Consider the following 70,997-nt stretch of genomic DNA (forward strand, 5'->3'; position numbering starts at 1 on the left):
CCGTGAGTTACACGTTGCTCCATCCTGGTCACAAACTTTTTTTGGAAAGAAGCTGTAATTTAATAAAACCTGTGTTTATGGGGCTGCTGCTTGGAGAGGAGACTTTTACCCATGAAAAGCATCAAATTCAGAAGGAACAGGGACATCTTCCCTTTGCTTTAGGGCTCTGAGTGCCAACTCCCAAACTGTGACTGGATTGTTTTGGCTTTCCCCTCCATTTGGAAGAGGCCTCCATGGCACAGGCTCTGTGCCCAGAGCCACTTAAGAGTATTCCTATTATTTACAGAATTGCAGAATGGTTTGGGTTGGAAGGAACATTAAAGATCATCTTGTTCCAACCCCCTGCCATGGGCAGGGACACCTTCCACTAGACCAGGTTGCTCAGAGCTTTGTCCAAACTGATCTTGAACATTTCCAGATATGTATATATATATATATATATATATATATAAATAATTTTTATTTTTCATAAATATACATATAAATATGTATTATAGTATATATAGAGTACATATATGTATTATGTATAAATATGTTAACATTGTATATACATTATATATTATAGTGTTTATATATATATATATATATGTATATATATAGGAGAAGGTCCTTTGCTAGCTTTTAGGAGTCTTCAAGCTGAAAAGTTTAAAGCTACGCCTATTTTTGATTTTCTATAACTTTATTTTTTTTTCCAGTATGTCACACTACCCCGTGCAACTGCGTGAACACTGGTATCAGTGAGTGGCAGAAACCAGATGGTGAGAGATAAGAAATTGTGACGGTATTTGGGTAGGACTTTGGAGGGCTGTGTTTTTCTAGACCACAGGCTGGGCTTTAATTGTGAGGTGGACTCCGATGAGATTAATTTCATTGTCTGGACAGGAATAGGAAAAAACTCGTGCAGGAATGAAGTTATTTTCCACACTGGGTCCGCTTTGTAGTTTGGTGAACGCCCCGGAGCGGGGGTATCAAAGCAGCCTTGAAGTACAGCACCAATCGCAAAAGGTGAAAAAGACCCGTCTCGCTTAGAAAGAAAAGTAGCTTTAACACGCTTGCTTCACCAAACAGGCGCCGATATCTTTAGAGTTTCACGTTCGAGTCGCCCAAGATCAGGAACGGGACGGAGGAGGCGGCGCAGGAGGCGGAGGCGGAGAAGGGGAAAAAGGAGGAGGAGGAGGAGGCGGGGGATGCTCGAGGCGGAGCCGGGGCGGGCCGCAGGGGAGGCGGCTGGAAAACAGGCCGGCGCTGGTTCTCGGCCCGCAGTGCCCGCAGCCGCCGCTCAGCCGCGCCGGGAGCCGCTCAGCCGCGGGAGGCAGCGAGGCGAGAGCCGGGCGGGCGCCCCGACCCCGACAGTCCCCTCCGGCACCGCACAGAGAGGTACGCGGCGGGCGGCGGCCCCGGTCCCCTCGGAGCGTCCCCTGGCAGGGTCCCCTCGGCCCCCTCAGCCCGCACCTGCGCCGGGAGGGCCGGTGCCGCCTCGGCGGGGCTGCCCGGCTCCGTTCCCGCACAGAGCGCCCGGGCAGCGGCGGGGAGAGGGCGGGGGCTTTGTCTGGGGGCACAGAGCCGGGACCCGTCCCACGCCCTCCTCGCCGAGCCGCTCTAGGGGCCGCTCCCGGTGCCCCGTCCCACACACCTGCCTGAGGGGCCGATCCCGGTGCCCCGTCCCAAACACCACCCTGAGGGTTCAGCCCGGTGCCCCATCCCAAACACCACCCTGAGGGTTCAGCCCGGTGCCCCATCCCAAACACCACCCTGAGGGGTTCAGCCCGGTGCCCCGTCCCACACATGGGGGAGATATTGACATGACCCCGGAGGAGCCAGCCCGGTGCCCCATCCCGCACACGACCCCGTAGGAACCAGCCCTGCGCCCCATCCCACGCACCGCCCTGAGGGGCCGTTCCCTGTGCCCCATCCCACAATTTCACCTCCTTAGACTACTCCAGGGGACGTTCGCTGTGCCCCATCCCACGCACCCCAAACCACCCCTCAGGAATTTGCTGACCCTCATTCCTCCACCCCTCGACACCCCAGCCCAGGTGCAGAGCAGGTGTCATCCCTGCCGCTTTTTATGGGGACCGTGGGAGAAGGGATCGCTCTCTCGCTAAGGGCGGAACACGCACGGTTGTGTTGGGGTTTTGGGGCGGTTTGGGTGTTTTTTTTTTTCCTCCCCCTGCTGTTTGTTGATGTCGGTGAATCTCCCGCATGTGACACGAGTCCGCGCGTTCCTCCGCATTCCCCGCCTCGGCGTTCCCGGCGATGACACCGAGAGGTTCGGTTCCCGGTGGGGAAGTCACCGTGCTGGGGATGCGAATGACGAGCGGCGAAGGCTCGCTCCCGGCTTGTTTGTGTTTCTGCTGTTTTCGTGTTTATACAAAGCTGTTACACTACCGGGGGCTTGGCGGCTCACACCGCCGCTTTCAGTCGAATCCATCGATTCATGCGGAATTGCTCCGTCTTTGAGATCGGTGTGGTAGATGAGGGATTAGTTACGAATGCCTGGTAGTGAAATGCACAAAGCCGGTTGTCGGTTCCAGAAACTCAAAACAAATCTTTTATTTACATTCTCAACCCCGTACACAGAGCTGCTCTGCTGCATCCTTGCTCTCCTCATCCCAATCCTGCTTTCTGTGGAATATAGTCATGCTGTCTCAAACCTAGTTTTGGGACCAGCTGTAGTTGCCTGATATATTAGATGTAAACACGAGCTTTACATAAAAGTGAAACCATATATATCGCCTAACACACGTCCCCTCTGTGATCCTGCACAAACAAAGTCGAGCCCAGAGCCCTGTCCTTAGCTCACCCTGCTGATCCACTTTTCCCGTAGCCTGTACGAGGCAGTTCAGTTCCCAGAGTTACCAGACAGGTTTAGTGGAGACCAAGAAATCAGCCCAGGAGCATTTCTGTGTGTTGTGCAAGAATGCTGTTATGTTCTCAGTCCTTTGCAGATGTTGTTTTATTGACTTAGTGATAACATTTTGCTCTCCTAGGTCCTTTTCCCTTTCCAGATTGTTAGGCCAGCACTTACTAATCTTTTGTGGCACTGCTGTGGAACAGATGTACTGTGTTTTTTAGGGAGTAGTAAGCTCTGTGGTTTCAGCTGGCTTTGCCTCTAAAAAAAACCAGCCCTGCCTTTCCCTCGTGCCACTGTTGTGGAGTGGGTAGCCAGACTAGGAAGCCTGTTTGGATGACTGCTGAGCTGGCAAAAAACCCAACAGGCTTGGGTCTGACTCAGTGCCTGGATCCAAATCATTGTGTGGCTGATCAAACGTTTACCTGGGCTTCTTTGGCTTTGGAGCAGCATCCAGCTGGTGTTTTGGCTAAGCTGCGTGTGGAAGGGCGTGTAGAGGTCTTTAAATGCTAAAAATGCTGGGTTTTGTGGTCGTTTATCCCTTTCCATCCTTTGGCTCTGTGGAACAGCAGCTCTGGAGCTGTTCCTCTTTGTGCCAGGCTGCCCTGAAACGCTGGAGCGTGTGGCTGGAACACCACAAACACTCTGCACGTGTCCTGGGGTCCCGTGTCCTCAGCCCTGCTGCTGGCACTCGTGGCTGTCCCTCTCTGCTTTGAGCTGGAAGTGCTTTCTCCCTGTTGTGATGTCTCTCCCATCAAAGTGTCACGAGTCAGCTGTGGTGTCTGTGAAACTCCACGTTTTTCTGGAGTGGAGGAATCTCAGTTGACTTGGTGGCACTGGAGGGGCTGAGGTAGAGTTTGGAGAGCTCTGTCAAGTTGTTGACATTCATTGCAAGCAGCAGACGTGGTTTCTGGGCTCCCTACAGCATCCAAGAGGTGTGATGGTGCTTTTACTGACCTCCACCTTAGACAAGTAGTGTAATTTGGGTTTTCCTCACTCATCCATCCTCAAAAGCTATCGGACCCCTGCCCGTCCCTGCCTCAGAAGCTTGGAGGAGTATTCCTACATCTCATTACCAGCCTCAGGAGTGTATCTGCCTGCCTCTCAACCCCACTTCCATCATTTCATGTTTTCTGTTCCTGTCATCTCACTGAAAAGTAATCCCTTCTAATCAAATCTGAGGTTCTCCAACTAAATTCCTGCTGGCCCAAGTGAGTGTCTAAGGAAAATTGTGATGCTGACTTCTGAAGTATGTGGAATTACTTTGCATGATTGGGTTGTACAAAAAAGAGAGATATTATTTTCTCTTGTTTTTTTTCAAAAGTATTAAAAATGCAGCCTGCTGTGTTTCACAAATCTCACCGCTGTCTCCTTCTCTCAGTAATTGTAATTAATAGACCAGAAAATGGAAAAATGTAGAAATACCCTTTTCCACTGGCCACAAACATTAGTCCTCTCCAGAAGTTAATGAAGTCAAGTCTATGGAAATTAAATAACTGATATTTTTTTTTAGTTCTGTTGGTGAGCTAAAACATTGTGTTAGCGTGGTAAATAATAAATAAAAGGGCTGTAAAGATCTCCTCTTGGAATTGATGTGGGTGAAGAATGGATTTGAATTCTTCTTTCTCTGCAGAGTCTAAACCTCTGGCTTTAAGATGTGGCTGAGGGATCTGTCCTGCTCTGCTTGCATGCAAAAACTGATCTAAGCACAGCAGTAAAGTGGGAGAGAGATGGTAACCCACCATGAGAATAGAGAATAAAAGCCATAAAAATAATAATAACCATAAAAAATGCCAAAAGCAGCCAATTCATCAAATTATGGGATCCTAGGACACAAATAGTTTTACAAATGACACTTCAAAGCCACCTTTATGGTGCTTCCAGACTCTGTTACAATCATTGTTGTCTTCCTGTTGAGGGAACATGAACATTTTCAGCTACCTTGATGCTGTGTTCCATTTTCATTGGCTCTGTTGCTGTGCTGGCTTTGCTGTGTCCGGGCATTCCTTGCTCTGTGTTGAGGGCACGTGGGTGTGTGCACTGTAATAAATCTTGAATTTATAGAAGTCACTGTGGAAATTGGTTGAAAAGCTATCCTATTTTTTTTTTCCTTTTTATAATCTGAAATTTCAGTGGTTTCTTCTTGTTTTAACAAAAGATTCCAGAAATACCATGGGTGGGAATATGAACCACTTGGAAAATAAATCTTCGTGGCAACTCCAGTTACCACCATGAGCGTGGCGGCACCTGAGGAGCACATTGGTGTGTGGAGAGTGGCTTTGGAGGAACCTCAGTCTGAGGTCCTGTTTTTGTGTTTCCATGAGAACCAGTGCCCTTGAGAGGCCCTGGGATAGGGCTGCAGGCTGGAGGAACAACGGTGCAGGGCTGCAGAGCTGTCCACATGGAGAAGAGAAAGCTCTGGGGATACCTTTGACCATCTTCCAATGCCTGAAGTGGCTCCAGCAGAGCTGGAGAGGGATTCTGGATAAGAGCCTGGAGTGACAGGACAAGAGGGAATGGCTTCCCACTGACAGAGGGGACTTTGAGATTAGATATTAGGAAAGAGCTCTTTAGTCAGGCAGTGATGAAGCCCTGTCACAGAAGCTGTGGTTGCTCCATCCCTGGAAGTGTCCAGGGCCAGGTTGGACAGGGCTTGGAGCAACCTGGGATAGTGGATGGTGTCCCTGCCCATGGCAGGGGATGGGAACAAGATGATTTTTAATGTCTCTTCCAACCCAAACCATTCTGTGATTCATTCAGCAGCCCTGAGCTGTGGATAACACAGCACACAGGGTTTTTATAACAATGTATTTCTGTCTGAACCCAGCAGCAGCGTGACAAGGACGTTTGCTCTGGGAGATATGCTCTATATTCTGGTGACCTTTTCCTCTGGAAATCTTTAAATGCTGTGAATGTGGTGGTGTTTGGTGACTTTTAATCATGCCCTTGGTTTTAAGTGCAGTTTTGGTGTTATTTTTCACGGTGACTTGAAGTTTTTGTTTTGTGATGTGTTGGGGCTGGGGCTGTGTGGTTGCAAGGATGGGATGGAGGGGAAATTCTAAGGATGCAGCAGGAGTGGTTTGGCTCTGAGGGAGGCCTGGGTTGCTCTGAAGGTGATGAGCTCAGCGGCAGGAATGTAATGCAAGAGGGGTGAAAAAGCCCCTCCCTGCTTTTCCTGCTGGAGTTTGATCCCTGAGCTATTCTCGGGTAGTTCTCTGCTACCAAGCCCTGCTTTAAAGTCTCAGTTAAACAAGGCACTTATTGTTGGTGCTCTCTGATTCCAAGTGATGGTGGCTGGCAGCCTGCTGGGTCTGAGGGAGGCAGATTTTGCAGCCCCAGAGTAGTGATTTACAGAGGGTTGTTGTTGGATATTCCCTCTTTGGGGCAGTTTTCCACATCATGCTGTGAGACCACGTTTCCCTCACTTCCTGGAGTAGAAGGATGGAGGGAGGACTGGGGGCCACAGAAGAGATCAATGCCACAAAGGGAGTGAGGAGATTTCAGCTGTGGAGGGCCCTAAAGAGCTGAACTGATGTAAACCCAGGCAATTCCAGCTTGTAGGGAAGTTTTGGTTTGGTAACTTTCATTTCTTTTATCCAATAGGTCTTTCAAGGGCTGCTGCAAAGCCTTTATAATGGCTTGAAAAGTTCATTTAATTCCACTTTTAGTGTGTGCGTCTGTACTTACTGAGTTCAAAGGCAGGAACTACCTTTTAAGAAATAAAGAAAATATTTGTTTTCCTGGCTGATGATGTAGAAAACCAAATAGATGTAGATAACTGTTGAAGAATGGATATGTAGTTATTCATTTCTTCACCATTCATTATTCTTGATAATGCCAGATTTTCCTAAGTGTGTCCTCTAGATTGAGCTGAGTGGCATGGAGTAGTGTAGGTTGCTGGCACGCTCGGAATGACTGAAACATTGGACAGGATATGGTGATGTTGGCACATTTTGAGAAGGGGGAAGAAAAAGCACGTTGGTTTTGGATCATTTGTGTTGTGGAGTACTTACTCAAGCTCCCTTGTAGCTGATGTAGGCAGAAAATGCATTGTGCTAGGTGAAACAGATAGTCCTAGCCTATCCCTAAACTGGGAATTACAGAGGAAAGGAGGAGTTTCTTTTCCTTTATAAGAGTTGGTTCAGTTAAATTAATTTTTCAGGGCAGGTGGGGAATGGATTTTCTCCCAAAGAGGTGACACAGGTGCAACATTCAAGTGTACTCACCTGTTTCTGTTGGATGACTATTTAGTCTGAAACTGAATTAAAAATTCTCCTGTCCCATGGGATGCATGTTCCAGGATATAGATGTAACCTCCTGCTTTGATCTCCAGCCTTCTTCTAACAGGATTTTCTCTTTTGAAATCAGCCACCGTTGTGATCCCAGCGGACTCTGCCAGGAAGATGTGCAGATCCTTTGGTTGAACTCCTGCAGCTCACAGAGCCTTTGGGAAAGCCTGGCAAGCTGGCATGAGGGTTGTTTTGCAAGAGCCTGGCTTTAGGAGTGGAGCTGCCCTGAGATGTTTTCTCTGAGCTGTCCTGTCTCCTACTGTTTGTTTCCTCTCTTGCATAACTCTTTTCCAGCAGTCAGAGCACAGGCTGACGGGTCACTTACACGGATTTAAGATGCTACTTCTAGGAAAAGGAGTCATCCTATTCCTGTGCATGTTCTGTTTGACTGTGGGTGTGAGATCTTGGTCAGGGAGCCCACACACCCTGGCAGAAGATTGTTATTTTTATGGGGTTATTTTTTATTTGGATCCAATCCCTGGCCTGTCCCGTGACTGATGCTGTCAGCACTACACGTACAGTCAGGGCTGTCCTTTAAGGACAGTACAAACTGGGATCTAGGTTTTCTGGGATTGCATAACTGTGCCCTCAGATGTGCCAGGGTGTGCTGACAAACACACACACACGTGTGGTCATAGCTGGGATGTGCTCCTAAAACACTCACACCTGTTAATATTTCTCTTTGGGACCACTTCTGTCACCTTCCTCCCTTGTTGTTCCATGGACAGAGCTTGGAGGTTGACTTTCAATTTTCAAGAATGAGCCAAGAGGATTGTGGGGGGCCACACAAGGAAGCAAAAATTGTTAAAACTGCTTGATAGGTCAAGCTTTAACCCTGAGACAAAGATTGGTACTTCAGAGTTTTTACTCTGCTGCTTGGATGCTCTGACTCCACAGGACACTTCGTGCCATTCATTAATGCTTGCAGGAGCATAAAGTCCTCCCTCCCAGCAGACTAAATTAAATGTCCTTTTCTAGTCGTGGGCAGCTCACACCATTGCCCCAGTGGCATCTGGTGTCTCTGTTTGGCCTTTGAGAGAACTGGACAAAGGGCTGAGTGTGACCGTGGGCTTTGGAGTGAAGCACTGGGTCATTAATCTTTTTGTTCCCTGATTCCCTTGGGGTGGGATCCAGGGCTGTGGTGGGCAGGGATCCAGTCTTGATGATCTTACACATGAAAATTCTCCAGGGAGGAACAGAAGAAGGGCCTAAAGAGAAGAAAGAGAGAACTGCTCAGACTGCAGGGTGAGATGGGAAGGGGGCAAATGGGAGGGATAATGGGGATGGGATCCTTTTAGTAAATGTCCTCATGCTGCTGTGGGATGATGTCCCATGTGAGAGGGACTGTGTTGTTGGGAAGGCTGTGCTGGGGAGCTCCAATTCCTGTGTCTGTTCTGAGTCCAGCTCTTTGTGTTCTCCCTGTATTGCTCCTCTAGGAGTGGAGGGAGAAGGTACCATGTGGGAACAGGCAGCTGCTGCACGTGATCTTCCAGTGTTTCTCCAATGTATGATGGAAATATTGGGTGGGGTTGTGGGATTTGGGGTTGCTGCTGACGTGTTCTGTTGTCACATTGCTGTTACAAGGAAAGAGCTGCAGGGCGGGAAGGGACCTTAAGTTGTCTAATCTGACCTCCTGCCCCAAGGCTGGGTCAGATCTATCCAAACTTTCCCAGCAGATGTTTGTCCAAAGCAGTTGTTAAAAGCCTCCAGCGATGGACTTTCCTCATCGTCCCTGGGTGATCCTAGAAATTCTGACATTGTTCTTGCCATTACCAAGATTTTCCTGGTTTCTGACTCTGATTTGTGTGCAGCAGTGGAGAATTGCTGCCCTCTTGCCCTTTTGTTACTGTACAGAGTGAGCTGTTCAGTCCCCTGGAGCTGCCTTTGGGAATCTCTGGTCCGTGTCTTCCTTGAGCTGCATTGTCCAAAGCTTCCCTGGAGATCTGTGTCTGATACCTGCATGTACTGAGCCAGCAAACACCATTTTGTGACTCTCAAGTAGACTTTTGGGGTGTGATTAATGCATTTTAGTTTTGGACAAAGCACTGGTGAAGTGTTTTGTCATTGAAGGTTTTTTTATGGCTTTGTCTTTTTACCAACTATAAGAACAGAGCACGTGCTTTTCTTGCCCAAGCACTGTCTTTTCCACAGGGATGTGTTCTGGATCTCTGACTGTTCCAGAATAATTCCTGGCTGTTCTAAGGTGAAGGAAGTCCTTGCCAGCTGCCCTGACCAAGGCTTTTCCCCATGATCAGCTTGATCACAGCTCAGCCATTGTGCTTTGCTGCTCTGTCCTGCCAGCTGTAGCTCAGGAGTGACCTTCCCTTCTCCCTCCCTGCCGTGATTACACTCTGTGCATCTGATTTTGTACCTGCTGTCCCTTTGTTCCCCTGAAGGACTCAGCTATTCATGCATTTCTATAGCTGGTAAAAAGATTATTCTGAGAGGTAGCACTCAAATGTAAAAAACAGCCAGCACTAGAAGCATTATTTGCTAAGGTAAACTCTTTCACTTTATTTATTTTTTTTTTTTTTTGAAAAAACCCCAAAACCTGCCAGTGTGTATTGTTCCAGGTATTTTCTCTGGATCTATTAACACCTCTATCATACCTTTCAGTGGGAGAGAGTAGGATGTGTGTGTGAAAGGTTTGTCTGCACACATAGGGCCTTTGTCCTGAGACAACTGAAGAAGCTTTCACCAAAATGAAGGCTGGTCTGGACAGGTCTGAAACATCTTTTGGCATCGACTTGTGTTTATTGCTGTGGGAGGAGCAGGTAGGGAGGAGCAGTCTGGCTTTTTTTTTTTTTGTTTGAGCTATCAGTATGTATCTTTGAATCCCTCAGTGTTCTTGCAGAGTTTTTGTATGATAACTTGTGTAATGTGAGTCCCCAGTTTCTCTTGTTCTCTTTCCAATTGCAGTGAAAGCTCTGGTGTTTCATTCCTTACTTTTTTTCTCTGTCAGTTGCAGACACTGGGATCTTTAGTCATGTGGAAAACATTTTATTGACAGCTTTAGAGTCTGAAGTACTTGCTAGCACTGAAGAGGTGTAAAGTGATGTGGACTCTTGGGCCAAATCCCTTTTCCAGTGTTCCTTGATAAAGATTTCTTAGACCTGAAGAGTAAGTGAAGTGGCACAGGAGATTTCAGGCTCTCTCATCTGACCTCCTGCTCCAGACAGGGCCAGGATCAAAGGTAGGTTTCTTGTGAACTTTTTTTAGTCAAGAGTGGCAGGTTGATGCCATGCTTTGTGCCCTCATGGTGAGGAATCTTTTCCTCCTGTCTGATCAGTATTTCCCTCGCTGTCAGTAATTCCCATTGCTCCTTGTCCTTTGGTTTCTGCCATCCAGTCTGGCTCCATCTGCTCAGTAAACCTCAGTTAAGTAGAGACAGTAACTGGATCCCCCACTAACCACCATTTCTTCTCCAAGTTCAACAACCCCTGTTCCTTCGTTCCCTCTCACATCATGTGTTCCAGTCTGTGGGCTGCTGCCTTTCCAGCTCTGATCCAAGCAAATTTGAACCAAAGAGTCATGGATTCACAGAATGGTTTGGGTTGGAAGGGACCATAAAAACCATCCAGTCCCACCCCTTGCCATGGACACCTTCCACTATCCCAGGTTGCTCCAAGCCCTGTCCAGCCTGACCTTGGACACTTCCAGGGATCCAGGGGCATCCACAGCTTCTCTGGGCACCCTGTGCCAGGGCCTGCCCACTCTCCCAGGGAAGAATTTCTTCCCCATATCCCATCTATCCCTATCTGTCATGTTAAAGCTGTGTGTTTCACCCATCCAGTTGGTTTCCCCCCATTTTTCTATGTTGATAAGCTCTGGACTCTTGTTCTTTCCACCACATTGATGGCTGTTATCTTGTTTTAAAACAGAGATTAAAGCCAGAGGGTTTAATTCAAGGGAACCAAACTCTGAATTTTCCCACTGGATTTGGAAGGAGAGGTCTCCCCTTAGGCTGTGTCCTGCTTGCTTCCCTGTACTAGTCTGTTCTTAGGAACATCCCTGGCTTAAATGGATCCAGCTAAATCTCATGCCTGGTGTTTTTTAATTTTGTTCTTCTCCACAAGGTACTCTCAGGTCTGCTGTTCCCAAAAGCATTCCAGTGAGCAGCTCAGGGCTGGACTTTGCAAGGCACAGCTGAGCGCTTCCCATGCCTCATCCCTTGGGTTTTGCCTTCATGCACCTGTGGACATTGTTGAGTGTCACCATTTTGCCTTGACCCTGTAAGAGCCTTTTCTGGAGACTTTCTGAATAGAGTTGCTCCCTAGTTTTGTGTTTGTACCTGGGGCTTCTCTTTCTTAATTATTTCCTGATGTCATTATTGGACCAGTGCATGAAGATAATTTAGAAATTGAAATCTGTACACCTTGGTGCTTGCAAATCCTCCCAGCTGAATCATCTTTTGGGTTTATGGCCGTACATTCCAGTCTGTCATCCCAACTGGTAATGAAAATATTACACAGCTCTTATGCCTGGCTGGACCCGCTTTCCAGTGCCCTCCCAGTTAGATAACAAACCCTTGATAATTATGCTCTGAGAAAGATGCTGTCATGCAGCCATTTTATGCTGATTGCATCTAATTAATGTTTTCTTAGGTGCATCTTATGGGAATGTCATGTGGAACAGCATCAGAGCTAATACAGATTGTATTTCTGTATCTCCTTATCAATCCTGTACATTTTTTCCTGGTGATGCACAGATCCTTTATTGCTCCATAGATTTCTGATGCTAGAAGGAACCGTAGAGGTGATGAGACCTGCCCCTGTCCACGCTGAAAATTCAACTGAACAAGTCACACCAGCTTGATCAGGAGTTTTGTAACGGGACAGTTGTGACAGCTCCAGGAGATCAAGAGGAAACAAACGTGATGTGTTTATGGATCCCAAACAAAATTAAACAATTACCTGAATCCAGCCTTCGGAGCAGCCTTTGAACGGATCCCAAGCCTTTTTGTGCAAGGGCTGGGAACATAAAGAACGTGTCTAATCTGTACTGCTATCAGGCAGCAGTTATCAGTGCCTACGTGCTGGTACTCAGATCTCGTTAGCTGCCTAATTGGATAATAGGCAGGACACTTCACAACTGCATAAGTATATTAAGCTTAATCTGCTCTGGAGCAGGGAGGGGAAGATGGGCTCGGTGACAAATGGACACAAGAAGATGCACAGTGGGGCAGGGGTGTAAATATGGGGCTGTGTCCCCATCACTTCAGTCCCAGTAACTTTCTGAGGCAGAGGCTCTGGGTGTCTGCAGCATTGACATCAGTGCTGGAGTCCCAGCACAGAGACTTCCAGACTTTACCCATATTGGCCAGGCAACTTCACCTCCAAAAGCACAGTTTTGCTAGTAGTTAAATCCCTTTCTAACTTCTTTTTAATAAAATGTGTGGTACAACTTAATACCTGTTTTTAAATCCAACATGACAGAACAGAGAGAGGGATCCTGTGTGTTTGTGTGATACTGGAACTTTGCAGCACGTTGCTGGTCCTAAAGCTTGTTTCCAGCACATGCAGATCACAGTGGACAGGATCAGAAAGCTTCCACAGCTCTGTACATGGAGAGGAGAAGCTGTTTGATTATCAAATACTCTTCCCTTTCTTTCCTGAAAAAATGCAGTCACTGCAGTTACCCAGTTTTAAACTTTGGAGTGGGTTGCCTCTTCCCAAAGGTGCAATGAAACCTAAGGCAGATTCTTGTAGATGTGGGTATGAGCACATTTCATGAGTTGTCACCACCTGTTCTATTCTCAGGAGAAGGGATCTGCAAGGGACAATTCTGAATGCAAAAGATGCATCTGCCAAGGGGATCTTTAGCTCAAGGTGATGGGAGAGTGACTGTGAACTGTGTCCTCTCGATTTTTTTTCTGGATTCCCTTGGGACTGGTGGAGTGTTTTCACAGAAACCCCAAATTGAGCCCAACTTTTGGTCCTGTGAGGTGTCTACAGCTTTTTACATCCTTTGTGAGGTGCCTACAGCTTTTCATTAATTTCTTGCTTAACCTCATAGAAAAAGTATCTTCACCTTGTGCTGTCCAGCATCTGCCTGTAGCCAGGCAGGACAGACACAAGCCAACCTCTTAATCTGTGAGTGTCTTAAGGAAATGTAAACTCCATTAAGTGTGTTTATCACTGAGCAGCTCATTTCCAGCTGTGCAGAGCACCTTGTGGTTGGTTTGTATGGGATATACAGAGGATTCTCTGCTGCTTTGTCCTGACATCTGTGTTTGTGAAGAGCAAGGCACTTGTCAGGTTCTTGTCACTAAGGGTTAAGTGTGAGGACACTGTTCCACTGTACTGTGAATTTAAAGCCTGCTGATTTTCCCATGGAAAAATGTTATTTAAAAACAGAACCCTAAATTGCTTTTATTTTGTATGAAGGGAAGGTGCCATGGGGTGTTTGGTCCATGTTGGTGTAGACAAACTCCCAGATGGTGGAACTAAAGAATAGTCACTGAATACAGAAGAATTTTTATGGTTGTCCACACCTGGTCTGGTGCCTGCACTAAAAGCATGATCAGCAGGGAAAAACAGTATTTTTTTCCAAAGGGTAGCTCATTTCTCAGCAGCCAAATTGCTGGAACAGGCTCTGGAGAGAGCCTGTGTCCTTGTTTGGCTTACGTAGTCCCTCTGAGGCACTGGTAGGGGGTAGCTGCAGGTAACTCTTCCCTTCTGCTGCTTGTGCCTGGGTCATGCTGCAATTGGAGGCATCCAGGAGAAATGAAGGAGAGTGGGCTGCTACAGATGGTCTCCCCAAAGTGTTGGATGTGTTGATAGCATGTTTTCTTTAGCTATACACACCAATATTGCCTCTATCTCCCATCCAAATCTGCTAGGTATTGACGTGGACTCAATCCATCATCAACTTCGAGTTGGGCTTGACTTCAACCTGTACTTATTAAAGAGTGAAGAAGGCTCTGTCATATGCAGTTGATATGGGAATTTAGAAATAAAAGTGCATATTAAACTATCAGTAGCATTTTCCCCTTTCTTTATCTGGAAAAAAAATAATGGCATGGGTTGTTTTCCTCCTCCTGCGTGGGCAATTTCTAGACATGCCCAGCACTTGCAGGATTGTTTTTCAGACCCAAGATAACCCTTAGGGTGGTCCTGACTGCCCCTGCCTGCTACAGATCAAACCCACACCTAGACATGCAGGAATTCAAAAGCAGAACACCTGCTTGGTCTCTAGTGCGTTCTTTGCAGAAAGTTTTAAAAATGTGTTTAATCAGGACAATGAGGAGGTGAGATTTGTGACACTGTGGATTCATCTCACCCTTGTGGCTGAGCATGGATGAGCTGTCCTTGTAGAGGGAGCCACAGAAGGATTGTGTCACTCTAGGTCTTCATTAGGGTTGTTAAGCACTATTTTAAGTTTCCTGAGCTTAAGTCACAGCAGATCTGATGTCTGGAGTCAAGGCTTGGCCTGTGACAGGCAGTTCCTTTGGAAAGCTGTGCAAAGATCCTCGTGTCTCTCCAAAGCAGTGCCCTGTATTTCAGAAAGGAACATTGTGAGCGAGGAGAACAAGTTTCAGATCACATGTTCCCCAGCAAATACTGTCCTTTCGATAGGAAGACTTGTTGGAGAATGTTAATTGAGTCCCTTTTTAAATGAAGGAGGCTTTGCTTCCTTCCCAAGTTTTCAAAACAAATTTTCCAAATACAGTGCCTATGTTTCATTCAAGTGTAAATCCTTTCTCTTTAACCTGGAAGTTATCCCAGAAAAAAGCCTATCCATTCACTGCAGGACAGACCTTTGTGGTTGTAGAGGAAAAAAAAAGGAGTGGATCAAATTGTCCAAACAGGAAGGGTATTAAGAAAAGCCTTTGCTCAGTGAGCGGAGCTCTCATTTCGGTTTAAATAGTGTCCTACAAATTCCACTTTACATCTCCATTGCTTTTGAAGCATCACACAATGATTGAGGTGTCTGCTAAATTTAGAAATGACAATTTTTTTCCTGCCAACACGCCAGCCTAGCTGGAGGGATTTCAGCATGCAGTTATGGGACGGATGCAAGTGGTGATTTGAAATTTACTGGCTTGTTATCTCATCTGACTTGCACATAGCTCTGTCCTGGTGGGGATTTAATACCTTACACTGATGCCTTTTCATTCAGAGGGCATTAGTGGAAATGCTTTTCTGGCACAGCCAGGTGCTTGTGCTGTTTTACATTCGGTGGAGCTGAGGTACCGAAAGGATCCAGCGTGGTGTGCTGAATAAAATGAGCTCCCACCTAAACACGTTGAAATTGTGCTTTATTTGGAGCAAGTTATGGGGTAGGATTGTGACTCTTTTACTGCAGTCACATGGGAAGGCTGTGGAAGCAGAGATAAATCACAAGTGTCCCAATTCACAGTTTCTACTGTTTACCAGATGACAAATCTTCCTGCTCTCTGAAAAATGTCTTAGATCTAAAATACATCTTTTTTTTTTTTTCTTTCCTCAGCCTGTGGTATTTAATTACTCTCTTTCTGAGCAACATTTCATCTCAGTTCTGTGAAGCTGTTTGAGGCACAATTTATGCAGAGGATCAATACTAAAGTAAACTTCCCTTTGTTTTGGTAAAATGTCTTTATTGTCACAGAAAAGAAACATTTTGAATTCAGGTGTGTCGGGAGAAATGAAAGGCACCTTGCAGCAGTGGTAATCCATCACTGGCGTGCATCCCACAGCACTCCAGGCTCCACTTTACCTGCAAGGCACTTAAAACCTCAAAGCACAAGAAGTCGACTGGAGGAGGTTTTCTGTTGGAATCTCCAGACAAAATTTCATCCTCGGGCTTTGTTTTGAAGTTTGCAACAAGATGGGAGCAAAGGTGAAGGTGTCATTGTTGTGTTTTCATCTCTTTCCTCGCCCACCCTTCTGCTTCTTGTCTTTGGTGTCGTTTGACCTTTAAAGATCCCTTGCAGCCCCAATTATTCTGTGATTCCATGATTCATGAGCTGTTTCTGCTCTCTGCTCCATTCTGCACTCAGGAGGAAAATCACTCAGCGGGGAGAATTGTTCCTGTCACTTTACAGCAGGGATGTGGTCCTGTATAAAAGATTTTCCATGGCAATACTGATTCCTTTGGATACCTCTGGGTTACCTGGGTGCAGACATTCTGTAGTGAGGAGACTCTCTTTCCTTTTGTACTGAAACATTTCTTATCGTCGTACTCAAACCCATGGGGAAAATTTCCCATCTTCTTCAAGGGAAGCTTTTTGGGACCAGACAGTCACTCTGCCAGCCATAACCCAGCCTTTAGGATCTAAGGACTTGCTTTCCAACCTGAATTCCCCTGGCCTGGGCACTGTGCTGCTCTGGGGTGAGTGCAGACAGTCCGTAGTGAGGAGACTCTCTTTCCTTTGGTACTGAAATATTTCTTATCGTTGTACTCAAACCCATGGGGAAAAATTCCCATCGTCTTCAAGGGAAGCTTTTTGGGACCAGACAGTCACTCTGCCAGCCATAACCTAGCCTTTAGGATCTAAGGACTTGCTTCCCAAACCGAATTCCCCTGCCCTGGGCTCTGTGCTGCTCTGGGGTGAGTGCAGACAGTCTGTAGTGAGGAGACTCTCTTTCCTTTTGTACTGAAACATTTCTTATCGTCGTACGCAAAGCCATGGGGAAAATTTCCCATCTTCTTCAAGGGAAGCTTTTTGGGACCAGACAGCCACTCTGCCAGCCATAACCCAGCCTTTAGGATCTAAGGACTTGCTTCCCAACCTGAATTCCCCTGCCCTGGGCTCTGTGCTGCTCTGGGGTGTGTTTGTGCAGGCAGCAGGATGGAGAAGGCTGCGTGAATCCCAGCGTGCTGAGGCCAGCCCTGGGTACGTGTCTGCTGCCTCAGAGCTGGAACATGTGGTTTGTTTAATGCTCCAGCAAAGCACGAGCCCAGGGAAATTCTCTTTGATACAGCTGCACCTGGAGAGACATATTTTTCCTGGAGTCACGTCTAGTCTGTTCCAGGCTGAAGTTGATCCAGTTACTGTGGGAGTAAATCCATGTGGTGGTTGGCTTTTTTAATTCTGGTGCTCTTCCCATAGTGTTGCTGTTGGATTTAATGATTTTTCCCTGTGGCTTGAATGGTAAAGATGTGGTAACTGCTTGGGGATGGCTTAAAATCAAAGATTCAGTGTGGGTGTTGCTTTCAAAAAGAGAAGAAATAATGCTATTTCGAGAGCTGTGCTGCTATTTCAGGGCAGTTTGGTAGGTCTGGGTTCTGAGAAGTGGTGAGGAAAAATAATTGCTTTTGGCTATCATGTCTCATATGGTGTGTCCTGAAATGATCCTCATGTACACATAGAGCTGGAACCCGTACTGAGCCTCTCTGCATGGGCATTTGTTCCCTGTCTCACCCTCCTGGTACAGAGGATGGGAGGAGAAGAAAAGATTCCTGTTGAAATTTTGCTCCCAAGCATGCTGCAACGAATTTAAAACCCCAAACCACAGCAAATTCCCAAGTGTAATATGGACACCAGTGTTTATTTGACTGAGACATGATTGTGTTCTGAGTTGTGCAAACACAGGCATATTTCCCATTTAATTAAGGCTCGTCTTATGAATTAAGATTTCCAAACAATTGGAGAAAGAAGGAGGGTGGAAGAGATAAGATCTCAAGGTTGTGCAGACGGGATAGGGTACAGCTTGTTTTGGCAGCTGGAATGTGACTTTTGCAGGAAACTTGTTTGCAGCATTGTTCTATTAATTATGCCAGTGTTTTTAGCTTATAACCTTTTTTTTCCCCTGTAGTTTACTGTCTTTCCTTCCTTCCTTTTACAGTCCTGAAACACTAAACTTGGCTTCTGCCAGGAGTGTAGGAGTGGCAATACCTCCCAATGCTCAGTGTGATTGAGGAGCTGGAAATAGGGCTTGGCATGGCCTGAGATAGGGAACAATTCCCACTAAGGATCCACCAGAGCCTGGCAAGCTTGTAAAGACACAGGAAAAGACAGGACAGTTTGGGGCTGGTTGTTGCTTGTCCTGTTTAGTTCAACAACTCCCAAGTTGTTCCTGAGCTGTCAGCCCTTGGTCCTGTCAGGCTGACAGAGCCAGACTGCAGCTTGATGCACTGCTTTAGGTTCTGGCCAGCTGTTGCTAGATCCCTGGTGCTCGGTAGGATTTGGAGACCAAAGGCACTGGAATTCTTGGCTAGATCACAATTTCTGTCACCAGGGTTGAGGTGGGAATATCCTGTTCACTGCAGCAGGTTGAGTACAACTGGTGTCCCCCTGTTCTTCAGCTTCTTCTGACAGCAGGGGAGTGTTATGGCAGTAACAGCTGTCTCTGTGATGGGTGGATATGGTGGGATGCATTCCTGGTAGGTGGGACCCTCTGCCTATCTGCAGCATTCCAAACAAGGGGATGCTGATGTGCCAGCTGCAGCACCTGCTTGTTCAGTCTGCAGGGGATTTGCAGAGCAGTGGCTGTGCTGGATTTGCTCCTGTGTTGCCCAAGGAACGTGCCAAAGCTGTTCTTTTTGTCCCTGCAGTGGAACTCCTTTCAGCTGTGTAATACTGTAGCCTCAGGCACATGAACCGTGGCGTTGCAGTTGTGCTCCTGCTGGATACAGGGACAGGAGGAGCTCTGTAGTCCAGATTACATTCTCAGCCCATTTCTCTGGGAATCACTTGAGGATGATGGCTGCCTCCAGAGGGGTTTGTGATGGTGGAGAGAATCCTCTAGTCCTTCATTTTATCCCCACACTGTAAATCGAGATGATGCCCCACTCACCAAGGTGTGTTCCTGGCAGCAGCTCCCATCCCAGCCCTTTGGAGCTGGCAGAGCCTGCCACGTTCTCACAGTACCCTTCAGCCAGAGGAACACAATTATTTTCACTTCTTTTTCCTCAGATGAGGAGGATTTGAAAAACACATAATGGTGCATTCTATCAGCGAGTTTTAAATGGTGTGATTCATCCCCTGTGCTCTTGGTGTGACGTTCCTTGGTTTATTTTTTTGGATATCCGTGCAGTTCTGTCAGTGCCAAGCACTGTAAGGAAGTGCCCCGTGGCAGACAACCTGCTCTGCCCATATGTTCCCTTTAAAAAAAAAAAAAACAACCCAGCTCATAATAGGAAGTCTTTATACTGCATGCCAAGACGCTTGGGGCTTGTTAAATATATTCTACTTGTCAACAACTACCCAATTTAAAAAGTAGCCTTGGTGTGAATCAGCTTTGAACAAGTTCATTTGACTCAAGGGATATTTGCAGGCATTAAAACAAGTTGGATCACAGTGGTAAAAATGTGCAGTTGTTTCCTGATCAAAAGCACCGTCCAGTGTCCTTTTTTTTGGTTTTGTTTTGTATTAATCTCTTTCAGACCTTCAAAAGTGCAGAGATTTTCCCAGCTGGTGATTTTGGAAGTTATTGGGGTGAGTGTTTCTGGGGACCACTGTGTTGCTGGAAAATCAAGTGGCAAAGGAGGTGCCCAGTGCCTCCAAAGCAGCAGGAAATCTTATTCTGGAACTTGTTCCACTATCTTTGTTGATTGAGAGTTAATTATAAAATGTCAAATCTCATGGTTTAGGGTCTTTTTCAGCCTAAGTGGTTCTCTGAATGCTGTGGTTTATTCTCTTCCTCCCTTCTGCGGTTTTCCTGGATGATGGTGTTGTGGAAAGAGGCAAAGGGGATGGCTGTCCTGGATCATACTTGCAAAAAAATACCATTTCTCAGAACAATTTGCTTTTGTTGTTGTTGTTGAAGAACTCAGACATTTCTGCTTCACTTTCTGGCCAGCAGTGCAGGACCACAGAGTGGTGCTGTGGTGGCAGCCTGTATTCTGCATAAGGTGATGGGCTCAGCTTTCATATCCACCAGATTTGGGCTTCTTCTCTTTCATAACTTTTGGAGCAGTTTACAGAGTTTATTTGTTTTGTGTGCACTGAAGAAGCACAGCTTCTTCTCAGCTTGGGAAGAGGAGACAATTTAGTATTGCCTCTTCCCTGTCTCTCCTGAGATGAGGGGAGGGGAAATTCTTTCAAGTGAGGGGGTAAATGAAATTAAGGCTTCAAGTCAACCTCTCAGATTAAAGGAGACCCGAGTTTGGACAGGAAAAGGTTAATGCTGTTTTTCCCTCTCTTCTGGGATGTGTCCAGAGGAAGAAGAGCACAGAGCCAGCCTGAGAGTCCCTGTTGTCTTCAAAAACCAGTGCTGAGGAGGTTTGGGAGCGAGCTGCAGGTTTGGTGTGTGGGAAGAACGGGAAGCATTTTGGCAGCTGCTGTCCAAGAGTACACGTGGTGTGTCATTAATGCCTTTCCTTCCTTGCTGTCTGATCCAGCCTGAGCTCCCTGTGTGTCAGTCACTGGGCTGGGTCAGTAATTTGTAAATGGAGCTGGTGATGCTGATGTAAGATCAGCATTTTCAGTGCCTTGAGCTGTGCTTGATGGCTTGGGCTTTTACAGGGATAAATTGTGGTGGATGGTAGCATTTATCTTCAGTTCCAGCCTGTTTTTGTCTCACAGCCACCTCTATAAATTCCAGCAGCTCTCTGGAAATCAAACCACTTCATTTCAGATTCTGCCTGTGGAAATACAAGGCAGGACACAAGTTGCTTGTTGGCACAGGAGTGCTGGCTTGTTTTTGGGAGTCTGTGTCCCTTGTACCACCATGGTGACAAAGATGAGCCTGGTCATCTTTCCACCCTGAGGGCTGGTGGGCAGAGATGAGGCATGCAGGATAAATGTTGTGGGATGCAGCAGAGAGGGTGCTGCAGAGATGATGGAGATGTTCCACCCAAACCCTCCTTGAGACCAGGCAGGGCTGCTCACTCAGGCTCACGTGTCCCTGTGCAGCATCTGCAAGGCTCTTTGCTCTGCTCAGGCAGGAACAGGTGATGGGGGCATGGAGTCTCACCGAGAGGACAAGCAGGGATTGTGCATGTCTCCTTTGTTTCCAGTATTGGAAAGCTGTTCAAGGAGATAATGCTGGTGATGGTCCTACTTGGAGCAGAGCCTTTCTGACCCACACTTGAGTTGCTGTGAGCTGTCAGAACAGATCTCTGCCCACACCTGGGGAGCAGAACTGGACTGGGGCCGAGGGACTCGTTCCAACTGCTGCATCCACCTGGCAAACCTGCTCACCCTAAAATCCTGGCTTGGATAAAACCTGAGCACAGGCTGGCAAGGAAGTGTCACTCTGCAGGTGGTTTCAGCCCAGCAGCTGGAGGTGAGCTGCCAGCACTTGCAGGTGTAACACGAGTTAACCTTGATCCCAGTGGTGCTATACTGTCAGTGACAGGGGTTTATGAGCCTGGGAAGGGCTCTGGCATGTGCAGAGAAGGCTGTGGAACATCACCCTGCTCCTGCAGCTCTGCAGGTAGCTGAGTAAACGAGGTGTGTCTACTTGCAGTGCAGTAAAGCTCCTGTGGAGCTGCAGACACAGCTGGCTTGGACTGGTGTTCACACAACACCTGTACAAAGGCAGCTTGGAACATCTGGTGTCATCCCATGTCTGACTGGTGTGGAGGACTTAGGATCAATTAATAGCACTCCTGAAAGGGTGTAAGTGGTGAGTTTGAAAAGAATTGTGAGTTTGGTGTACAGCCTGCTGGGTTAAAAAGGAGGGAGAAGAGAAAAAGAGACATCTTCCAGTTTGACATGTTTACAGCCTGGAGAGCTTGGAAAGAGCATCTTGAAATAAAAGGCAGCAAGGATTAATGTGCTTGTGTTTGAGAAGGCTGATGAAAGGGGGAAGGAGGGAGAAGTTACAAAATGTTGGTTTTGTTGTGCCAGGAGCTGAGGAGAACCGCAGCTCGCAGCATCAGGAGGCACTGACAGGCAGTGCTGGAGCCAGCCCAGAAATCCCTTCCACTTCACTTCTGTATCTGCTCAGAGATATGATGTGTCCTGACCCCTGCTCAGGGAGCAGCCCGAGTCTGAAACATGCAAAGGTGGTAAAGGAGATAAAATTGCTTCAACCAGAATAATCCTTCCAAGCACTTCTCCCTCAGCTTAGGGAAAAAGGTGCATTAGAGGTGATGACTGGAAATTTTGTTATTGCAGTTACTTAGGTGGGGGTTATGCACTGCAGCCATGCTCAGCACAAGGAGTGCTGGGCTGTGTAATGAGTTAATGGCCTAAAGACTGCAGTGTCTTTACATCTGCTGAATAAGTCACCTTTCTCTTTCTCTTTCACCTTTCTCTTTCACCTTTTTCTTCCTCTTTCACCTTTCTCTTCCTCTTTCACCTTTCTCTTTCTCTTTCACCTTTCTCTTTCTCTTTCACCTTTCTCTTTCACCTTTCTCTTTCACCTTTCTCTTTCTCTTTCACCTTTCTCTTTCTCTTAAAAGCTCTTTGGTGGAGCTTTTCCCTTCAGGCTCAGCTAACAGTGCTTTCAGATAAACACTTCTCCTTGTGCAGCTGATGAAATAACAGAGGTTATTACATCTATTGAAAAAAGGCTTTTGAAACTCTGGATCAAAAAGCTTGCTGGTATTATTATTTTTTTTTAATTTTTTTTTACTGTTTTCATCATGGTAGATTACTGAGGTGCAAAGGCCACAAAATTTTGGTTTGCAATTCAAACCTGGCCATCTCCAGTGAAGTGGCAGGATAATTCCCAGCACCACAGCTGGGTCTTCCGCTGGGACTGGAGTGTGAATGTTTATGACAGATTGGATCCTGAGTTGAAAGCTTCAACCAGTATCCTCTCTGTCTTTAGAGGAAAGTATTTCAACAGCTGATTAGTGTCACTGTTAAAATTAGATATTTTATTTTTGTTGTGATTTTTTTTCTGGCTTCTGCTCTTGGTTTCTCAATCTCACTTTGTGACTGCTTAGATTGAATTAATTTGGTGTCAGATTTTCTCTGTAAACACTTTCAGGCTGTGATGACAAACCTGTATTATAAACACATGTGTGTGCAATGCCCCTTCATGTGTTGATAGTATTTTGAATAGCTGCACTTAAAATAATGAGGAAATAGTAGTGTGTTTATTTCTTGTGCTTCCATTTAGGCTTTCAGCTGACTCTTGTTGCTTTTATCCAAGTTCCTTCCAAACACAATATCATTGCTTAGCTTTCTGATTAGGGATGATGCTGAATTCTCATCAAATAGAAACCTACAGGGAATAAAGTGATTCTGGTAAATTTTTCTGCTGGTCTGTGCAGTCAGCAGGGAGTTTGTTTGTGTTGATGGTGCATTTCTCACCCTCCAGACTGGCTGTTACACTTGTTAGTGTGAAGGCTGTTGATTCAACACAATTTTAGAGCACTCAGAAAGGTCAGGCGACCTTTTAAAACCGTCTGTAAGCTCCCTTCCAGCTCAGCCATCCTGAGACAGGAATGCCAGGGGTCAGCAGGATGGATCTCTCCTCTCCATGCCCTGAAAATGCAAGTGGGCAGCAAATGCCACCTGAACACCTGAAATAGTGACAGGGGTGAGATGGGTCCCTCTGGGATGACCATGAATGTGGTCTGGGAGTGCCAGCAGTCCCAGCTCATGGGTAAATGACAACCTGCTGTGTGATACAGAGTCTGGAGGAAGGTCACTTTTTAAAGATTAACCAATCCCGGTGGAAAACCCCAAACAAACCCCCAAATCCTGACCAACCTTCAGCCAACCTTTAAAGCAGACAAACCTTGTTTTCAGAGCATTGCCTTGCCCAGGTCTTTGTGTCGCCAGGGCTACAACAATACTGCCACAGGAGAAGTTGGGTGAGCTAAGAATAGCAGATTTCCTTGAGAAATGCTTTTGTTTATTTTGGTTTTCTATTTTTAAATAGTTGGAGCCTTAGCGACCTTTTTCTGAGGGGTCCTAGAAGAATTGCCTGGTCACAGAGTATTGTTGTAGTAAAGAGGGCAGTTGTGAACTGCCTTAATTCTCTGGCTTCTTCCTTGTGACCTGCAAGGCTTTGTGGGCAAAATAATGGGAAAAAAAAAATATCATGAAGTTGTCACCCCACTGAACTTGTAGCGAGTACAAATGCCAGAAATGGAAACGCAAAATTCTGGCTTGGTAGAATGATGCCCATCTCAGAAGATATATTTTTGCAAATATTTGTCTGCTGAAAAACAGCAGTTATGTTCAGGAATTTTTTGTTTTGGGAGGGGTTGGTTTTAGGGATTTTTTATGTTCATTTGAGGTTTTTTTTTGAATGAAGGAAATGGACAGGAGTGAGAGGGGATGAATTGAGGGTAATTTCTCCTAAGGAGTCAGGGACAGAATGGTGATAGAGACTGAGAAAAGGGGGCAAGTCTGGAAGTAGAAGTGATTAAAACATCCTGAGTGAGGCACTTAGAAGCACAAGAGCTAAGAGGATTGAAGCTGTATGTTTTAGACAAAAGGAAGATGTGTATTTGGATATTTTCTTCTTGTGGGTAACCAGTGCCTCTTGGCTGTCTCACAGGAGCTCTGTAAGCAAGACAAAGCAAGGAATTTTGCTTTGAGTGAAGCTGTGATTTAGTGCTGCCCTTGCTCTTAGCTGGACACCAAGTAAAATTACAGTCTGAGAGAGATTCACAGTAAGACAGCCAACACACTTCTTACCCCTGTGATTAAAAGAGAAAAGAAAAAAAAACAAAATACAAAAGAAACAAGCCTTTTTGGCAATCAAGAAGAAGTAAAAAGCCAAATTCTCTTTGTATCAGGGGACCTGGTAATACCCACTGGCTCAAGAGCCTTGACTTGGCAAGTGCTGAAGGGAGAGCACTGCACACAATGGGTGACAGAACAAGAGGATACAGTCTCAAGCTGCACCAAGGGAAATATAGGTTGGATATTAGGAAAAAGTTTTTTATGGAAAGAGTGATAAAGTTCTGGAATTTTCTGCCCAGGGAGGTGGTGGAGTCCCCATCCCTGGGTGTGTTTAACAAAGCCTGGATGTGGCACTGGGTGCCAGGGTTTAGTTGAGGTGTTGGGGCTGGCTTGGACTGGATGATCTTGAAGGTCTCTTCCAACCTGGTCATTCTGGGAATTCTGTTTTTATGTGCTTGTCTCACCCATGAGCCTACCAGAGGGAATAATTCATACTGAAATAAAGTGCAGTGGGGGCTTTCTATATTTATACCACCTGTTCATTCCCCTGTGGAATGTGCATCCTGGTTGGAAAGCTCAAGCTTTTGCTGAATTTTAATTGCCTTTCCCTGCTGATCATATGGTACAGGTTGTTGGCTAATTAAGGGTGGTTTCCAAATCAGGGTTCTGTACACACAGAATACCCTGCTATTTTCTCATCTGTCTAGACAGGTCACCTAATCCAGTATTAAAATGCTGAAACAGGAGGGAAAACATTTTCTTGGAGCTTTCATGTGAAGAATTCACAGGAGCTTGCCAATGCCAGGATGAGGGAAGCTGTGCTTAAAGAGCTGAGCTAAAACCCTTCAATTCCTACTGAATATAGGTGGCAGAAAAGATGTTCCTTTACTGTGGCAATGAAAATACATGGATCAAAGTGTTCTCAGGAGAATGAGAAGGGGAGAGGGTTGTAGAATGTCTGTGGGAGAGAATTCTCCCCTTCTGTTCTGCCCTGGTGAGACCCCACCCGCAGTGCTGGGACCCCCAACAGTAGAAGGACCTGGAGCTGCTGGAGAGAGTCTGGAGGAGGCCATGGAGATGCTCCAAGGGCTGGAGCCAGGCTGGGAGAGCTGGGAATGTTCACCTGGAGAAGGGAAGGTTCCAGGGAGAGCTCAGAGCCCCTTACAGGGCCTAAGGGGGGCTTACAAAAAAGACAGAGGGTGATTTTTACACAGGCAGACAGTGACAGGACAAGGAGGGAACAGTTTTAAATCAGAAAGAGCTTTAGATTGGACTTTAGGATGAAGGTCTTCCCTGTGAGGGTGGGCAGGCCCTGGCACAGGGTGCCCAGAGAAGCCGTGGCTGCCCCTGGATCCCTGGAAGTGTCCATGGCCAGGTTGGACGGGGCTTGGAGCAACCTGGGCTGGTAGAAGGTGTCCCTGCCCATGGGAGGGGGTGGAATAGGATGAGCTGGAAGGTGCCATCCTTGAGAATTCTGTGATCTACCTTCTGTTGGGCTGTGGCCGTTGGAAGCTGCTGCAGTGGCAGTTGGAGCTGATGCAGGGCCGGCTGGGACCAGCTGCAGTGGCAGAATCAGAGTTTGCACACACTGTGCAAATCCCTCTTGCAGGTGAGTCCACAGGAGGGTGGATTGAGCTGTGAAGCTGTTTCACTTGAAACCAAACATTTTCAAAAGTGTTACCAGAGCTCCAGTGGGACCATTCTCCTCTTCATACCACTGCCTAAATCCCTGCCGACTGCAGTCTGGTGTCAGCTCCCTTACAGAGAGTGGATATTGCTTGGTCAACAAACATAAATTCTCTAAAATCCTGGAGAAAAAGGAACTCTCCAAATGAAACTGCTTCTTTAGTACCTGTGATCATATTCTGCAGTAGGCCAGCAGTTTTTTAAGTCGACCCTTCTGGTGATGGAAGAGAGGAGTAGGAATCTTTGTCAGTGGCCAAGTGTTGGGAGAATTGAGGAAGAACTCAGAATGGATATCCAACAGCTTGGCAACAGGTAGAGGCAGCACACTATGAGCTCCTTGGATGTCTCTGTTTGGGGAGGGAGGAGGGGGAGGCAAGGAATTGTGTTTGTGCTTTATCCAAATTACTGGGCATCAGCTGATTCCAGGGCTGATAAATCCTGGGCTGTGTGTTTATCCTCTGCAAGTTGGGACTCATGTCAGCTCAGGTCTGGAGGGGTAGGGATCTCTGCACCCTGTTCTTTGTGCTCCTGAGGGCAGGTATGAACCACCCAGAACCAGGTAAACACATGCTGGCTTTTGTGATTAAAGACATCCTATACTGGAAATCCCTGCTCTGGGTTGAACCTTAACCATGGGCTCAGGTCATGGTCCCACCTACTAAAATGATGTGATGGGACCTGAGAAATAAGGGTAGATGGCAGTAAAAAGGTGTCTTCTAGAAGTTTGCCAAGGAAAACAAGGTCCTGCTTGGAGGAGCAGTTGAATATATTGGTACGTGGAGATCTGGGTGGATTTGGACTAGTCAGGACTGGTGTGGGTTTGAACCTCTCATCTAAGCCTGATGTGGCAGGACAGTGTTGGCTCCAGGGGCTGCATTTTGTGAAATTTTGGAGTGGCCCTTGTTGACTTCCATCGCTTGAAACATTTTCCTCCCTGTCCCATTTCTGTAATGGCTGGCTTGGGATCCAATGTCCTTGCTTTGAGCTAAATCCTCCTTACCTCCTCCCCTACTTAGAGGAGCTGAAATTCAGGCTTTGTGGTTGCCACAGTGGCAAAGTGGAGCTTCATTGCTGGGTTGTGGAGCTTGTCAGCACTGGGGACATGGTTTTCTTTCCTTTAAAAGCCTTCACCACAAAATTACCACTTTTGGAGGGTATATAAAAAGATGGGCGTTTGAAAGTCCTTTGACTTGTTTGGAAACAGTCTACATGGCATGAAAGGGTGGAGATTTCTGAAGTTCTTGGTGCTCTAGGCTAAAAAATTGTTTTGCATCCCAGCTTGACCTCAGTTATCCTTTCTGTGCATCCCACGTTGAAGGCCGGGTCTAACTCACCAAGCTTTTCTTTTCTGCCAGACTTTATCATTTTTGAATCCTTTCAACTGCAGGAGGATAAGCTGGATCTGAACACAACAATTCCCTTCCTCCCACAGGTTCCTTAGAAAGAGAGCTTGGACGGCATGCAAAGTTGTGAAATATCTGCAGACAGCACGGATGATCCTCTTAGTAGTGGCCTACGGAGAAAGCGACAGCCTCGAATAGTCGTGATCGGTGCTGGGCTCGCGGGCCTGTCGGCAGCCAAGGCGCTCCTGGAAGGCGGATTCACGGATGTAACAGTCCTCGAGGCGACCGACCGCATCGGGGGCCGCGTGCAGAGCGTCCGACTCGGTGAGAGGATGCGCCTTGCCTTTCAGATTTTTTTTTTTAATTTTTTGTTTTTTGTTTTTTTTGCTTTGTTCTTCTTTTTGATTTCGGGCTGCGTTGGTGTGCGGGTCTCTGTTGGGTTTGTTGTTGCTGGAATGGCTCCTGAGGTATTAAAAAGTCTTTTTTCTCAGCCCCGCAACTGGAGAAGAAGTTGAGATTTGTCAGTTCTGCTTTTCAAGGTTGTTTATTTGCTCTTATCTAATACATTCTTTTTCTGACCTGCTGAGGTCTGTCCAGCAGGTCAGGTTGAGGCACACTGACTGCCCTCAGGGTGGTGTTATCTTTTTATACTAAAAACTACGTGGACTTTATTTACAATAATTTTCCAATACTATCACCTATGTTAGACAGTCTCTCTCTACTCTAAACCAATGCAGAAGTGCCCCCATCACAGCAGAAGATGGAGGACAAGAAGAAGAAGACAGGACATGCCCAGATTCCTCCATCTTGCCTCTTAAACCCCCATTCTAAAACCCCCAAAATTCTACTCTTTCACCCTGTGATAAAGTCACTATCATTCTACTCAAACCCTTGTGGCTTCTAAATCTTCACACAAAGTTGGTAACTTTTTCCATGGCCTAAGATCAAAGGCACAGGTGGTTTTGACTCCGTGCCAAGGTCTCTGAGCCCCCTGCCAGGGTCTGGAGTCCTCCAGGGCAGTCAGAGGAATGTCCTGGGTTCTGACAGGTCTGGGTTTCATATAAGGAGATGGTGAGCTCTCTTCACAGAGTAGGGAGACACAACAATGCCTTCTCTAGCTGGGACACCCAAGGACAGCTGGATCCAGATCTCAGGCACAAGAGTATAAATGACATGGACTGAAGAGAGAAAAAAATGAGAAGGATGGGACTTCATGGGCTGGGGCTGTAATTGGACAATTACCTCCAATATGCTAATGGACCAAAACTTATAAAAATGTGAGATCTTGTGGCCAAGCCCCCTTTTTGCTTCCATCTTGGAGCCATCCGGGCAGAGCCAAAGCCGTGGCTCTGGTACTGCCAGGGTGTGGCCTTTGAAGGCCCTTCAATAAATACCCTTTTATTCCCCTTAACTCTGTCTAGCCTCTGTTCCAGCTGTTTAAGGCAACCACGAAGGGACAGTGAGGCATCTGGAAATGGCATCAGCACCTGCAGAGGGCTGCTGGTGGGGTTTGTGTGGCCACAAAGCCAGATGAACTTTGGAAATGGGGTAATGTGCATGTGCAAAATGGTTTGAGGCGTGGCGGTGTCAGGAGAGTAAATATTTAAATCCTTGGGCGCCTCTCAGGGTGGGTGGGTGGTTCTGTGCTGTCTCGTGCCTCACTTGTGACCCAGGGCTGCTCCAAACCTGTGTTTCCATGAAATCAAAGGTTTGGGTGATTGTTTTTTCTTGCGCAGGAAGAAGAGCTCTGCGTAACAGGTCTGTGACTGAGTAACTGTACGCAGACTCTTTCCACCCAGGTTTTCCAGCTTGACTCGTTCCCAGGAGCAGCCAGTAAATCTCCAGGCTGTTGAAGGGCTGTTTCTCAGGGCTTAAAGCCCTTGGAAAGGGGAAACCCCGAGCTGTTCTGCTTCACAAACAACCCCATTCATTTCCCTAGAACTAATTTACTGTCTTGGGCGCTACCCACTGGGAATCAGGCTGCTGGAAAAACATCTTCAATGTATCCCTTCATCCTGATTTTCAGCTTTCCTACCTCTGCAGCCTCCTTTCTTAGTGTGTAATAAAGGTGCAGACTCTGGATATTTGAATGCCAGGCCAGTTTAAAAATCTCTACAGGCAAAACTCCTGGAACAAACACTGTCCTTTGTAGCACAGGAATCGCTGAAGCTTTTCCTGGTATCCAGAAGGACATGGCCTGTCTCTTCTCTGCAGGAGGCATAAAGCTCTCTGCTTTTCCTGAATTGCTTTCCTGATTTCAATTAACTAATTCTAGTTCTGATCCCACTCTGGATGTTACCTTTGCCCTCTTGCTGCCCTGCTTTATTTTTATTTCTTAGGTGCTTACATCACTTACTGTGTTTTGCTTGATAAACTCACCGCAGTAAATAAACAGCAGCCTCCTGTGAACTTGCAGAAGGGAAACCAATGGAAAGGCAGTTGGAAAAATCTAATCTCTAGAGGTTTGAGTGGGGCACTTTACATTCTGCTGAGACTTGGCATAGAGGTTAGGAAGGGAAGTGTGTCCTTTACACACAATCCGCTGCATTAAAAATATCCTGGATGATGCCTGTGAGAGGAGGGAAGTGTGAAAGAGCTGAAATCTTTGGGGAGCCACAGATCATCCTCCCAGTGTACCTGTGAAATAGTTCTGGTGTTTTAGTACTGAGCCTGAATCTCTCATCTTTGCCCACCTTTACTCGTAACTCACATCTTTGCCTTTGCTGGGAATCCACCTCCTCCTCATTAACACCCCTTAATTAACAGGAGAGGAGCGCAGGTGTTTCAGTCTGGAGGCAATCCCAGAGTTTGTAGATGTAACTGTTGCTGCACAGAGGCCAGCATCCAAAGTCTTAGTCTTTTATTAATGTTTTAAAATTCCAAACTGTCTTTTCTTATCTTTCTCTTATCTTCTTATCTGCCAGCTCTCAGGGTTGCCCTGTGTGGGTGTGGGCTGCAGTTCTCTGCCAAGGTGGATCTGTGTTCTGGCTCTGGCCTCTTCCCTGTCTGCACACTTGACTAAAAATCTGATTTAAATTTCAGGAGAGCTACTAATTAGGAAGAAATTCTTCCCTGTGAGGGTGGGGAAGCCCTGGCACAGGGTGCCCAGAGAAGCTGTGGCTGCCCCTTGATCCCTGGAAGTGTCTAAAGCCAGGTTGGATGTGGCTTGGATCAGTTTGGTTTAATGGAAGATGTCCCTGCCCATGGCAGGGGTGGGAATAGGATGATCTTTAAGATCCCTTCCAAACCCCAAACCAGTCTGTGGCATTGTGGCACCTTCTCAGGGTTATATCTGAATCCATCCCCCTCACTGAGCCACGTCTTATGGGGGACAGTATTTTCCCTCAAGTGCACGGACTGTTGCTTCTCTGCCCAGGGGAGTAATTTGGATATTCAGAGGTTTGATTCTAGCACAGGTGAGGAGAGGGTTTATGTGTTTGTGCACTGTGTTTCCTGCACATGAACCTATTACATCTGTAGCCACTGCAGCTATCTCACAACAGGATACCCAAGAAATAGCCAGGGCTGCAAAGGGAAATGTGAAAATTGCCATCCCTATCCAGGAGGCTTGATGTACAATCTGTGTGTTTTTCTGGTTTATTTTTTTTGTTGTTGTTGTATGGCATGATTCATTCCAAATAGATTAATTTTGAACCTAAAATCCTGAAGGTAAATTGGCTGTCTCTGTTTAAAAGAATTTTATTTAATTTTACACTTTTAAATAACTAATCATTTAACTTACACCTGGTAAGACCTGGCTTATCTGGTAGTGATGATAGTGAGCATGAATATTACAGGCAGGAATTAGTTTTTAATTTGTTGTTATTTGATTATGTTCCACACAGCTCAACAGGAGAACTTGAAGCACATCATCACTGTCACCAAGCATTAAGGCAGCAGCAGGACCTGCTGGCAAATTGTTTTCTTTGAAAAATCAGGATTGCTGTGCAGCAGAGAAACTCCTGCCCTGGAGCAGGAGGCAGGAGCATTCCTGCTGCTGCTTGGCTCAGCCCGAGTTGCAGGAGGATTGCATTAACCTGGGGGCTGCCACTTGCAATATTGATGAGCTCTCTACCTTTGGCTGCCAGTGTTCAGTCATTTCCACCTGGCTGGGTGCTCTGGGGCGTGTTGGAGTCAGTGGCACCTGGAGTGTTCAGGTCTGTGTGTTGGGGCTGCTCTCTGGAGCAGGTGCTGTGCTGTAAAAAAAAAACCTCCTGCTGTAGTGCAGGTTTTGAAGGGCAGTCAGCACAGCTCTCACTGACAAAGGGGCTGCTTGGAAAATGAGATCTGTGGAGCTTCCCTCAGAGGCAGGGGCTCAGCCAGGGAACAGCATTCCTTGGAGCTTTCACCCTTTAAACCTGACTGCAGCACAGCTCAGTGCTGCAGTGCCTCTCTGTCTGAGCATACATTTACATGTTAAACAGCAAATGATAGCTGGGAACTGCACCATCCTTTCTTCATCAAGCGGGATCCTATTAATTATCCTGCTTAATCAGGCATTCCCACACTGCTGCAGGGGTGCTGGGGGATGCCCAGCTCTGTCAGACTTTAAACTAGCTTTGGCCTCCTGAGAATCTGTCAAAATATGGGGGGGATACATGACCCAAGCTTATTTTTAGCATCTCCTTTCGGCTGCTGAGCATCCCCCTGTGCTCTCAGCCTAGTGTGGCAGTGCTGGATTTGGGGGGGACAAAGCCCTGGTGCAAATCCTGATAGTTGTAAGGGATGGGGAGAGTGGGGCTGACCACATTCTTTGTGTTTTTCAAGCAGAGAGTACAGCTGATGAAAACACAGTGCCTCTTTCTAAAGAACCTGATATATAAATCTCCAAAGGCATAAGTAGTAAATTACAGCCTATTTACTCATTTGCAAAATGGAAATGCATGTTTTATTGCAGTTAATCTGAGGTGTGTTTGTAAATAACAATCATTTTAGTCACAGGACAAGGTTCAGTGTTCAGGCCAATGTTGCAATCCACATTTTCCTCCATCTCCCTGCTGGCAACAACCATAGTGAGAGCTGGGAACTGAGAAGGGCTGAATTTCTCCTTAAGTATCAGAGGTGTGTCACTATGAGGGATCTTTATTGCAACATCCCATCCTTCTGGGCAATACCCAAACCTCTATCCCAAAGGACCAATTTGGAGAATGCTGGCATTGTGTCTAACAGAGAAAAACTCCCTTAAGGGACGTTCAAACACGTGCTGTCCTTGGGCAATTCTGCTTCTTGCACGTTTTGTGAGAAGCTTCCAGGAAAACAGGCTTCCATAACCAGTTTGCTTGGCTTCCTCTCCTGCAGGGCATGCCACTTTTGAGCTGGGAGCTACGTGGATTCATGGTTCACATGGAAACCCAGTCTATCATCTAGCAGAAGACAATGGTTTGCTGGAAGAGACCACTGACAGCGAGAGGAGCGTTGGGCGGATCAGCCTTTACTCCAAGAATGGGGTGGCTTATCACCTCACCAACAGCGGGCAGAGGATCCCGAAAGATGTGGTTGAAGAATTCAGTGATTTATACAACGAGGTTGGTGTCCAGCTGCTTTGGCAAGTGCTAGGTTTGCCTGGAACACTGAGGCCCTTTGGTCTCAGTTCCCAGTTAGAACATTCCAGGATGAAGGTAGAAATCGGGGGGAAAAAAAAAATCAATGCTAAATTTTCTCTCGTCTGCTTCACTGCACCCCGTTTGTCCCTGATGTGGGATTAAATCTCTGTGGTGAGGAATAGCAATCTTTCCATCTTTGTAATCAATTTAACCACTTCCAGCAACTATTTCTGGGGAGATCCAGTAATTAATCCAGTACTTAATTAAAAGAGTAGTGGAGGTGTGGTGGTGTTCGCAGGGGTCCCAGGATGAGGGAAGGGATGAGAATCTTGACTCTATGTTTCAGAAGGCTGATTTATTATTTTATAATATGTATTATATTAAAAGAAAATGATACATTAAAACTATACTAAAAGAATAGAAGAAAGGATTTCATCAGAAGGCTGGGATGGAAAGGGATGGAGTGATAATAAAATCTTGTGACTGCTCACAGCCTCGACACAGGTGGCTGTCATTGGTCATCAAGTAAAAACAATTTTACATGCTGGGTAAACAATTCTATAAATCACATTCTAAAGCAGCAAAACATGGAGAAACTGAAGCTTCTCAGCTTCTCAGGAGAAAATATCTCAATTAAAGGATCTTTTATAAAATATGTCTGTGACATGGAGGGATCAAATTGCTAAACAAAGTAGAATGCAGAACCTTAGCAACAACCAGCTAAATATTGTATCCCTGTGACTTTTTATTGGTTATAAATACTGTGAAATGCTGTGTGGTGTGCCAAAGTCAGTGCAGTTTCGTAGAATTGAAAGTTTTTTTGCATCAGAAGGAAAGGAACATCTTTTCTGGGAGATTAAACCAGCATGGACTTCAGTTGAAGGTTATTTAAACTCTTTTGCTTGCCAAAGTTAATTATAATTATTCCCCACATTTTTTTTTTAATGCTGCTTGTGAAGTACATTTAGAGGGGTCAGTGCAGACTGTCTGGCCCTCCAGGTAATGTGATCTCTCAGTGGGTTGTGGAAAATGGAACAAAACATGAATATTTTCATCAGGCTGTAGCCGTGCCTAAAACCTTCAGATTTTCATCTGACAGCAAACTTCAGTATTTGACTCTTGGCTGAACACTCACTAGATTCAGGTTACTCTTGCATACTTTGTTTAAAAATATGTCTGGGAGCATTAGAAAAGTCACTGTACCCTGTAAAGAATTATCAAGAATTGGGTGGGGAGCAGAAAAAGGGATTTTTTTTTCTTTTGAAAAGATTTTTGGCACTGTCCTGTGTTTCTGAACTGGAATCAGTGATGGGATGGCGCAAAATCATTTCACTTTCAGAGAAGAGTAGTAGGAATTTCAAAGAAATCTTTTTTTTTTGTTAAGGATTTTGGAAGGATTTGTTAACCTGTGGACAACATCTTGGACAAATGCAGGTGGATATAATTCATCTGAACAATTTTTCATATTACTGGATTAAAAAAACAAATGAGACTTTATCCAGGCAGGAGAAAAAAAAAAGACAGGTGAGATGTGTGTGGAGGAAGATTAACAGCAACTGGGGCTGGAAAGAGTAAATGAAAATACTGCAGTGAGCAGCATTATTTATGTAAATGGAACTCTGCCAAACTGCATGCAGGGCTTGCTGAACATCCTGTTTGGAAGATGATAGGAAAACCTCCAGCAAAGGGAGGGCAGGCTCCAGAATGAGAAGGGAATACAGAGATGAGAGCCACTTAGCTTTGAGATAAACCCAGTAAGATAAAGGCCATAACAAGGTACCAGTGTTTTAGAAATGATTAATTTGGTAAATCTACCCTTTCTTTTAAAGGGGAGAGAAAGGGGCAGCCAGTGACATGAGAGAACAGCACATTAAAAGTTAATCTTCTTTACACAACACCTAATTAGCTTATCATTGCCACAGGATATCTTTATCACTAGGAGACAGAAAAGGCTTTCACATTTATGGCTTGTAAAAATGTCTGCAGCCACTCGTGGTGATAAAAAATACTTAAGGGACAGCTGGAGCCAAGCAGGGGACATCAGCCAGCCCCTTAATTGCTCGTGCTGGGAGGGGCTTTCTCTGCCTTCCTCCAAAGCCTGCTGGAATTTCTTGCAGGAGCAGCTCATGGTTTTGTTGAGCTGCTTGTCTCAGCCTCTTCCGGGTGCCAGGCTGGAGGATCTGTACTGGTTTGAGGCATTTGGCTTAAATCAGTGTTTAAATCTGTGGTTTATTCCCTGCCCTGCCTAGGAAAAGTGGGAATTCAGGCAAGCTATGTGATCCCATAAAAATGCCCAGTTAAAATGGCTGTAAGGAATATAAGTGCCCTGGAGGGAGGGCAGCCAGGAGCAGCCGTGTGGCTTTGGGGACATTTTCCTCTGGCATAAAGTGCAGAGGGTGTTCCACACATGCTGAGTGTGACAGGGGCATTTCTGGTTTGTGTTTTGGGGTGTTCCCCACTTGCCCAGCATTACTGTGAGAGTGGTGAGGCCATGGCACAGGGTGCCCAGAGCAGCTGTGGCTGCCCCTGGATCCCTGGAAGTGCCCAAGGCCAGGCTGGATGGGGCTTGGATCAGTTTGGTTTAATGGAAGATGTCCCTGTCCATGGCAGGGCAGTTGGAACAATTCAAATCCTCCATGTTCCTTCCAACCCAACCCATTCTGTGATCCTGTGAGGGGGTTTTTGCTTGTTCATTAGAGGTTATTTAATCTTTTTTATTTCTGGCCAAAGTTCTGTTGCTTTAAGTGGTGATAAAATGAAATGCTGGGAAGAACAGCAAGAATTTTCAGTTCTGCATCTCTACTAATTTTTTTTTGGGAGGCAGATTTTATGATTAGTTTTGTTAAAGCATTTTGAAGTTGTCCAGGATAAAAATTCATCTTTCAGATCACTAAATCCTGAGGTCAGGATCTTTCCTTGTCTCACAGGAGCTCCCAGCCTTCCTCAGGTTTTCATTAGCAATGCCACCATCATGTCATCTCATCCCTTCAGAGGAGGCTCAGATAGCAAAGGCTGTGACACACCCTGTCCTGAGCTGAAAAGAAAGAACCCCCCACAAAACAGCCAGCAACCCATGATGGATGCAAAGCCTAATCAGGGATGCAGGACTGGCATGAACAGTGGAAAATGTATCCCTGAATGAGCAGGGCTAAATTTGTCACCCTCCCCCTCGCTCACACCCTGCCTGGCTTTGCCTGCAGCTGCTGCTGGGGCTCCAGTGCCTTCAGTGCCTTCAGCTCTTCTCCTCCAGCTGGGTCTCTCTAACCCCAGTTATCTTCTCATCTGGACACCAGATTCTAGGGAATTCAAAGTGCAGGGGGTCTCCCTTGAGTTTCATTGGGGCATGTGGAGTCTCTGAAACTGCATTTTAGCAAGGCGAGGTCTCTCTGTGCTGAATTTTGCTGGAGTGAAAGGCAGAGCACCCCTGTACCTCCAGAGCTTTGCCTCACTAATTCATCTGGAAAGTCCTTAGGCTTTTTCCAGGCACTTATCCAATCTTTTTTGGCTGCCTTCTTCTACCTCAATACAAGTTTTGCTGCATTTTTGTTTGCAGTAGCCTGAATTTTTAATAGCTGTAGGGATGTCTCACAGGAGCCTTTATTTGGTTATGAGGAAGTGGAGCAGTCAGACTGCTTGAAGACTGCTCAGCTCTTCATTTCTCCAGCAGAAAGTTCCTTGGGAGGGGCTGTTGCCCTGCACTGGGGTCAGTCAGGATTTGTCATGAACCTGTGACCAAGGTGACCTGAAGTCTTCTCGTGGAAAGAGGGCAATGCCTTCAAGGAAGGTCTCCAGTCCTGCAGAGCATCCACCTGGATTCCCAACCACACATTGCCAAGGGAAGCACCATGAGACAGGGCAGGACTTTTAGGATTGTCCTCCTTAAGATGGTGTGCTGGGTGGGGCTGGCACTGCTCAGGGTCATTGTCACTCCACTTGGTCAGTCTCCAAAAGGAAAGAGGCACCAGCACGGGGAGGTTCCCCAGGGTGTGATGCCCACATCATGTATTTGTCATCTTCCCACCTTCCTCTCCACTCCTTCTAGGATAACTGGGGGAATCCTGGGGCTGGGAGAGGATTTTGGCTCTTCTTGCTTGTACCACATCTCTATGACTCTCAGGAAAACGACCAGAGTGGGACCTCTGAGGGTAATGTCTGCACTTCTGGGGTCTGTGTGTGTGATTAACTCCTCAGAAAATGTGATCAGGGACAATTTATCTCAGAATTGTTCCTCTGTCCCTGCTAAGTCCTCATTTCCCTTTTCAGAGAGGTGTTTAAAGCCGATTCCCAGGTATTAGTGAGAAGTGGTGAGCTGGACAGGTTAAATGCAGCTGAAAAATCAGTCTGTCACTGCCTGATTTAAGAGAAGTGCCTGCTTTTACTTGAGCTTTTCAGCAAGGATGTGGTCCCTAAAGAACTGCTTCCCAGGAACCCTCCCTTAACAATCAGCTAATTAATGGCCTTGTTATCTGTCAGCTTTCTCCCGTGTGCTGCAACAGCTTCTGGGGGAGGGATGCAGCCAAAGAATGACAACGTTTTTCATCCTCCACACCCCCACCCCGTGCTGGGCTTCCTGCCATCCCCAATTAAGCTCCAGTGCCTTGCCTTGCAGTTATCATGGACAGCAGGACCAAAGGGCCGCTGAGAATCACCGTTCCCTCCCTGCCTCTATTGCACTGACAGATGTCTGGCCTGGGAACAGCACAGCCCTATCTCCATCAGGGCTTTTTACTGGACAGGGATTAAGTCACAGCAGTTTTTAAGCCAAGTGAGCAAAAGACAATGCTGGGCATCGTCAGCGGCGCTGACAGGAAGGAGTGTGGATGGGGATGTGCTTTCCTGACCTCCTTCAGTGAGGAGAAACTTCTTTATTTAGCTTTGTTCTTCCTAAGAAACTGCTTTTTCCTGTGGTGGAGGAGCACGTAGGTAGTAAATAAACACGTGGAGGAGGAAGCCTGTAGGTAACAAGAGGGGACATCCTTGCTGGAATCCACGTTCCCTGCATAGACCCTGCTTGTGGGATGCCCCAGAGCTGGTCAGAAAGAAGACAGAAGATGGAAGCTGAAGTGAACCTGTTTTAGGACTGTGGACGTTCAGTTAACTTGTTTTAATTTCTTACCTTCGACCCCTTCTGTCTTGCAGACCCAGGGAACTGGGGTTGTTCAGCATGACAACCAGGGAGACCTTCCAGCATCTTCCAGGGCCTGAAAGGGCTCCAGGAGAGCTGGAGAGGGACTTTGGACAAGGGATGGAAGGACAGGACAAGGAGAAAGGCTTCCCACTGCCAGAGGGCAGGGTTAGACGGGATTTTGGGAAGGAATTGTTCCCTGTGAGGGCAGTGAGGCCCTGGAATGGATTTCCCAGAGAAGCTATGGCTGCCCATGGATCCCTGGAAATGTCCCAGGCCAGGTTGGATGGGGCTTGGAGCAACCTGGGATAGTGGAAGGTGTCCCTGAACATGGCAGGGGGTGGGACTGGATGGGCTTTAAGGTCCCTTCTAATCCAAACCATTCCATGATTCTGTGAATTCCTTGGAGGATTGTGTGTAAGCCTTCAGAATGAGGGAAGGAAGAATGCTTAGAATGAGAGGTTACTTGAGATCTCTCTTTTTTCAGTCAGGCTTCCAGAGCCACTTGTTCTGTCCTAGCTCAGGGGGACTTTAGAGTGAGAAATGTTTAGGTTGTCCTGCTGGGATGTGAGATTGCCCATGGTAAGAGATGGGAGTTGATGCAGTTTATCCTTTGGTTTTGCTCCCTGCTTGTATCAGATTTATGATAATAGAAAAGCAAAGGTTGGCTGGACTGTCTGTGGTGTAGCTCTCCTTGCTGGACATGGAGCTCTGGTTTGGATGCAGGGAGATTTTGAAGGGTTAACTGGAAAATCAGCAGAATCTTTTGGGTCATCCTTGTTGTTACCTTTCCCCAGGATCTTTGAGGGAAAGCCCATTTCTACTTTCTCAGGAACCCTGCTGCTGAAATGCTGAAATGATTGGAGGAGTATGGGTTTTCAGATATCACAAGTGCTTGTTCCCAGTGACCCCAGGGGTGGTCCCATAGGAATGACAATGCTTTCCCCATCTGGGGAGGGAAAGTCTGGATAATTCCAACTCCAGACAGCACAATTTTGCTCCTGCTTCATCGGACACCTACCTTAAATGAGGTGTCCTAGTGAAGCTTTTCCATAGCTTCTTACACAGGATGTGTTTGCTGCTCATGTTCATTAAAACATACATTTCAAGCATCTTTTTTATTCATTTATTCTGACCATATATCTCTCAATGTAGGACCTGCTGTCGTTTCTCTTTTTGCTTCTTCCCTACAACAGCTTTGCCTCCTCTTCTTCCTCAGATGGTTCAGCACTCCCAAGAATCAGAATATCCTGAGTTGGAAGTGACTTAGGAGGATCATCAAGTTCAGCTCCTGGGCCTGCACAGGAAAACCCCCAAAGTCACCCCTTGTGTCTGAGGGTGTTGTCCAAATTCTTCTTGAACTTGAAAAGCAAGGAAATAAGAGGAGAAATAAGAAATCCTGATGTGATTTAACTTACCTGCTGTCCGATCAATGGGATGGCACCTCCAGGAAAGACTTTCCTTGGTGGTTACAGCACAGAGAACTTGTGCCTTCCTGCTCTCCTCTCAGTGGGGCAGTGAAGAAATGTAATGGTTAACAAAAACATAGTCAGGCTCACTTCTCCTGTGGGCCAAGTGGTGGCTGGGTTTTAGCAGGGCTTTGCTTGTCCTGTGAGTTTGTTATCTGCTTACAGAGCTCAATCAGCTTATGAAAGCCGAGCTGATTGTGCTGACGCAAGGTCTGTGCAGCCTGGACCTGCTGCAAGTGCTTGTGGCCTCAGAAATCCAGGGACCTGAGAACCAGGGGATGCTGGAGCTGCCAAAGTTTCCTTTGCTGGAAGCCTTTGTTTCATACAGGACGTTGGGCCCCACCTTTCTTGTCTGGGAGTCGCCTTGGAATGGTCGTGTCCCAGGCAGTGTCTGCAATTCTCTTCTGTCTTTACCAGTCCCACTCATTTTCCTTGTGATTGTTTCTTTTCTGTTTTTATCATTTATTCCACCCCCCTTTTTTTGGTCATTCTTTCACTTTTTTTCTCCAGTTTCCTCCTCATCCCTTCCCTGTCAACTCACCTTCTTCCATTAGCTCACAGACCTCCTCTCTCTCACTCCTACCACTGCAATGTGTTTATCCTCCTCCCTTTCCTCTTCTTCCCTGTATTTTGCCTCCTCAAATTCACTTTATTCCTAAAACCCAAGATAAAATCAAGCTCTTGGGGAAAACTGGAGTGGGAAGAACATAAACCATAGTGGATTAGCCCTCTCAGCAGGGAATGGAAAGCTCCAGGAGCTTTTTGAAGGCAAGGCTGCCAGTTTTTTACCAGCTTTGTACCAGATATTTACTGTAGCTTTCAACTTCTTGACATCCAAATCATCTGTCTCCAAAAAATGATCATAAGGTGTAATTAAACCATCTTTGATGGGAAAAACACCCCAAACAGAGATGTAAGAATATTGTTCACCCTGTGGTATGATATGAATGAGAAGGGGACACATTCTGGACAAACAAATCATTAATGGGATGTGCTGCATTTCTGAGAGGCATCTTTTGAGAGCTTTCCTGTGTTAAAAGATTCCTCTTGAAGTTTGTTTTTTTTCTATAAAAAGGAAGAGCCATGATGCAATTGCAGGCTCTTCTGGCAATATTGTAGATAGAAATACAAGTTTTCCCAGACAGCCACAAGCAGTGGGCTGAGTTGGATGGTGTTTCCTTGCCTTTTATGTAGCTTGTATGGAAAACTGGGGTTAAAAACCACCAGGAATATCTTCAAAGAAGATCAATTTGTTACAAGGGATTTTTACTGTGGCTCCTGGTGAGGAGCTCTAGAGATGTCACTGTTTTCCATGGATTTCTACCTGTCCTGTGCTCAAGTAAAATGTGTGTGCATACAGAATTCCTTTGCTGTTTGTTGCTTCCCGATTTCATCGGATGTTGGAATCCAAAGTGCAGGGAATTCTCAGAACTTTGGGCCTGTAAGTCAAAGCTTAGAATTAAGCACAGGATTTGACCTGAGACCTTGGAAAAGTCTTCCAAACTTAAGTACTAGAAGCAAGAATATGGATTTATAGTTTAAAGCAGAAACATGGTAAGTTAAAAAGAGGAAAGTTTCGAGTTTTAGAATTTAAGATATATAAAAAAAATAAAAGTAGTTACAAAGGTAAACAAGAAGTTTTAGAATACAGTTCTGCAGGTTTATGTATCATAAAATAATTAACTAAGAAAGCTGTTTTTGACTTAACCCTTAAATATTTAGTTTTCCAGACTTACGCTTACTCTGTAGCATAAGTCCATAAAACGAAATACTTAAGGGTTAAGTCAAAAACATAAATATCCTATTAACAGTGTTTTATTAATCAATAAATCCTTAAAAGGTCTTATAACTAGACCATGCAGTAAAGATGTGAGCCAAGCTCACCCTTCCTGTCTATGTAGAAGATAAGAAAAATAAATCACGTGATCTAAAAAACTCAAAAATCCCATCTCTAACTCATTCAGAATTCCTTCAAAAATCCCCATAAATGGAACAACAGAAAACTAACTGTGAAACTTAATTGACCCACTCTGGTGGATTCCTTCTAAATAATGGAGAGGGTGGAAGGGCTGGTATCAACCTGGGACACAGAGGTGGGAGAGGAGCCGGTGCTTTTTATCAGATGTGGGGAGGGACGTGAATGTGCTGGGTCGGGACAGCTGAAGGAGCATCTTGCTGGATGATCCTTGTGTCCTGTCTCTGGCAGGTCTATAACCTGACTCAGGAGTTCTTCCAACGAGGTAAACCAGTCAATGCTGAGAGCCAGAACAGCGTGGGCGTTTTCACGCGGGACGTCGTGCGCAAACGCGTCAAGGCCGACCCGGATGACACGGAGGCCGTCAAGAGGCTGAAACTGGCCATGATCCAGCAGTACCTGAAGGTAGGTGTGCACATCACTGGGGTGTTTTGTTTTTGGAGCAAACAAATCCTGAACCTCAGGGCACCTGGCTGAGCCCTACCCAGCCCTGGAAGTTGCTTTCTGTGCTCTCTTGTAGTTTGTGTTTCTGTTGACAACTTTCCCTCCCAACTCAGATCCAAAGACAGTGGGCTGCAAGGAATAATGCCTTTACTATTTTTTTTCTTACCTTAAAACCCCAGTTGTCTTAATAGAAGAGGCTTTCCTAGGCCTTGTTAAATTTTATGGTGTGATTTAGGTTTTTTTTTTGCCACCTGAAGCTACTCTATTGTCAGGTTCTTTTAGTAATGTTTTATCTTGTGACTTACACCTGCACTCACTGATCCTGCCTGAGTGTTTTTTACCTCTCAGAGACCAGGAGAAATGTAATTTTGATGCTAGTAATTTGCTGAAGAAATCCCCAGAAAGCATTTTGAAGGTAAAGCAATAAAATCCAAGATAGACTGTATAAAACCAGCTTTCCACATGGCTTCCATAGTTCTTTTTATCTCCTCGGTGCCTTGGCTAAATGAGTTCTCTGTGGGATGAGGACTTAATGCTGCATCAAGCACTCCATGAGTAGAGTGTATCAGTCATTTTAATTTCAATTAGGATGACTTAAAAGCTTCTGAAATGAGGCAGGGGAGGCAAGCAGCACTTTGTCATGAGTTCACTGTTTTCAGATGGGAAGCTAAACCAAAGAGGAATAAAGACCTAAAGTCTCACAGGAGATTTGAGATAGAGCTGAGGTTTGAACCCTGGTGTCCTGAGCCTGATATCTCAGCATCCTCACCCAAAACCTCTTCTCACAGGGTGTCCCCACAGCTGCCATGTAAAGCTCAGTTATTTGTTGTGTTACCCAATGCAGACAGGGTTAAGTCATTGGATACAGCTCTGGGTTTCCTGGTGGTTTTTCCTCTGCTTGCTCCAGGCTGCCACAGTCAGAGCTGTTTCTGCAAGTCTTGCAAATCCCTTCTCATGCAAATAACTGAGAAAAACAAAGCTTCCCATACTTTAGACTATCAGATGGCAGAGTGGGGATTAACCTGTCTTGGTAGCTGCTTGTTTTTCCCCCCTGGCATTTTGCCTCCATAGTTGAAAGAATCAAACAGCCACCAGTGTTTAACTTCATAGTGAGGAGTGTCCTGTTGGATCATCCAGGCAGGGTGAGGATCCATGGGTTTTGTGTTGTGTCACCCTGGGGGAGGGAGGTCTGGGAAGTGCTTGGGTAGGGTGGAACTACAGCACAGTCCAAAGATGGGTCTTCACTCAGTGTCCACTGGAGTCATCAGGCAGTGAGCAGGACAGGGAAGGCACCTGTTGGTCCCTGCAGGCACAGGAGCAGCCTGGGAGCTGCTGGTACAACCCTGACTTGTTGGCTTTGTCCCAGCACAGATTCCTGCCCTGCACCAGGGTGCTCCACAGCAAGAAGGTCTAGGCTTTTCAGGCTTCCAAGCACAGTCACTAAAGTGTGGAAAGGTCTGGAAAACAGGTCAAAGTTTGAGGCAAGGAATTGTAATATTCCTTAAAATGCTTAGAGAATTACAGTGTGCGAGCGATTGTGACTCTGGTGATGTGAAGATTTTAAGATCACCGTGTCCCGTGCATCAGGATTATCATTAGAAGCTTATCACAAGACAGGCCAAACATCCTGCCTTTGTTCCAGGGATTGTTGGGAGCTACAGCTATGCTTAATACTCCTACAAACATTAACCAACAGGTTAATGGATCTAAAGCTTTGGTAATCACATCAAACACACGTGGCTCACATCTTGGCATTTCCCTTTTCCGTCTCCTTCAGTTCCTCCTGTGCTGGGTCCTCTCACCTCTGGCAGATTGTTAGCTGACTGATTGCTGACTGTTTGACAGCATGCTGAAAGCTGCAGACAGCACAAAGAGCTGCCAGAAGTTTTTTGTGGCTCCTCGTGGGAACATTTATTAGCGTTGGAATGAGCATCTGATTAACGCGGCTCCAGGTTCTGCTGTAGGAGCACCAGGCAGCAGATCCTGGCCACTGCAGAGGGTTTTAAAGGATAGAAACCTGAACTTTAACCCAGAATTGTGCAGAAGCAAAGACATAATGGAATTTTAGATTCACAGAATGATTTGGGTTGGAGGGGACCTTAAAGATCATCCAGTTCCATCCCCTGCCATGGGCAGGGCACCTTCCACTATCCCAGGTTGCTCCAAGTCCCATCCAGCCTGCCTTGAAAACACTTCCAGGGCTGTGGCAGCCACAGCTTCTCTGGGCACCCTGTGCCAGGGCCTTACCACCCTCACAAGGAAGAATTTATTCCTCATATCTAATTTAAGTTGACCATCAGTTTAAAGCCATAATTCTTTCTCCTGTCACTCCATGGCCTTGTCCAAAGTCCCTCTCCAGCTCTTTTGTAGCACCTTTAGGTACTGAAAGGTGTCAGGAGGTCTTGCCAGAGCTTTCTCTTCTCCAGGCTGAACAGTCCCATCTCTCAATTTTTCTTCAGATCAGAGGGGCTCCAGCCCTCTGGCCTCTGAACTCTGGATGATGCAACTCCAACTCTTTACCATGACAAAATGGTTTCTCTGGTTGCAAGAAAGGCTAAGGAGTGATATTTGTCAGACCCTATGGCCAGGCACTTCTTTACTAGCAAAACTAACCTGGTTTCAGAGTGTAATTCTGTGCTTTCATGAGTGGAATTCAGTCATCTCATGCAGCTCCTCTGTGCCCTTGCAGAGCTGTGCTGTGGCTAAAGGAGTTGCTCTGTGGCAACGTTGCTTTTGTGTTGCTTTTCCTTAGGTAGAGAGTTGTGAGAGCAGCTCCCACAGCATGGATGAAGTGTCGCTGAGTGAATTTGGGGAATGGACCGAAATCCCCGGGGCTCATCACGTCATTCCTTGTGGTTTCATTAAAATCGTGGAGATCCTGGCGCGCTCCATTCCCAAGTCTGTCATTCAGCTCCGCAAGCCGGTCAAGTGCATCCACTGGAACCAGTCGGTCAGCCAGGAGATTGAGAGGGTGGCTGACCACAACAGTGACCTCCCCGAGGAGAACAAGGGCTCCAATGTCTTCGTAGAGTGCGAGGACTGTGAGTTCATCCCAGCTGACCACGTCATTGTGACTGTGTCCCTGGGAGTCTTGAAGAAGCGCCACGAGAGCCTGTTCCATCCCCGCCTGCCTGAGGAGAAGGTGATGGCCATTGAGAAACTGGGGATCAATACCACTGACAAGATCTTCCTGGAGTTTGAAGAGCCTTTCTGGAGCTCTGAGTGCAACAGCATCCAGTTTGTCTGGGAAGATGAGGCGGAGAGCGAGAGCTTGACTTACCCTGAGGAGCTGTGGTACAAGAAGATCTGCAGCTTTGATGTGCTGTACCCACCCGAGAGGTATGGCCATGTCCTCAGTGGCTGGATCTGTGGAGAAGAGGCTTTGATTATGGAGAAGTGTGATGATGAAACTGTGGCAGAAACCTGCACCGAAATGCTACGTAAATTTACAGGTCAGGCGTGCTCTGGTGGGAGAGGGAGCATGGGGCTGGGGAATCACATAACCACGAGGAAGGAAATGCTTTAAAGTCATTTTTAGTTCTTTGGCATTTTGTGTCCCTTTGAATGTGCGTGTGCTTCCAGCATAGCTCCTGCTTGGGTGTGCCTGAGAGCTATTTATACAGAGGGGCTGATAAACCGGCTCAGGAAGTGATGGGCAGAAGTGCTGGAGGATTCCACATCCTCTGCTTTGTTGAATCACAAATAACTCTTCAGCAGCTGAAGCTGTCGGGCTCTGAGGGCTGATCTCAGCTGTGGAGAGCAGCACGGCCCCTTCAGAAACTGAACCTGTTTAGATCAGCTGAGGTGTGGTTGAATCACACCCCTGACTTCCATTCAGTATCAGATCGATGGAAATAATCTCCAAGACCTAAATTTCGAAAAATTCATTGATCTTGAGAGTTCCCATTTTCTGGGTGCATCACTGAAACCTTCCTGGACTTCACAGATTTCATGTTCTGTGATCACACATCACTTTAAGGGCAGCAGTTGGACTGAGGCAAATCTTAGGCGTATTACACTGAGAAAATCCAAATAAAATCACTTAAAGGAATAACACTTGGATGATGGGCTTTAGCTTGTCCACAGTCACTTTCTCTAGAGGTCACACACCTTCCCAGGAAAAGGGATTTCTTTATCTGAGAGTTTTGACATGCTCTGATGGGAGACACTGTGCAAGTGCAGGTGTAAGGTAGTAACACTAAAAGAAATAGTGGTGGACTTAACAGCAGTTTTGAAATAAGAGTTTTGAATTGATAGAGAATTGCAAGCACTTATAAGAGGAGCATCCTCCAAGATTAGATGCAGTTTATGCTATTTTAGAGATGGCTCCTGTGATTAAATGATTTATATCTTCCTGCTAGCTGGTGTTAGCCCAATCTCAGCACTCAGGGGGTTTCCAACCTTACCTCTTGTCCATGGAGCTCCAGCTAACTGGAGAAATTTGCCTTCACAAGTGCAGCTTTCCCCTTCCCTTACTGACCATTTGCTACCAACCACATGGAGATCCAGAGAGTCACAGAATCACAGAATATCCTGAGTTGGAAGGGACCCATCAGGATCATCATGTCCAGCTGCTGGCCCTGCACAGGACACTTAACAATCCCTTTGTGCCTCAGAGCATTGTCCAAATGCTTCTTGAGCTCAGTCAGGCTCGGTGCTGTGACCATTCCTTGGGGAGCCTGTTCCAGCACCTCTGGGTGAAGAACCCTTTTCCTGAAAGGACCCTGGAATCTGAGGATTTCCTGCATAACTGACTACAGCCCAAAGAGATTTTACCACTCTCTGCAGGAGCTGTAGGGTAGAGACTCTGGGTTGAAAAGCCCAGATTCAGTGCCCAAGCCTGCACCCTTGTTTCAGCTGTGCCTCCTGAGCTGGTGGTGTTCAGGGGTGTTGGGTGTCCCCATGTCACATCAGTCCCCATGTGCCATCTTTCCCCTGACCCCAGCAGGGAACTGCTGCTCTACCCAGGCTTAGCAGGAGGCTCTTCTCTCACAGGCCAAGTTGTTGTAGTCCTGAATGTACAAACAACCTTGTTTGTTGCAGCTTTTCTTGCTTAAGGCCTATTAAAATAAAATAAAAAAAAAATTCCAAACCCCACTTCAATTCATGAGTGGGAATTTGGCTGTTTGAGTCTGCTGTAGTTTGGCATGTGGGAGTTTGCTCTCCCTCTTCCTTCTTGGGCTTTTTCACAGTGACTGTTTACGTGTGTTGGATGTTCCTCTCCTCCCAGCAGGGAAATATGAGGCTCTGGGCCCTGGGTCTGTGCTGCAGTTGCTCTTCCAGCTGATGCTGCACCTGGTCACTGTCCATCAGGCTCTTCCACACAGCTAATCCCAGGTTAGCTCTCCTTGGAGAATTCCAGACTGGATTTACCAGGCCCTTGCCCTGCAATGAGCATTTTGTGCATCAACTGAGAAGTGGCCTTGCAGCTGCTCAAAACTGTGAGAGGAGAACCTGTTCTTGGAGCACCCATTACCCAACATGACGTGTTCCACTTTCTGCCCCCAATGCCCTTGTTGGTAGAAAACCTTTTCACTTTTCATTCTCTTGCAGGATTCCCTGGCTAAGGGAGCTGGATTTATCCCGTTTTCCTTGCTCCTGTTTTCCCCAGAGGTTCCCAGAAGGAGCAATACCTCAGGGCTGATCTGGGCCAGGTGCCAGGCTGGCTGAAATAACAGAAGCACGCTCAGCTCTCTGTGCACCTCCCTTCTTCCCTTGATCTGTTCCAGGGGGAGTGTGAGAGAGGCTTAGACCAGCAGCCCATGATACACCTATGGCCACCTCTGAGCACGGCTGCACTCCCCTGGTCCAATTAGCACCACCAAACCCACCTCTGAGAGCCTTTCCCACCACTCAAGCTCACACAGGTCAGCTAACCAAGGTAGGAAACTGGTCCTGCCAGGATCCTCACCTCTGTGGAAAGCCTGGATCTTCCATAGGGCAGCTCAGATCTTCCACACCTCACCTGCTGCTCTGTGACATCTTCTGAAGCAGCTTTTCTCTGTTGAGTAGAGAGGGAGCCTTATATTCAGTAATGAAGCAGATACTTTGAGCCTTTTAATGTTCCCTTTGCCTTTCATGTGCTGGGGATGAAATGCCCCATGCTTTTATTCTTCTGAGAAAGAATTCATGCATTACCAGGTAGGTTCCCATCTTTCACTGTGTTTTCCCAGTCTATTGCTCATGGTGGCCTTTTCTTTGCCTTCAGAGTATGTTATACCAGTTTTAAGTGAAATCCATTCTTTTAGGTTCATACTGAGAATCTCTCTGAGAACTGACCTTCAATTTTCCTCTCAGCTCGGCGTTGGGGATTATCTGGCTTTGCTGTGAAAAGCTCTGAGGATTGTTCTAACCTAAGAACCACCAGCAATTACTGCTTTTCACAACTGGATGGTGAAAAGCAGTGTCCTCCAAATCTGATTAAATAGAATACCTCTGAGCAATTAGGAGCCTTGCTCTGCCTTCTTTGTTGGATAAGCTCCCAGAGTAGGAAGCCAGAGGCTCCCTGCTGAAGGGATCACTGGAGCCTGGCAGGCTGCAGCTGGAGATGCCCTGAGTTTTCCTCCAGGAGGGGAACAGATCTGTTTTGGGTTCTGCATCACATCTCCCAGTCCCATGTGGGTGTCTGGAGTATCCACTCTGGTGGTTGTAGTCACTGGTATGGGGGCAGTACCACAGATCTCCCTTGGTGGAATCTTACATCCTGCTCTCAGGTAGGCAAATAAATTTAGGTGCCTTAATTTAGATTGGTGAGTTGATTGTATGGTAATTCAGTCAGCCCCATAACCAGTAAACCTCTGTATCCACAGGTCCCAGGAGCTGAAGAAAAATGGGATTGTGTGAGGCACAGGGAGTTGTCTTGCATAGCTTCAAAAGTGGAAATCTGTGGCATGAAGATATGTACCTTCCTGTTTTAGTGAAGGCCAACATCCTCTCTTTAGCCATGTAATCTCTTTGGATGGTGGAAACTGAGAAGTTTCCACATCTGTGTTATTACTTTTATCTGTAGACAAAGGCTGTTTACCCTGTTTGAAAGCAGAATGAGAAAGTCCAGTGAAGGATGTTCCTTGAAGGACTGTGGCTCTCAGTCTTTGCAGTTTCTGTCTTCAAACAGCTGCTCAGAATCAGAGCTTGTGCCATGTGCTCCTGTCTGACCTTCAACCAAAGCCCCCTCTGGGTCTCCTGATTTTCCTCTTAGAAACAGCTGCTTGCATTAAAAGGTGCAGAATTGCAGAATTGCAGGGCTACAGTTGCTGCACAGTGGACACTTGGGTCTTGCTAATGTGGCCTGATGTGCTGGAGACCTTGGAAGGAGCTCGTGTGGATGGATGTGGATATGGAAACACGCACCAGCTTTGGAAGAGGCACCACCAGGCCACTGCAGAGACTCTTTTTACTTGAAAACTCGTCATGTGCTGTTTTTGTGCAGTGCAGTGCAGTGGGATGGGTGGGTGCCTTGGCCCTGGTTGGGGAGTGTTCTCTGACAGCTTCCATGGTGTTTTCTCCTGGGCTTTCCCACAGCCCTCAAAAATAAAACATGATAGCTTATTTCCTTGACACATCTGAGAGCTCCCAGATCTCAGACTCCCTTGGGCTTTCCACTTCCAGGCATTTCTGCTTTGAAGAGTCTTGCAGGAACATATTTTAGAGGCCTTTGTTATGCAAAGCCGTTACTCCTGAAACATTGCTTTGTAGGATGTGTTTTGTTTGTGGGATATATTTATTTGCTAGTCTGGGCCATATTTTGATCTGGGGCCTGGTTTTAAAGTGTTCACAGAGTACTCTGGGCAAGCCATCCTCTGCTTTGTTCCAGCCCCTTATTCCATAGCTCTGGCTGACAGGATACTCCTGAAAGCAGAAGCTGAACCAGGACCTGCTCTTGATTTTAGGGAATTGAAGGCACAGCTAAATAATAGCTTATGAGAGCTAAATGATGCAGTGCCCAACCAGGGTTTACATTTGGGTGTCTCCTTCTAAACTGGGATGAAGAAAATGGGGGGAATTTGGGTTGCCTCATGGCAGGCTGAACATCTTGAGTTGTCCCAGAGTCAGGGTCTGAAGCAGGCAAAGGATGTGAACATCTCAAAACTCCTGCTTTTTGTGCTATCTTCTGGAATCACAGAATTACTTGAGTTGGAAAAGCTCTTTAAGATCAGTGATCCCAACCATTCCCCCAGCACTGCCAAGGCCACCACTGTCACATGTCCCCAGGTGCCACATCCACATGGCTTTTAAATCCCTCCAGGGGTGGTGACTCCAACACTGTCCTGGGCAGCTCTGGCCGGGCTGGACAACCCTTTCCATGAAGAATCATAGAATGGTTTGGGTTGGAAGGGACCTTTATGATCATCCAGTTCCAGTCTCCTTTGCTGTGGAAGGTTTAGACTCAGCCCAAGGTTCAGGTAGCCAAACCTTGCCTGGGTATGTGATGTTGCCTCAAGCGTGGATCTTGGCTCCTGCTGAGGGAATTTCTCTTCACTGGAATTCTCCACGTCCCTCTGTTCCTCTCCTGCCATGCCAGATATGATCACGGGACTCCAACAAAAGCAGTGGCACTGAGATTGTCCAAAACCAGCCCAGCAAGAGATCTCCCAAGTGTGACTCTCCCTGCTTGTACCTGAGGCTCTTGTGCCACCAGCTGGTGGCTGCAGTCCTGGATCTCATGTTCTCCAAAGTCCTTGGGGTGGGGACAGTGGCTGATGATGACCCTGTTGTGGGTGCATTCTTCACCTCTAGGTCCTACATCCTCTTAGCAGTGGAAATCCTACAGCAATCTAGAAATCCTCCTTCCAGCCTCAAAAGCCTTCTTTCCATGCCTTGTGCATTAAATAAAAGAGTCTCCTGGATTTTAGCTTCATTTGGGGGGAAACTGTTATGGGAAGCTGTTGGAATGAGTTAATCCAGGTTTTGAGAACTTCCTGACAGGTTTTTCAATGTCCCCACATAAAGAAGATTTGCCTTCTTCCCTCTTTGGAGGCACTCCTCTCTCACAAGGCTACCTAAACGTCCAGTTCAGACTGGGCACTCAGATGCCTAAATCTTGGTGAGATCAATCACATGCTTGATTACCACCAGGCTCCCCACTGCAAATGTGACCAGAACATGCTTTGTATTTCCAAACCAGGCTGTGTCCAAGGTTTCCTGAAGCTCCCCAGTGTTGTAGGAATCTAAACATTTTAATGCTCCTTTCCAAAACAAATCACAGAATCATTTAAGTAGGAAAAAACCTCCAAGGCCATGGAGTCCGACCTGTGATCAATTCCTCACCTTATCAAGCAGGCCAGGCCACTTAGTGCCTCATCCAGCTGTTCCTTGGACACCTCCAGGGGTGGGGACTCCCCCAACACCCTGGAAAATGGAAGAGCTGAGATGAAAAGGGAGGCAATTTCTGTTATATAAAGAGTTAAAACTCCATAATGAAAGGGACATCTGGTTTGGGGGCTCTGCTAGGCTGGATGTTGAATAAATAAGATGGAATCCCTGGCACCCACACCTTGCTCAGGCACTGCCCTCTTGCCCTCTTGGACACAGTCTGACTTTTTGCCTTCCCCTTTCCACCCAGGGAACCCAAACATTCCGAAACCTCGCCGGATTCTGCGGTCCTCCTGGGGCAGCAATCCCCACTTCCGTGGATCCTACTCCTACACCCAGGTTGGGTCTAGTGGGGCCGACGTGGAGAAACTGGCGAAACCACTGCCTTATGCTGAGAGCTCCAAATCTCCTGTGAGTATGGCCCAGATGGGGCCTGGGGCAGTAAAGCTGATGGGACACTGGGCAGCAGCTTTTTGGGGAGGGAGGTTGGAAGGGAAAACCCGTGATTTGGCCTCCAGTAGTGTGTTTCCCCATTCTATTTTTTTTTGTACAAAAGATGTGTGTAGGATTTTACCTCTGTAACGTTTGGAATGCCAACGTCTCAGGGATTCCCTCATCTCTACCTGAATTTATCAAGAGCTGCTCATGTGTGTGGCTTTTGGAATTGTGATATTGTCCTTTAATGACCATCAGCCCTATTGTCCAGTTCAGAATTCCTCAGGAAAGCACGTGCTAGTTTGTTTCAAAGATTATTATTATGATTATGACCCTGCTAATGTCTAGGTCTGAATGTGTCAGGGGTTTCATATTAGGAAATCTTTCTGTGCTGGCAGTGCAGGCTGAGGGAGGCCCAGTCCTTGGCAGGGGATGATGAGTTTTCTCCCCAGGCACTGCCTTGGCTTTCTGAATTTAGCAAGGAGAGCTGGAGCACACATGGAGGTGGTTACACAGCTCAGGATCACATTAAGCCAAACTCACCCCATCACTCAGGGTTATGTGTCCAAATCCAAAGGCTGATGAAAATGCAGCCTTCAAGCAGCTGCCCAGTCCATTTCCTCCACCAGAGCTTGGCCTCAGCAGAAATAATTGTATTCAGTGCAGAAATCTACTTAAGAAAACCCAGCAGGAGCTTTAGGAATTTTTCTGTGTGGTTCCCAGGGAAATCCTCCCAGAAATTCCTGCCTCCAATCCGAGTTGCAGTTCTAGCAATCACCTCACTATTGGTATAAGAGATACAATGCTGTGGGTTTTGAGACATGGCTGTTATTCTTCTGAAGCTGCTGTCCAGAAGAAAAATTCCCTTAATGCCTAAAAGTCTGCAGTGTGATTTAGGGGAGCAAAGGGAGGAGATGGTACCGAGCAGGTGCTCTGTGCCTCCTGCAGGTTTGTGGAGGTTTTTGGAACTGGCATCTTGTGGAGGTTTTGAGAACCAGCCCTCCAAAACAGATGAAAACCCCTGGCAGTGTCCCTGGCCAGGCTGGAGAGGCTTGGAGCAATTTGGGATAGAGGAAGGTGTCCCTGCCATGACAAGGGGGTGGCACTGGATGATCTTGGAGGTCCCTCCCAACCCAAACCATCCTGTGTGGGAGGGCACAGAAAGTTTGTGTCCTGTGACGCTCCCCAGTGACGTGTGCTGATGTGTGTCCCCTGTGCTGTGCCCTGCAGCCCATGCAGGTGATGTTCTCAGGGGAGGCCACTCACAGGAAGTATTACTCCACCACCCACGGGGCTGTGCTCTCGGGGCAGAGGGAGGCAGCTCGGCTCATCGAGATGTACCAGGACCTGCTGCAGTGCCCAGCCTGAGGGAGCCCTGCCTGACCACCAACACCACCTCCCACATCCTCCTGCAGCTCTCTGGAGGGGTTCTCTTTTATTTCAGTTCGCAGTAGAACAGCCTTTTATCTTTTCTATTAAAAAAAAAATTTAAAAAATAAAAAGCTCTTAATTGTTAAAAAATGTTAGCCATCAATAGCTTCATTTCCATGTGCTGTATTGTTAACAGGGAAGGGTGCTCCTTTTGGTCTGGTAAACTGTTTCTCTGTCATTTTAATTCTAATTTCACTTTTGGTGCCTATCATGTTCCTTTTGTTTCTTTTTTCTTTCTGTATTGTAAGTGCCTTCTATACTAAAATAAATGTTGTAATAAAAAGACTGGGTGCTGTGCTACTTCCTGGACACTTCACTTGGTAACTTCCAACTCGTTTATTCAACATTACAAAAATAGGATTTTTTTTTCCCCTTCCTATAAAATATGGAATAGGAGGAAACCAGGTTGAAAATAGGTCAGAAACACATTACACAAATGGTGCTTGTATAATAATGTATCCAAACTGGAGATTTCCTCTGCCAGCAATACAATCCTGACCAAAAAGGGTCTGGTTAGGGCAGAGCTGACAGCGCTGTGGTCAGTGTGGTCTCTGCCAGAGCTCATGGAATGTTTGGACAATGCTCTCAGCTCAGGGTGGGATTCTTGGGATGCCCTGTGCAGGGCCAGGAGTGGGATTTGATGATTCTTGTGGGTCCCTCCCAGCTCAGGGTTATTCTTTTGTTGCTTTATGCTTTACTTGTGTGTCCTTTAGTGTAGCAGGAGCACTCACCCCATCCAAGCAGCCTCTGGACTGTGCAGATGTGTGTCACTAAGTCCAGCTGTTAGATGTCACTTAGTCACTAAGTCCAGATATTAGACTCCCAAGGTTTTGTCTGCATCATGTGGAAATTGCCATCAGGAATGAGAAAAAAACCTTTTTTTTTTTTTAACTTCCTCAGAGAGATAAATCATGGGCTTCTTTAAAGTCAAGTGAACACAATGTAGCCATCAGCATAGTTTAAAGATATCTAAACAGTTTCCAAAAATAAAAGTTTTCAGGGTGAAGACCATGGGCGTTCAGCCACTGCCTTATCTCCCTGCATTCCATTTCTCCATCTGGCTGGCTGCTGGCCAGAGCTGCATGTGAGGAGTGAGGGATGTGCCTGCTTTGGCATCTGCTGCCCCATGTGAAGCCTCCCTTCCCTCTGCCTGTGTGTGGGGTGGGAGCTGTGCTGATAAATGAGTTACAGAGGGGAGGAAAAGGGACAGAGAGAGGGAAAAATCCCCCTGCAGAGGGTGAGTCAGTGCATCCCAAGATAAATGTCTGCAGAGGAGGCACCAACTCTGTCTGGTTCTCTCCAAGTTCAGCTGAGCTCTGCTGGTTCCCTGCTGCAGTGTGGAGGTGGGATGCCTTCCTGGCTGCTGGGGAGCTGGGAAGGATGGTGGTATGTTGAATTTATTGCTGTTTTTCTCCCATTTTTATCTGTTTTCATGCTGTTACTGAGTTGAGAAAGAGTTGGGCTGAGGGAAGAGAGTGCAGCACACTTGACTGAAGAGAGATAAGAACTCTTCAGTCCAGCTTCAGTCACTCAGAGCTCAACCTCAAGGAGCCAGAGCTGATTTCCCAGCAGCCAGATCTGCTGCAAAGTGGAATCTGAGGAGAAAACCAAATCCCTTGGGCATGTGGGGCTGACACAGGAAAAACCAAGGAGTTACTTTCTCTTCAGTGAAGAAATTTGGGAAGAAATTCTCAGTGAAATGATGGTCAGACCCTAGGAGGGGCTGCCCAGGGAGGTGGTGGAGTCCCCAAGGAGCACTCAGTGCCCTGGGCTGGGTCCCCAGGTGGGGATCAGTCAAAGCTGGACTTGATGGCCTGGGATGTCTTTTCTGTCCTAAATGATTCTGTGATTCCTGTGGCTTCTTTATCACAGGACATCCAAGGAAAGCTGCTGTGCTGTTGGCCAGAGTTTGAGAGCTCCTCCTTCTGCTCTGTGCAGACAGAGTGATGATGGTGTCTGGTTGTGCTGAGCAGGGATCTGGGACAGGCCAATCCCCCTCTCTCCTCTGCTGCCATCACTCACCAGCAATCCAGCCTTTAAAATGATGCTCATGTTCTGGAGACACTAAATTTAGCAGCTGTTTGCTCAGAGGTATTTAAAATTAGCAGCAAAGGCCACCCTGAGCATGTGACAAGGAGAGGTGCTGTCACCACAGAGGGGCTCTGTGACCCTCCACACTGCTCTTCATCCAAGACCTGTGACACCTTCATTCCACAAGAGCTCAGGGATGAAGGTTGGTGGAAAGCAGATGGGCGTGCTGGGAAGGTAAGAGGCACCTAATTACTCAGAATTAATGAGGGATTGCTCCTCCTGGCTGGCTGTGTGGGGAGGGTAGCAGGGTGCTGCCAGAGGTGGGGCTCCAAACCCCAGTGGGTGATGGTACCAGGGAGAAATGGCCATGGCTGTCCCTGGCTGCCTCTTTCCTGGGTGATCCAGGAAAAATCATCCACAAAATTTTATTCAGAAGATTATTATTAAGGAAAATTTCTTCATGGAAAGGGTGTCCAGCCCTGGCACAGCTGCCCAGGGCAGTGATGGAGTCCCTGTCCCTGGAGGGATTTAGAAGCCATGGGGATGTGGCACTTGGGGACATGGTCAGTGGTGGCCTTGGCAGTGCTGGGAGGAATGGTTGAACTCAATGGTCTCAGAATTTCCCAAACTAAACAATTCTGTGGTTCTGCTCCTTGAATCCCTAGCAAGATGTCACTGTGGGACACAAAATAACACGACACGGATGTGCAGCTCTTCCAAGGCGAAAAGAGAATTTTTAATTTCTGACTCCCAACATTTATAGACTTCCAAAAGTGACAGTGGGTTGGAGGGTGACAGTGCCACCTCTCCAATGACACTGGACAAACCAACAGTCCATCAAATTTCTCCTCCTTTATAAAAGACTGCAAAACAACAAATTATTTACACAAGGTGTGTGAGACAGTTCATTACAAGAATGTGAACATCAGAAGGCTTTGAAAAACTTAAAAAATCAGAGTGACAGCAAGAAATGCTTTTAAAAAGAGTTTTTTTTAACAAAAGCTGAGGTGCTCAGAGCCCTGATTCCACCAGTAGAGTGGTGGAATTACTGGGCAGGTCCTGGCTTCTGCCTTCACACCCCTCCTTGCCCAAACCCGGTGTGAGCAGAGCCCCCCGTTAGTGTCACCGTGCGGCCAATCCCAGAATCACGGAATTAAGGCTGGAGAAGAGCCCTAAACTCTCTGGTTTGTGGCATGGAGTGACCTGTGGTTGTCCCTGCACAGAGGGGACCATGAGGACGCTGCAGCAGCACATTTAAGGGCTCCAGCAGGATTTTTTGCAGGGTTTTAGCCCTTTCCTCCTGACAGGAGTGTCCCAGGATCCACACTGGGCTCTGAACTGTGCAAGGGGGCACCAGCCAGCCAGGCTTTATTTTATCATCAGAATCCCCTGATTCTGATTTTATAGTCAGGGGATTCTGATTCTAAAATAAAGGATCGGGCTTAGTGCCCAGGGAATTCCCCTGGTGCTGATTTATTTGCAAACACGGACCCAGAGCAGAAAAGGAGACTGGGACCCGCTGGGAGATCCTGAGACAAACTCAGTGGAGCAGCAGCGCTGGCAATGAGTGGGTGCTGGAACTGCAGGTGCTTCAAGGGATGGAAAAGCTGGGTTCTGGCTCTGCACTTGGATATTTTCTCCTCCTGGAGTGGCCCCCGCGGTGAGACCACTGAGTTCTCCGTGGTGCAGGGTCTGGAGCAGCCTCTGCAAGCTGAGCACACCCCGGGAAAGGTGATTTTGTGCTGCCATCTCGTGGCATTAAAATATTCTCTAGGAATAGTAAAGAATCGGACTATTCCCAGGAAATATCTGCAAACTGACCCAGGAGGATGTGAGGGAAGAGCAGGGGGGTGAGCACAGATACGATCCTTTATCAGTGGGTTCTGTTTCCATTCCTGGAGTGCCCTAGAGTGCCTGAGATATCCCTGGGGGGCTGGCAGGAGCTGTGGCAGGTGGATGGCAGGAGCTGGGTGATGTCCCAGCTCTCAGAGCCCACATGTGTGAGGTTTTGGCCACCCTGCAGACCCCCAGGACACCCAGAGCCCAGGGTTTGGTGTCCGGCTGGCTCAGGAGCCTCCCACCCCCAGGGAATCGAGGCGTCCCTTTGGAGAATTAACTGATTAATCAGGTCCTGAGTGAGATCCTGCTGTGGTATGGAGGATTTCTCTGAGTTTCAGGGATGTAGAATCGTGGAATGTTTTGGGTTGGGAGGGACCTTAAGGCTCGTTCCATCCCCAACAGTTTCTCACCCCTTCTGTTGGAAGCCTGGATGCTGAGAATTTCAGACTTTCTGTGCTATCGGGCACAGAACACTGCATTTGACCTGGGGCCATGGAGAAGGCTTCCAAAATTGAATTACAGAGCTGGGATTGTGGGTGTGGAGTTTGAATAGAAGTGTGTGATATCACAGGGTGGAAAACTTAGAGTTTAAAGTTTTAGAATCTAGTAATATATATATATATATATAAAGTAAGATGGAGGTTTTAGGGCAGAGACTGGTCCTTCTTCACCTTGTCCTCCATGGGTTTGGGTGGTTTTGTGTAATTGGATAAAAAAGTCCCCATTGCAGGCCTTGGGTGGTTGGTTATTGGGTTAAAAGTAAAAATAATTTAGGTGTCATTTCTTAATTGGACAGTTCATCCCTAAAAGGCCCTGTAGAGAGAGAGAGATGGGGCTCAAGTTTTTAGTGTGTTGGAATGCTGTAGAACTCAGGGTTTGTGAGACTGTGACAGAGATAAGAACAAATAAATATCTCAGTCCAAACAAGAAACACCATCTCACACATTTAATCCCCACCCTGGCAAAAGAGAAGCTAAGGCTGGACAAACCACAAGGGGTGAGAAACTGGTGTGGAACTTCTCCAAACAAAGGGCTCTGATAGCAGCTACAACCTGGTCCAATGCTAAACCCCCTCCAAAATCCTTTTGTGAAGCACAGGGAGAGATTTCCCAGCCCCAGTTATCCTCGTGGGCTCACAGTGGGTGGTTTGCTGTGGGGGCCTGTAAGATGAGTGACACGAGTGGGAGAACAGCAAAAAAAAAGAAAAAAAAAGAAAAAAAAAAAAGAAAAAAAAAGGGGAATTATGCTTGGAGAAGGAGAAACAGTGTCTCCTTTCTCATGGGCAGTGTGGCCCTGGCCAGGGTGGCTGCCTGAGGGCCATTTGTCAGGCATTTGGCAACTGAGCACTGCCAAGAGAAAAGACAACAGCAGAGGCAGGGGCTGGAAAAGCTGATTTATAAGGAGAGAGATTAAAAAAATAAAAACAACAAAAACAGTGGAGCTAAATATGTCATGTTTGGCTGGGCAAGAGGTGAGGGCTGAGCTGGCAGATGCCAGGAACTGGGAGGGGATTTGGGATGCTCAGGGGAGGATTTTTGGCTGTTGTGAGTGACGTGGATGGGTGCAGAGGATGGAGAGCCAGGAGAGAGGGCACTGACCCACGCTGAGATGGGAACATGGATAACAGCGGGGCTGTGCTCCGAGTCACCACCTGAGGGCTGTAAATCTCCAGGAAACTCCAGCACGGGGACAGCAAATCAAACCTTCCCTTCCCTGCCCTCGTTTGCAGTACAGCTGCAAACCCTGAATGTCCCTGCTTGCAGGTAACTCGCTTCAAAGTCCCAATGGATGCTTCTGTCCTGCTTCAAAATCCAAATGGATCCTTCCTTCCTGACCTGGGCATGTTTTCAGACCATCTTGGTGACACCTCGATGTGCTTGTGCCCATAGATACAGGCAGCAATCTTTGCTTGCTCCTCGCCCCACTCCTGTTCCCTGGGCCAATGGGTTGAATTTTTGTGATGACAAATTTTGAATTTTGAATTTTTGCTCCTGTGTGGTAGGAGCAAAAGATTCCTGCAAAAGCCAGGAATTGTGGAATGTCCTGAGCTGGAAGGAACCCATCAGGATCATTGATCCAGCTCCTGTCCCTGCACAGGCACCCCAACAATCCCACCCTGGGTATCCCTGGAGTGTTGTCCAAACTCTCTCGGAGCTCTGGCAGATTTGGGGCTGTGCCCATTCCCTGGGGAGCCTGGGCAGTGCCAGCACCCTCTGGAGGAAGAACCTTTCCCTGATCTCCAACCTAAACCCCTCCTGGCACAGCTCTGGCCATTCCCTTGGATCCTGGCACTGTCACAGGGAGCAGAGATCAGAGCTGTCCCTGTGCTGTCCCTCAGGAGTAGCTGCAGACCCTGATGAGTGTCCCCTCAGTGTCCTCTTCTCCAGACTCCATCCAGTCCTTCCCTGCCACCTCCTCTCAGCTGGCTCGTTGCTTCCCCTTCCTTGCTCACCTGAGCATATCTGAACCTCCCTCACATGTGGTGGGATGTGTGCTGGCTGTGCCCATCACCTTGAGCTTCCTTGCTGGGGCTGGTGTTCCCAGACACCCCAGTGCTTGTGGAGAGGGTGTAGAATTTGATGTAAAATTTCTATAGAATATACAAAAAATATATATAAACACACTCCTAATGAATATATACTCTCACATTCTTTATTTATTTTAATATATAATATATAAATTATTTATAATTTATGAATATAAAAATTATTTTTATTTATTTATAAATATAGAAATAATTTCTAATTTATAAATATAGAAGTATATTTTGATCTAAAATCTACACACATTTTAAGGATTATATGTAGAATTTGATGTAAGATATGTATAGAATAAAATTTTAATACAAGATTTTTATATACACACACATACACAGAAATATATAAATGTAAGCCTATAGAATATATTAATATAAACCTATAAAATAGGTTATATAAATATAGCTAAATATATATATACTATTTTATATTTATATATATATTTTATATATTATAAATTTTATAAATTTATATATATATAAATAGCTAAATATAAAATATAAAATTATAAATATATAAATATAAAATTAGAAATAAAATAGAAAGAAGTAAAATATAAATAAAATATAAAATTGTAATATATAAATATATTTATATATAAAGATAGAAACATAGAAATATAGAAATATAGAAATATAGAAATATAGAAACATAGAAATATAGAAATATAGAAACATAGAAATATAGAAATATAGAAAATACAAACATATGACTGCCAGAGCTCTCTTGAGCTGCCCTTGCTGTGCCCTTTGCAAAGTGCCCAGATGACCTTGAATTCCCAGGCCAGTCCTGCCCTCAGCCTGCAGCAGGGTCCCTTCCCACAGCCCTGCAGCTCCTCCCGTGCCCCAGCCCGTGCTCGGTGTCATCTCCTTGCTATGCAGTCACGTCACTGCAGCCACGCCTGCTGCTCCAGGACAAACATTTCCACTGGGAAATGCAGGAGTGGGAGAGAAGGAGCCTTGCTGAGGAGGCTCAGCACTGCTCACCCCTGCCCTGGGGACAGCTGGGACATTGTACACGTTCTTCTTGACTATAGAGGTGTGTTTTGGTTTGAAAATACTGGTGTCTGCTAAGGAAGGCAGGAGCCCTCCCTGAAATGGGAAATGTAAACTCCCTCCCTCTGAATTGTTGTAATTTTGAAATTAAGGGGCTCTCAGGCAAAGAGATGGGAATAGGAATAAAAGTTCTTTATTAGGAAAGAAAATAAAAATAAAATACAAATGCAGTGCTACAAAACAACACTGCCAGAGTCAGAGCAGGAGCTGCCCCCTGTGTGTCAGGGTGGGGGCACAGCCCCATCCCATGGGGGCTCAGCCCTCCTGCAGTGCCAGCTGTGGCTCTGCTGGAGCAGGGATCCTGCACAAGGGGGGAGTTTTCCTCTGCAGCTCCAGGGCTGCTGGAGATGGGCCTGGGCTCCCTCTGGCAATGCAGGGCAGCAGAAGCTGCTCCTCTGGCAATGCACTGGGCAAAGGCTGCTGTGCTGTCCCAAAGCTCAGATTGGATCCAGGTAGGAATGCTTGGCTCCTCCCCTGGGCAGAGCATCTCCCCATGGGATGATGGAATTGGATCAGCCATGCAGGGACACTCACTGGCCATGGACAGAAGGTAATTAATAATGAATGGCCCATGAACAGCAGAGATCTCCTGGAGGGAGGATTGGCTGTGGAAGAGATAAAGAAAACTGCCCAATGAACAGCAGAGAACTGCCCCAGCTCTGACAGATGGGAATAGAACACACACATTGCCTTGCAATCTGGGACATGGCCCACCTCAACTCATCCTGGGCTGGGAAAAGTTTCCTTTTCCTGGAGGATTTGGGTCACAATGGATGTGCCAATCCACTCTCCCTGTCCTCCCAGGGAACACAGGCAGGAGTTCCACTGAGGGTAAGGAGAGACAGAGAGAGCAAATGACAAAGTAATTTAGAGGTTTCCCTCCAAATTTGGATGGGATTTTGGAAGAGAGATCTCCCTGAGGCAGGGGCTCTGAAGGCAATGGCAGGCACATGAGCTGCTGGATGGAAATACCACCAGGAAGAAATGCAATTTTTCACTGGGCAGGTGTTCTTGTTCCACATTTCAGTGAGAAATTTTCACAGAATCACAGAAGGGCTTGGGTTGGAAAGGACCTTAAGGCCCATCAAGTCCAATCCCCTGCCATGGGCAGGCACACCTTCTACTCCAAGCCCCATCCAACCTGGCCTTGGGCACTTCCAGGGATCCAGGGGCAGCCACATCTTCTCTGGGCACCCTGTGCCAGGGCCTCACCACCCTCACAGGGAACAATTCCTTCTTAATATCAAATTTAATTCTCTCCTCTTTTACTTTTAAACCATCCCTGTTGTCCTATCACTATCTGACTGTTTAAAAACCTCTCTTTTTTTCACAAGCTCCCTTTAACTACTTCCAGTAATGCAGCACCTCCTGGTCCATGGAATGACAGTCCCTGCTCCCACTGTCAAAAAGATTGTTTTTCCTTTTTTAATTTCACATCCATCCTGCCAGTGGCTGTCATCTCCAAATGCCAGGGGGACGTGGTTGGTGCCAGCCCCTCTGGAGCCCCATGCCTGCCTGGTAGAGGCTGTTTGATTTTGAGAACCACAAGTGCTGCTGCTCTGACCAAACACAAGTTTTAGATGCTTGATCATAGCACTGGCCCTTTTCCAGGCAGTCCAAACCCCTGGTAGCATCAGCCATATGAAACATTTGGCAGCTTCTCTGCATAGTTTGAATCATTCATGGAAGGGCAAAGATATTCTTTGCTGGATTTTTTTTTTCCCCTGACATAGGCAGTTTCTGGTGAATCTGCTCTCAATTTTGTCCCTTCACATGTGATTATTCAGCTTTTTTCACTGATGGGTTTGGGCAGGGAGCTGGACTCAGTGATCATTCTGGAGCCCTTCCAAATGGAGATATTCTGTGATTCTGTGTGGGATGCAATCAAAATGTTGAAATCCCTCTGATGTACCTGGCAGGGAACTGGGCCCTCTGTGGTGCCTCTGGTTTAATCTGGTGGGATTTTGTGATGTCCATGCCACATGAGCTCTCAAGCAGGTCCTTCAGTGCCATGAAACACAAGATATCTTTACAGTCCTTGGCTCTGCTTTATCCTCTGGCCTCATTCCACCTCAGTGCCAGGGCAAGAGCCGAGGTGCTTGTGGAGCTCTGGATGCAAGGAGACCACAAATCATGCAAATTTTAATGATTTCCAGCTCATTAGTGTGGGAGTGGAGGAGGGATGGTGGCTTGGAGCAGATCTTGCTGCTGTGGAGGTGAGAGATAAACTGGACACTGGGGAAGAAATTTGGGAGTGGGATTTCCTGATCCCTGCATGAATGGAGAGTATTCTGAGCACCACCAAGGTTTTGGAAGGAGGTGGAGAGAGAAGGAAAGGTGCTGGTGTGGCTCAAAACTCCTAATTAGAGAGAGATCTGAGCCAGATACTGATAGTGGAGCCCTGGAAAATGTTAAAGATAGACTTTGAAAACGTTAGGCTTTGTGTTTTCTCAGATCACTGCACCTGCATAAGCAGTATGATAAATGATATAAGTGTTAGATGTGATGATTGTTTAGTAACTAAATATAATTATTGTATACTCATAAGAAGAATCATGAGAAACTATGTTAGAAATTTAAGGGGGGAACCATGAGAAGCTATGTTTAGCTGAAATCTGTGTATACAATAGAACAATATAAGTTTAATAATTAGCATGAAAGTTATATAACGATAGAATATAAAACACGTTCACCTCGAATGTATGGTTGGAATCAGATTTGGGTGGAAACTACCCCGATCCCAGAGCTCTTCAATAAAAAACACCGCATATAATCGCTTATGTGATTATGTGTTTTTGAACGCTAACAATACACCTGAGAGACACAAAACATAGAGAGAGATCGGGATCACTGAGCTCTGATATGGGAATGCTCACAGCCAGCCCTCCCAGAGATCAGAACAACTGTCAGATTTTTATTTATTTCCTTTGGAGCTGATGTTTCTGCAGTTGAGAGCTGCATTTTGGGCCTCTGTTGAACTGCAACTCTCTTAGATCAGAGCCCCCCAGGAGCTGGGACCACTTTCTTCTCAGCTCAGAGTCATTGAGGAGGAGGATAAAGAGGAGAAGAAGGACATGAAAAATGAAATTGTGCACCTCATCAGTGAGAGCCAATTGGTGCCACAGGTGACCAGGGACAAGGGTGATGGAAGTGTGGTCCCTGTGGGAGCCAACTCTGTCTTCACACACCTGAGCACATATTGCTGCTTGCTTTGCACGAAAACCACACTTTCCAAAGAGAAAACAAGGAAGAATTTATGGAAAACAAAAAAAAAGGGGAGAAAAAATTAAATTTGCTTTCTGAGTAACTGTGTATGTACATAGAGGGATATGGAAGTGCTTTTATCATAAACATCAATTACAATAAATAAAACCATTTTTCATATTCACTTGGGAGGCGGTGAGGATGTATTAGCATAAAAGTGACTCAGTCTCTAAGTCTAGATGCTTCTGAGTGCACCACATTTATTTTCCATTTTCAATGGCAAATTTGACTTCCAGACATCAGCATTTTTTCTCTAGCTGATGATATTTACACACTTTTTTTTTTTGGTTGTTTTTCTGGAGAGAGCGAGAAAAATCCAGCTGCGTTTTTGGTTAACTTTCTCCATTTCCTTGTTAAATGCTCTTTGTGCCCTCAAATGGCTCCCAGACCCTGCTGAGGCTGGAAATGTGAGCTTGATGTCATCCATGTGGTGACACCAACCCCATGGACTCCTCTCCTCTCTCTTGGCACCCACCTTGGTGAGACTCAAACATAAATATTGGGATTTCAGGGTTTGAGGTTCTTTCCCTTGGAAACACACCACTTGACCTTGGTGCTCTTTGAGTTTCTGACCCTTCTGGTGATGGGAAAGATGTTACGAAAAGCTCTGACCAGCCAGAGCAAATCTGGGTGGTGAAAACTTAGGTCATCCCTGATTTATGAGCACTGCCGGGGTGCAGGGCGTGCCGACCTCCAGAGCACATCTGAAATTCAACAACAGGGACTGCCTTCTCCCCCTGGTTGTAAACAAACCAAAACCAGCAGGGGACAAGAACACTTTTACTTATTTTATTATTATTATTATCTTTTTAATATCCTGGATGACAGCCAGTGTTTCTCAATGAAGTGTCTTTAAAACTGTGCCCAGGCAAGTCTGGCTGTTTGAGGAGTTATGAACATCTGCTCTGAGGCCTGAGAGGAGCTGCTGCTTCTGAGGCTCCTCAGAGCCTCTAATCTGGTTGTTTCTCTCCAGGAGAAAATGTAAAGCTCTGCCCTCTGCACCTCATGGAAGAAGAGATGGCATTTCTCACCCTAGCCTCAGAGGAATTTCACCCAAGACAAAAAGTGGCCTACAGAAAAACCCATCTCCTAAAGCTGGAGGAGATGGCCCACAGAAAAACCCATCTCCTAAAGATGGAGGAGATGGCCTACAGAAAACCCATCTCCTAAAGATGGAGGAGATGGCCTACAGAAAACCCATCTCCTAAAGATGGAGGAGATGGCCTACAGGAAAACACACCTCCTAAAGCTGGAGGCCTCACACAGATGGGATCTATTTTCCAAAGGATTGTAGCACTGAGGAATTAATGACGTTGGAGGTTTCTAATTCAGCCCTTTGCTCAACACTGGGCCAGGGTCAAGTTGCCCAGGGTCTTGTTCTGGGTAGTTTCAGGTGTCTCCAGGGTGTAGCTGCATAGCCCTTCTGGATCCCTGGCCTAGGGCTACACTGCACTCAGAGGAAATACTTTTTATTTGTTTATTTGGAATTCCCTTTGTTGGATGTTGATGCCATCACCTCTGAGGGGAGCCTGGCTCTGTCTTTGCACCCCCACTGTAGCAATGCAGCCAGATATCCACCTAAATCCTTCTTTTCTGTGCAGTGGATGAACCTAGCTCCCTCAGCATCTCCTTGAGTGCACCCTCCAAACTCCTGGCCATTACTGTGGCCTCTGGAGCCCCTTGTCCAGGTCACCTTGCACAGCAGCCCGGCCTTCCAGCAAAGTGGCATCCTTATCCAAACTGTCCCCATCCCAGGGAAATCTCCTGGAGAGCTGCTGATCTCCAGGATGTATTGTATTTGTGTTCCCCCCAGATGAAGGAAGGAATGATGAAACTAACTCCATGTTCTCAGAAGGCTAATTTATTATTATACTATATTATATTAAAGAATACTAAACTAAACTATACTAAAGAATACAGAAAGGATGCTTACAGAATGCTAAAAAGATAATAATGAAAACTCTTGACTCTCTCCAGAGTCCCAACACAGCTTGGCCCTGATTGGCCAAAGACTGAAAACAACTCACAGCAGAATCCAATGAAACAATCACCTGTGGGTGAACAAGCTCCAAACACATTCCACATGAGCACAACACAGGAGAAGCAAATGAGATAAGAATTGTTTTCCTTTTTCTCTGAGGCTTCTCAGCTTCCCAGGAGAAAAATCCTGGGTGAAGGGATTTTTCCAGAAAATGTGACTGCCACAAGGATGGAAGCCCAGATGTCTCCCCTGGATGGGGAAGCATAATACTGCTTTAACTTTTCCTTTCGTTGATTAATTATTTATGGCCTATGCAAACACTGAGCTCCTCTTTCTTTCTCTTTCATTTTTTGTCCCCTTTTCTTTTCAACTCATGCTGATATTCAGGTTGTTTTGTTTGATCTGAGACTCTCAAAGCAAGAGGTTCACCCCGATTCTCTTTCAACCTGCCTCAGAATGAGCTCCAGAGCTGGGAGCCTTTTCCTCTTGTTCTGCACTTGTCCAAGAGATTCCAATTTCATTTGAAGATATTTCATTATCCTTTCTCAGTTATTTTTGTACTTTATCCCTCCATTAGATATTACCTCTTGTAGAAACATAGGGTGTGGAATATTTTTGAGCTCTGTTAGATATTTCCAACCTAATTCAATTATGGATTTTGGCTGGGTTTTTTCCTATTTACTTAAATTATTAAAATATATAAACTAATTCTGAGTTGTGTATATTCATGTCTCTTATTCTGTTCTGTTCAAGCCTGTTCATTCTGTCTGCCCATGACTTTTTTTCCTGTGTTGCCAGTGGTATTTTCAGAAATACATTGACACAAACACCATTTTCTTGTTTAAAATAAATGAACAAACAAATTCTTTTACTTTGTACTTGCCTGTCACATTGGACTTTGCTATTAAACTGCCCATTGCACCAATGGAAAAAAGTATTTGATTTGGAGAAGTTGGAATGTGAGATATACTGTAGACAGTATCCAAATCCTGATGGTCTTTGAAATTCCTCTCCTGTGATATTATTTCCTCTCTATTACCCATTCCTCTTCCACTTTTCTTTCCCATATAGTCAATATTGACTTCCTTTGTAAAGGTTTATTTGTGTTTACAGCCTTGTTTCTACATTCAGCAGTTTATCGTGAAAACGTTCCCCTCCGTCCAAGCTGTCATGGAATAAGGTAAAAGGTGGAATAAAGGTTTGATAACAGGTGGAATAAACAGAGAAGAAGAAAAAGTATGATTAAAGTAATTTCTGACACTGGACAAAGTTTATTAGGTCCTACAATCATTGCTGAATTCCAAAAAGAAATGGGGAAAAATGTGAATAATGAAGTTTGGTGACAATCCTTTGTTATTCAGGGCAAAGCTAATGCTAATTGTGAATATGGTGCACGATGGTGTCATGGATGTAATGACATCCCTGGAGGAGCTGCTGCTGAAATAGTCAGGTTATCTTTGGCCATGTGCTCCTAAAAATGAGGGAACAGACCTAGAAAAGGTCGAGGAAAGGAGGGAACTGAGAGGTCTGGAAAAACCTCCTGCTCAGATAGGCTGGGATCTGCATCCTTGGTTGGAGGTGTTCCAGGCCAGGTTGGACAAGGCTTGGAGCATCCTGGGACAGGGAAAATGTCCCTGCCCATGGCTGGGGGGTGGAATTAAATGATTTTTAAGGTCCCTCTCAACACAAAGTCTGGGATTCTGAGACAGGATTCCTTCATTGGAAAAGGGATGGTGGGGCTGGACATGATGGTTTATAATTTGTGAATTAATTACACACATCCATGGGCAGCAGATGGGAGGCAGTTATTGCCACAGGACAGCCTGGATCCTGAAAGTAGATGTGGGATGAAAAAGGAATTAGAAATACCCAGTGATTTGAAACCCATTGGTGACCCCTTCTTTGCATGTCCTGAGTGTCAAAATCCAATTTCTTGGTTTAAAGAGAGGCTGGAGTGAGAGAGACCTCTCAGGCTGTCAGTCAGGTTCTCTCCTCTCTGCTAATAAACCCCTCCAAAATAAAGACCCAAGTGAAAAGGGTAAAAAATTAAACAGATCTGGCCAATATCCAGCAGCAAAAATAGCTGAGGGGGTCCTTGGTAGAAAAATCTAATGCAAAGACCCTTCTGATGATAGGAAAGGGCCACTACTAAAAATAAAGTAAAAATTAAATAAATTTAAATAAAGTAAAAATTAAATAAAAAATAAAGTAAAAATTGAAATAAAAATAAAGTAAAAATTAAATAAAGTAAAAAATAAATTTCTGGAAAAAGAGGAGAGGGAGAGGGAGAGGAGTCCTTACCATTCCCTTCAGGCTCCTTTGGGCCATGGCAGATGCCTCAGCACATCATTTTCTCCTTTGCAAAACAGGTGCAATCTCTGGACAATACTTTAAGCTCAGCAGGACTTGCCAAGTCAGGCAGAAAAACTTTTATTTTTAAGGGCAGACAGCACATTTTGATAATTGAGCCTGACCTCCTTTATAAGCAGGGCAGGAGAACAAATTTTTACATTAAACCCATTACTTTTCCCCCAACCAGATCATGCATTGCAAAAGAATTTTCTCTTTTCTCCCAAGTTCTGCATTTCAACCCCCCTGCCCTCAAATTTTTGAGCAGATTTGCTCTGTTCGTTAATAATTTCCCGTGCTAATTTTGCTTTAAATTTTAATTTGAATTTTATTTTTTAATTCAATTTTTTTAATTTAAAAAAAAATTCAAAGTTTTTAAAAATTATTTTTATCTCCCTGCTAGAAAAGTGGATTTTCTATTCCTTTGCCTGCTGAATGACAGAATCCTGCTTCCCAAGAGGCTGGGATCAGTTGTTGGAGCCTGTGAGACTCTCAGGAACAGCTCTGTGCCAGAGCAAAAATGATAATTTAGAGGCTGATTGGAGAAAGTGGAGACTGAATACCAAAGTTAAATCATGTCTCCTGGTACATTAATCAGCAGGGGTGTGTTTATTCCTTTTCACAGGCAATTTGTTGGCACAATTATTCATCTTTGCTCAGTTTGAAAAGCTGGAGGTGGGATAAATACCTGTTGTGCAACCAGAAATAGATGGCCAAGGCACAAAAATTGAAACAAAACCTCAGTTTCTAATTCCTTGGGAGCGTGTTGTGAAGAATAAAGCCCTGTCCAACCTGGCCTTGGATATTTCCAGGGATCCAGGGGCAGCCACAGCTTCTCTGGGCACCCTGTGCCAGGCCTCAGCACCCTCCCAGGGAAGAATTTCTTCCTAATATTCAATCTAAACTTGCCCTTTTTCAGCTCAATGCTATTTCCCCTCATCCTGTCACTATATATAAAAAGTTGCTCTCCCTCTTTTTAACAAGCTCCTTAAAAAAAAACAAAACAGTTGAGAGCAAACACATGGAACAGCACAGAACATGGAATTGTACAGCTCACAGGAGCCTCAGCAGGCTCAAACCCCTTCCTCTCTGAAATGCCACCTGTGATAAATATTTGCCTGGACTCCAAGGGTGGAGAATCCACATCCCCACATCCCAGCAGGGCAAGTGGTTTCAGCAGGGCAATATCAGAATGCTCATTATTGATTTCTGCATCCCTTGTGTGGTGATTCAGCAGCTGCACTGAGCACATGGAATTTTGGGTGGTCTGGGGAGCACATGGGACCCAGGCCCATGAGTGTTTGGCAGAGAGAGCACAGAGAGAGGGTTGGAAGGATAAATTCTACACATATTTATCTGTGTTAATGTGCAGATCTGAACATATCTATTAATGTATATCTATTCATACAAATATATGAATAGATATAGATTAATAGATATGAAGACATATCTATTAATACAAATATGTGAATATACACCTATATAAAACCACATTTATACCCTGTCCACCCCCATCCCCTGCCCCCTAAAGCTTTAACAAGCAGCATTTAAGCTGGAAACTCTGAAACAGCTGAGAAATGAGAGCCCCTCAGCAATCAAAGTGAAATTGGATTTACCCAGTGAATCATCTGCAGTAATAAACACACATAAAACAATGGCAATTTACTGACATATTAACAACTGTGCTGTCAGGGCAGCAAACCTCTGAAACCCATAAAACCACCTTGCTGTGAGAAAAACAGGGCTGCCCAAGGGGGTTCCCTTCTCCCAAGGATGTGTGGAGAAATTCCAATTTCCAACTTGCAAATGAGGAAGAGCTTTTGGGACACCTTGGCCTAAGTGAAGTTTGGATTTTTTTTTTTCCTGTTGGTATCTGCTGGGTTTGGGGCTTTTTGAGGGTCTTTTCTTGTGTTCCTGTGAGTGTTGTGAATTTCAAACACCTCCTGCAAACTTTGGGAATGGGAATTCTCCATTGCCAAGGAGAAAGACCATGGTGTTCCTCTCCTAATAATTCCACCTGAAGCCTCCTGGCCATGGATTGGGCTAAGATTTGGGACCTTCTCTTTCCAAAAACACACTTCTGCCACAGCTGAACTCAAATTCCTGATCCATCCCTTGCTCTGCTAGGTTTTAAAGCAGCCATGGATCTGCCAGGGGAGAGCAGAGGGGTTTGAATAGGAAGGGCTGTGCTTTTCAGCAGTGCTGCTGCCACTTAAATATGGTCACATTTCAGTGAGATTTATCAATCATCTATAGCCCTTAAGGATATTTTTTTCTTCTTTTATTATTTTAAATTATTTTAATTTTTTTTCTTTTTTTTTTTTTTTCATCCTGAAAGCAGGAGCTGTAGAGGAAAGAAGAATAAATTTCCAGCACATAAGCTGCATCAGGCCTAGATTTTTTGTGAAAATCCCAAATGTTTTTTTTTTTTTAGTGAGATTTTTAGCCATGGTGAGCTGGACTAAAATGGGCTGAATCCCTCCTTGCCTCAGTCTTTTTGAAGGCAAAGGAGAGGAGTGAAGTCCAGCAACCTCCAAACTGTGTGAAATGTCCTGCTCAAGGCTGTATGATAAAAAG

General features: G+C 46.1%; 1 protein-coding gene across 1 annotated transcript; it reads left to right on the plus strand.

Moving 5' to 3' along the window:
- The first annotated feature begins 1,207 nt into the window (after positions 1-1,207).
- On the plus strand, positions 1,208-53,647 carry SMOX (spermine oxidase). Its single transcript, XM_071447409.1, has 7 exons — positions 1,208-1,377; positions 27,720-27,954; positions 32,929-33,155; positions 41,974-42,147; positions 44,939-45,638; positions 51,749-51,909; positions 53,164-53,647. Exons 2-7 carry the CDS (start codon positions 27,747-27,749, stop codon positions 53,299-53,301), a joined length of 1,608 nt encoding a protein of 535 aa, XP_071303510.1. The 5' UTR covers positions 1,208-1,377; positions 27,720-27,746; the 3' UTR covers positions 53,302-53,647.
- The last annotated feature ends 17,350 nt before the right edge of the window (positions 53,648-70,997 follow it).

Source organism: Agelaius tricolor, unplaced genomic scaffold, assembly GCF_023055355.1.
Source record: "Agelaius tricolor isolate 1412-34295 unplaced genomic scaffold, bAgeTri1.0.p SCAF_24, whole genome shotgun sequence".
Taxonomy (NCBI): Eukaryota; Metazoa; Chordata; class Aves; order Passeriformes; family Icteridae; genus Agelaius; species Agelaius tricolor.

Coding starts and splice junctions, on each gene's coding strand:
- SMOX (XM_071447409.1), top strand. CDS start 27,747: ATGCAAAGTTGTGAAATATCTGCAGACAGCACGGATGATCCTCTTAGT. Junction 42,148..44,938: donor TGATCCAGCAGTACCTGAAG/GTAGGTGTGCAC, acceptor GCTTTTCCTTAG/GTAGAGAGTTGTGAGAGCAG. Junction 51,910..53,163: donor CTGAGAGCTCCAAATCTCCT/GTGAGTATGGCC, acceptor TGTGCCCTGCAG/CCCATGCAGGTGATGTTCTC.